This window comes from Odontesthes bonariensis, chromosome 11 (genome assembly GCF_027942865.1).
Source record: "Odontesthes bonariensis isolate fOdoBon6 chromosome 11, fOdoBon6.hap1, whole genome shotgun sequence".
NCBI lineage: Eukaryota > Metazoa > Chordata > Actinopteri > Atheriniformes > Atherinopsidae > Odontesthes > Odontesthes bonariensis.
This window is the reverse complement of record NC_134516.1, coordinates 2,867,871-2,939,147: the sequence shown is the minus strand read 5'-3', so window position 1 is coordinate 2,939,147 and position 71,277 is coordinate 2,867,871. Positions and strand designations below refer to the sequence as shown.

General features: G+C 46.0%; 1 protein-coding gene across 6 annotated transcripts; it reads left to right on the top strand.

Moving 5' to 3' along the window:
* Nucleotides 1-17,269: 17,269 nt before the first annotated feature.
* senp7b (SUMO specific peptidase 7b) lies at nucleotides 17,270-53,481 on the top strand. Of its 6 annotated transcripts, none has more exons than XM_075477273.1 (23): nucleotides 17,270-17,506; nucleotides 18,183-18,297; nucleotides 18,700-18,782; nucleotides 18,864-19,019; nucleotides 24,147-24,235; nucleotides 24,372-24,517; nucleotides 29,101-29,395; nucleotides 29,594-29,691; nucleotides 33,238-33,345; nucleotides 33,427-33,460; nucleotides 33,652-33,852; nucleotides 33,963-34,195; nucleotides 35,202-35,263; nucleotides 35,392-35,508; nucleotides 35,708-35,830; nucleotides 35,911-36,003; nucleotides 38,939-39,015; nucleotides 39,314-39,372; nucleotides 46,006-46,049; nucleotides 46,246-46,314; nucleotides 46,394-46,544; nucleotides 53,051-53,204; nucleotides 53,399-53,481. In XM_075477273.1, exons 2-22 carry the CDS (start codon nucleotides 18,184-18,186, stop codon nucleotides 53,198-53,200), a joined length of 2,502 nt encoding a protein of 833 aa, XP_075333388.1. In that variant the 5' UTR covers nucleotides 17,270-17,506; nucleotide 18,183; the 3' UTR covers nucleotides 53,201-53,204; nucleotides 53,399-53,481. The 6 variants fall into 6 exon arrangements, with proteins under 6 accessions (XP_075333388.1, XP_075333387.1, XP_075333391.1 ...); XM_075477272.1 differs by lacking the exon at nucleotides 53,399-53,481 and adding an exon at nucleotides 53,333-53,360; XM_075477276.1 differs by lacking the exon at nucleotides 53,399-53,481 and having other exon boundaries at nucleotides 18,921-19,019; nucleotides 53,051-53,287.
* Nucleotides 53,482-71,277: the final 17,796 nt, after the last annotated feature.

Genomic DNA, 71,277 nt, shown 5'->3' with positions numbered 1-71,277 from the left:
GAGCTGTAACTCGGCCTGTTTACTGTGAGCTTGTAACTCGGCCTGTTTACTGTGAGTTAACTCGGCCTGTTTACTGTGAGCTGTAACTCGGCCTGTTTACTGTGAGCTGTAACTCGGCCTGTTTACTGTGAGTTGTAACTCGGCCTGTTTACTGTGAGCTGTAACTCGGCCTGTTTACTGTGAGCTTGTAACCTCGGCCTGTTTACTGTGAGCTTGTAACTCGGCCTGTTTACTGTGAGCTGTAACTCGGCCCTGTTTACTGTGAGCTGTAACTCGGCCTGTTTACTGTGAGCTTGTAACTCGGCCTGTTTACTGTGAGCTGTAACTCGGCCTGTTTACTGTGAGTTTAACTCGGCCTGTTTACTGTGAGCTGTAACTCGGCCTGTTTACTGTGAGCTGTAACTCGGCCTGTTTACTGTGAGCTGTAACTCGGCCTGTTTACTGTGAGTTGTAACTCGGCCTGTTTACTGTGAGCTTGTAACTCGGCCTGTTTACTGTGAGTTGTAACTCGGCCTGTTTACTGTGAGTTGTAACTCGGCCTGTTTACTGTGAGCTGTAACTCGGCCTGTTTACTGTGAGCTGTAACTCGGCCTGTTTACTGTGAGCTGTAACTCGGCCTGTTTACTGTGAGCTGTAACTCGGCCTGTTTACTGTGAGCTGTAACTCGGCCTGTTTACTGTGAGCTGTAACTCGGCCTGTTTACTGTGAGCTGTAACTCGGCCTGTTTACTGTGAGCTGTAACTCGGCCTGTTTACTGTGAGCTGTAACTCGGCCTGTTTACTGTGAGCTTTAACTCGGCCTGTTTACTGTGAGCTGTAACTCGGCCTGTTTACTGTGAGCTGTAACTCGGCCTGTTTACTGTGAGCTGTAACTCGGCCTGTTTACTGTGAGCTTAACTCGGCCTGTTTACTGTGAGTTGTAACTCGGCCTGTTTACTGGTGAGTTAACTCGGCCTGTTTACTGTGAGTGTAACTCGGCCTGTTTACTGTGAGCTTGTAACTCGGCCTGTTTACTGTGAGCTGTAACTCGGCCTGTTTACTGTGAGCTGTAACTCGGCCTGTTTACTGTGAGTTGTAACTCGGCCTGTTTACTGTGAGCTGTAACTCGGCCTGTTTACTGTGAGCTGTAACTCGGCCTGTTTACTGTGAGTTAACTCGGCCTGTTTACTGTGAGCTGTAACTCGGCCTGTTTACTGTGAGCTGTAACTCGGCCTGTTTACTGTGAGTGTAACTCGGCCTGTTTACTGTGAGCTGTAACTCGGCCTGTTTACTGTGAGTTGTAACTCGGCCTGTTTACTGTGAGCTGTAACTCGGCCTGTTTACTGTGAGCTGTAACTCGGCCTGTTTACTGTGAGCTGTAACTCGGCCTGTTTACTGTGAGTTGTAACTCGGCCTGTTTACTGTGAGCTGTAACTCGGCCCTGTTTACTGTGAGCTGTAACTCGGCCTGTTTACTGTGAGCTGTAACTCGGCCTGTTTACTGTGAGCTGTAACTCGGCCTGTTTACTGTGAGCTGTAACTCGGCCTGTTTACTGTGAGCTGTAACTCGGCCTGTTTACTGTGAGTTGTAACTCGGCCTGTTTACTGTGAGCTGTAACTCGGCCTGTTTACTGTGAGCTGTAACTCGGCCTGTTTACTGTGAGCTGTAACTCGGCCTGTTTACTGTGAGCTTTAACTCGGCCTGTTTACTGTGAGCTGTAACTCGGCCTGTTTACTGTGAGTTGTAACTCGGCCTGTTTACTGTGAGCTGTAACTCGGCCTGTTTACTGTGAGATGTAACTCGGCCTGTTACTGTGAGCTGTAACTCGGCCTGTTTACTGTGAGTTGTAACTCGGCCTGTTTACTGTGAGCTGTAACTCGGCCTGTTTACTGTGAGTTGTAACTCGGGCCTGTTTACTGTGAGCTGTAACTCGGCCTGTTTACTGTGAGTTGTAACTCGGCCTGTTTACTGTGAGTTAACTCGGCCTGTTTACTGTGAGCTGTAACTCGGCCTGTTTACTGTGAGCTGTAACTCGGCCTGTTTACTGTGAGCTGTAACTCGGCCTGTTTACTGTGAGTTAACTCGCCTGTTTACTGTGAGCTGTAACTCGGCCTGTTTACTGTGAGCTGTAACTCGGCCTGTTTACTGTGAGCTGTAACTCGGCCTGTTTACTGTGAGCTGTAACTCGGCCTGTTTACTGTGAGTTGTAACTCGGCCTGTTTACTGTGAGTTAACTCGGCCTGTTTACTGTGAGCTGTAACTCGGCCTGTTTACTGTGAGTTGTAACTCGGCCTGTTTACTGTGAGCTGTAACTCGGCCTGTTTACTGTGAGCTGTAACTCGGCCTGTTTACTGTGAGTTGTAACTCGGCCTGTTTACTGTGAGCTGTAACTCGGCCTGTTTACTGTGAGCTGTAACTCGGCCTGTATACTGTGAGTTAACTCGGCCTGTTTACTGTGAGCTGTAACTCGGCCTGTTTACTGTGAGTTGTAACTCGGCCTGTTTACTGTGAGTTAACTCGGCCTGTTTACTGTGAGTTAACTCGGCCTGTTTACTGTGAGTTGTAACTCGGCCTGTTTACTGTGAGCTGTAACTCGGCCTGTTTACTGTGAGCTGTAACTCGGCCTGTTTACTGTGAGTGTAACTCGGCCTGTTTACTGTGAGTTAACTCGGCCTGTTTACTGTGAGTTGTAACTCGGCCTGTTTTACTGTGAGCTTGTAACTCGGCCTGTTTACTGTGAGCTGTAACTCGGCCTGTTTACTGTGAGCTGTAACTCGGCCTGTTTACTGTGAGCTGTAACTCGGCCTGTTTACTGTGAGCTGTAACTCGGCCTGTTTACTGTGAGTTAACTCGGCCTGTTTACTGTGAGCTGTAACTCGCCTGTTTACTGTGAGTTGTAACTCGGCCTGTTTACTGTGAGTGTAACTCGGCCTGTTTACTGTGAGCTTAACTCGGCCTGTTTACTGTGAGTTGTAACTCAGGCCTGTTTACTGTGAGCTGTAACTCGGCCTGTTTACTGTGAGCTGTAACTCGGCCTGTTTACTGTGAGTTGTAACTCGGCCTGTTTACTGTGAGCTGTAACTCGGCCTGTTTACTGTGAGCTGTAACTCGGCCCTGTTTACTGTGAGTTAACTCGGCCTGTTTACTGTGAGCTGTAACTCGGGCCTGTTTACTGTGAGCTTGTAACTCGGCCTGTTTACTGTGAGTTAACTCGGCCTGTTTACTGTGAGTTAACTCGGCCTGTTTACTGTGAGCTGTAACTCGGCCTGTTTACTGTGAGCTGTAACTCGGCCTGTTACTGTGAGCTGTAACTCGGCCTGTTTACTGTGAGCTTGTAACTCGGCCTGTTTACTGTGAGTTAACTCGGCCTGTTTACTGTGAGCTGTAACTCGGCCTGTTTACTGTGAGTTGTAACTCGGCCTGTTTACTGTGAGCTGTAAACTCGGCCTGTTTACTGTGAGCTGTAACTCGGCCTGTTTACTGTGAGCTGTAACTCGGCCTGTTTACTGTGAGTTAACTCGGCCTGTTTACTGTGAGCTTAACTCGGCCTGTTTACTGTGAGTTTAACTCGGCCTTGTTCACTGTGAGTTAACTCGGCCTGTTTACTGTGAGCTGTAACTCGGCCTGTTTACTGTGAGCTGTAACTCGGCCTGTTTACTGTGAGTTAACTCGGCCTGTTTACTGTGAGCTGTAACTCGGCCTGTTTACTGTGAGCTGTAACTCGGCCCTGTTTACTGTGAGCTTAACTCGGCTGTTTACTGTGAGCTGTAACTCGGCCTGTTTACTGTGAGCTTTTAACTCGGCCTGTTTACTGTGAGTGTAACTCGGCCTGTTTACTGTGAGCTGTAACTCGGCCTGTTTACTGTGACGTTAACTCGGCCTGTTTACTGTGAGCTGTAACTCGGCCTGTTTACTGTGAGCTGTAACTCGGCCTGTTTACTGTGAGCTGTAACTCGGCCTGTTTACTGTGAGCTGTAACTCGGCCTGTTTACTGTGAGTTGTAACTCGGCCTGTTTACTGTGAGCTGTAACTCGGCCTGTTTACTGTGAGTTAACTCGGCCTGTTTACTGTGAGCTGTAACTCGGCCTGTTTTACTGTGAGCTGTAACTCGGCCTGTTTACTGTGAGCTGTAACTCGGCCTGTTTACTGTGAGCTGTAACTCGGCCTGTTTACTGTGAGCTTGTAACTCGGCCTGTTTACTGTGAGTCTGTAACTCGCCTGTTTACTGTGAGCTGTAACTCGGCCTGTTTACTGTGAGCTGTAACTCGGCCTGTTTACTGTGAGCTGTAACTCGGCCTGTTTACTGTGAGCTGTAACTCGGCCTGTTTACTGTGAGCTGTAACTCGGCCTGTTTACTGTGAGCTGTAACTCGGCCTGTTTACTGTGAGTTGTAACTCGGCCTGTTTACTGTGAGCTGTAACTCGGCCTGTTTTACTGTGAGTTAACTCGGCCTGTTTACTGTGAGCTGTAACTCGGCCTGTTTACTGTGAGCTGTAACTCGGCCTGTTTACTGTGAGTTGTAACTCGGCCTGTTTACTGTGAGCTGTAACTCGGCCTGTTTACTGTGAGCTGTAACTCGGCCTGTTTACTGTGAGCTGTAACTCGGCCTGTTTACTGTGAGCTGTAACTCGGCCTGTTTACTGTGAGCTGTAACTCGGCCTGTTTACTGTGAGCTGTAACTCGGCCTGTTTACTGTGAGCTGTAACTCGGCCTGTTTACGGTGAGTTGTAACTCGGCCTGTTTACTGTGAGCTGTAACTCGGCCTGTTTACTGTGAGCTGTAACTCGCCTGTTTACTGTGAGTTGTAACTCGGCCTGTTTACTGTGAGTTGTAACTCGGCCTGTTTACTGTGAGCTGTAACTCGGCCCTGTTTACTGTGAGTTGTAACTCGGCCTGTTTACTGTGAGCTGTAACTCGGCCTGTTTACTGTGAGCTTGTAACTCGGCCTGTTTACTGTGAGCTTGTAACTCGGCCTGTTTACTGTGAGTTGTAACTCGGCCTGTTTACTGTGAGCTGTAACTCGGCCTGTTTACTGTGAGCTGTAACTCGGCCTGTTTACTGTGAGCTGTAACTCGGCCTCTTTTACTGTGAGTTTTAACTCGGCCTGTTTACTGTGAGCTGTAACTCGCGCTGTTTACTGTGAGCTGTAACTCGGCCTGTTTACTGTGAGTTAACTCGGCCTGTTTACTGTGAGCTGTAACTCGGCCTGTTTACTGTGAGTTGTAACTCGGCCTGTTTACTGTGAGCTGTAACTCGGCCTGTTTACTGTGAGTTGTAACTCGGCCTGTTTACTGTGAGCTGTAACTCGGCCTGTTTACTGTGAGTCTGTAACTCGGCCTGTTTACTGTGAGCTGTAACTCGGCCTGTTTACTGTGAGCTGTAACTCGGCCTGTTTACTGTGAGCTGTACTCGGCCTGTTACTGTGAGCTGTAACTCGGCCTGTTTACTGTGAGTTAACTCGGCCTGTTTACTGTGAGTTTAACTCGGCCTGTTTACTGTGAGCTGTAACTCGGCCTGTTTACTGTGAGTGTAACTCGCCTGTTTACTGTGAGCTGTAACTCGGGCCTGTTTACTGTGAGTTGTAACTCGGCCTGTTTACTGTGAGCTGTAACTCGGCCTGTTTACTGTGAGTGTAACTCGGCCTGTTTACTGTGAGCTGTAACTCGGCCTGTTTACTGTGAGCTGTAACTCGGCCTGTTTACTGTGAGCTGTAACTCGGCCTGTTTACTGTGAGCTGTAACTCGGCCTGTTTACTGTGAGCTGTAACTCGGCCTGTTTACTGAGCTGTAACTCGGCCTGTTTACTGTGAGCTGTAACTCCGGCCTGTTTACTGTGAGCTGTACCTCGGCCTGTTTACTGTGAGCTTGTAACTCGGCCTGGTTTACTGTGAGCTGTAACTCGGCTGTTTACTGTGAGTTGTAACTCGGCCTGTTTACTGTGAGCTGTAACTCGGCCTGTTTTACTGTGAGCTGTAACTCGGCCTGTTTACTGTGAGCTTGTAACTCGGCCTGTTTACTGTGAGCTGTAACTCGGCCTGTTTACTGTGAGCTGTAACTCGGCCTGTTTACTGTGAGCTGTAACTCGCCTGTTTACTGTGAGTTAACTCGGCCTGTTTACTGTGAGCTGTAACTCGGCCTGTTTACTGTGAGCTGTAACTCGGCCTGTTTACTGTGAGCTGTAACTCGGCCTGTTTACTGTGAGTTGTAACTCGGCCTGTTTACTGTGAGCTGTAACTCGGCCTGTTTACTGTGAGTTGTAACTCGGCCTGTTTACTGTGAGTGTAACTCGGCCTGTTTACTGTGAGCTGGTAACTCGGCCTGTTTACTGTGAGCTGTAACTCGGCCTGTTTACTGTGAGCTGTAACTCGGCCTGTTACTGTGAGCTGTAACTCGGCCTGTTTACTGTGAGTGTAACTCGGCCTGTTTACTGTGAGTTGTAACTCGGCCTGTTTACTGTGAGTTGTAACTCGGCCTGTTTACTGTGAGCTGTAACTCGGCCTGTTTACTGTGAGCCGTAACTCGGCCTGTTTACTGTGAGCCGTAACTCGGCCTGTTTACTGTGAGCTGTAACTCGGCCTGTTTACTGTGAGCCGTAACTCGGCCTGTGTTACTGTGAGCCGTAACTCGGCCTGTTTACTGTGAGCTGTAACTCGGCCTGTTTACTGTGAGCTGTAACTCGGCCTGTTTACTGTGAGCTGTAACTCGGCCTGTTTACTGTGAGCTTGTAACTCGGCCTGTTTACTGTGAGCTGTAACTCGGCCTGTTTACTGTGAGCTGTAACTCGGCCCTGTTTACTGTGAGTTAACTCGGCCTGTTTACTGTGAGCTGTAACTCGGCCTGTTTACTGTGAGCTGTAACTCGCCTGTTTACTGTGAGTTGTAACTCGGCCTGTTTACTGTGAGTTAACTCGGCCTGTTTACTGTGAGCTGTAACTCGGCCTGTTTACTGTGAGCTGTAACTCGGCCTGTTTACTGTGAGTTAACTCGGCCTGTTTACTGTGAGCTGTAACTCGGCCTGTTTACTGTGAGTTGTAACTCGGCCTGTTTACTGTGAGGTTAACTCGGCCTGTTACTGTGAGTTAACTCGGCCTGTTTACTGTGAGCTGTAACTCGGCCTGTTTACTGTGAGTGTAACTCGGCCTGTTTACTGTGAGTTAACTCGGCCTGTTTACTGTGAGTTAACTCGGCCTGTTTACTGTGAGCTGTAACTCGGCCTGTTTACTGTGAGTTAACTCGGCCTGTTTACTGTGAGCTGTAACTCGGCCTGTTTACTGTGAGCTGTAACTCGGCCTGTTTACTGTGAGTTGTAACTCGGCCTGTTTACTGTGAGTCTGAACTCGGCTGTTTACTGTGAGCTGTAACTCGGCCTGTTTACTGTTGAGCTGTAACTCGGCCTGTTTTCTGTGAGCTGTTAACTCGGCCTGTTTACTGTGAGCTGTAACTCGGCCTGTTTACTGTGAGTTAACTCGGCCTGTTTACTGTGAGCTGTAACTCGGCCTGTTTACTGTGAGCTGTAACTCGGCCTGTTTACTGTGAGCTGTAACTCGGCCTGTTTACTGTGAGCTGTAACTCGGCCTGTTTACTGTGAGTGTAACTCGGCCTGTTTACTGTGAGTTAACTCGGCCTGTTTACTGTGAGTTAACTCGGCCTGTTTACTGTGAGCTGTAACTCGGCCTGTTACTGTGAGTTAACTCGGCCTGTTTACTGTGAGCTGTAACTCGGCCTGTTTACTGTGAGCTGTAACTCGGCCTGTTTACTGTGAGTTGTAACTTCCGGCCTGTTTACTGTGAGTTAACTCGGCCTGTTTACTGTGAGCTGTAACTCGGCCTGTTTACTGTGAGCTGTAACTCGGCCTGTTTACTGTGAGCTGTAACTCGGCCGTTTACTGTGAGTTGTAACTCGGCCTGTTTACTGTGAGTGTAACTCGGCCTGTTTACTGTGAGTTGTAACTCGGCCTGTTTACTGTGAGTTGTAACTCGGCCTGTATACTGTGAGCTGTAACTCGGCCTGTTTACTGTGAGCTGTAACTCGGCCTGTATACTGTGAGCTGTAACTCGGCCTGTTACTGTGAGTGTAACCTCGGCCTGTTTACTGTGAGTTGTAACTCGGCCTGTTTACTGTGAGCTGTAACTCGGCCTGTTTACTGTGAGCTGTAACTCGGCCTGTTTACTGTGAGCTGTAACTCGGCCTGTTTACTGTGAGCTGTAACTCGGCTGTTTACTGTGAGCTGTAACTCGGCCTGTTTACTGTGAGCTGTAACTCGGCTGTTTACTGTGAGCTTTAACTCGGCCTGTTTACTGTGAGCTGTAACTCGGCCTGTTACTGTGAGCTGTAACTCGGCCTGTTTACTGTGAGCTGTAACTCGGCCTGTTTACTGTGAGCTGTAACTCGGCCTGTTTACTGTTGAGCTGTAACTCGGCCTGTTTACTGTGAGCTGTAACTCGGCCTGTTTACTGTGAGCTGTAACTCGGCCTGTTTACTGTGAGCTGTAACTCGGCCTGTTTACTGTGAGCTGTAACTCGGCCTGTATACTGTGAGCTGTAACTCGGCCGTGTTTACTGTGAGCTGTAACTCGGCCTGTTTACTGTGAGCTGTAACTCGGCCTGTTTACTGTGAGCTTAACTCGGCCTGTTTACTGTGAGCTGTAACTCGGCCTGTATACTGTGAGCTGTAACTCGGCCTGTTTACTGTGAGTTAACTCGGCCTGTTTACTGTGAGCTGTAACTCGGCCTGTTTACTGTGAGTTTTAACTCGGCCTGTTTACTGTGAGCTGTAACTCGGCCTGTTTACTGGAGCTGTAACTCGCCTGTTACTGAGTAACTCGGCCTGTTTACTGTGAGCTGTAACTCGGCCTGTTTACTGTGAGCTGTAACTCGGCCTGTTTACTGTGAGTGTAACTCGGCCTGTTTACTGTGAGCTGTAACTCGGCCTGTTTACTGTGAGTTAACTCGGCCTGTTTACTGTGAGCTGTAACTCGCCTGTTTACTGTGAGTTGTAACTCGGCCTGTTTACTGTGAGCTGTAACTCGGCCCTGTTTACTGTGAGTTAACTCGGCCTGTTTACTGTGAGTGTAACTCGGCCTGTTTACTGTGAGCTGTAACTCGCCTGTTTACTGTGAGCTGTAACTCGGCCTGTTTACTGTGAGCTGTAACTCGGCCTGTTTACTGTGAGCTGTAACTCGGCCTGTTTACTGGTGAGCTGTAACTCGGCCTGGTTTACTGTGAGCTGTAACTCGGCCTGTTTACTGTGAGCTGTAACTCGGCCTGTTTACTGTGAGCTGTAACTCGCCTGTTTACTGTGAGCTGTAACTCGGCCTGTTTACTGTGAGCTGTAACTCGGCCCTGTTTACTGTGAGTTTTAACTCGGCCTGTTTACTGTGAGCTGTAACTCGGCCTGTTTACTGTGAGGTTAACTCGGCCTGTTTACTGTGAGCTGTAACTCGCCTGTTTACTGTGAGTTAACTCGGCCTGTTTACTGTGAGCTGTAACGCGCCTGTTACTGTGAGCTGTAACTCGGCCTGTTTACTGTGAGTTAACTCGGCCTGTTTACTGTGAGCTGTAACTCGCCTGTTTACTGTGAGCTGTAACTCGGCCTGTTTACTGTGAGTTTTAACTCGGCCTGTTTACTGTGAGCTGTAACTCGGCTGTTACTGTGAGTTGTAACTCGCCTGTTTACTGTGAGCTGTAACTCGGCCTGTTTACTGTGAGCTGTAACTCGGCCTGTTTACTGTGAGCTGTAACTCGGCCTGTTTACTGTGAGCTTAACTCGGCCTGTTTACTGTGAGTTGTAACTCGGCCTGTTTACTGTGAGTTGTAACTCGGCCTGTTTACTGTGAGCTGTAACTCGGCCTGTTTACTGTGAGCTGTAACTCGGCCTGTTTACTGTGAGCTGTAACTCGGCCTGTTTACTGTGAGCTGTAACTCGGCCTGTTTACTGTGAGTTGTAACTCGGCCTGTTTACTGTGAGTTGTAACTCGCCTGTTTACTGTGAGTTGTAACTCGGCCTGTTTACTGTGAGCTGTAACTCGGCCTGTTTACTGTGAGCTGTAACTCGGCCTGTTTACTGTGAGTTGTAACTCGGCCTGTTTACTGTGAGCTGTAACTCGGCCTGTTTACTGTGAGTTGTAACTCGGCCTGTTTACTGTGAGCTGTAACTCGGCCTGTTTACTGTGAGCTGTAACTCGGCCTGTTTACTGTGAGCTGTAACTCGGCCTGTTTACTGTGAGCTGTAACTCGGCCTGTTTACTGTGAGCTGTAACTCGGCCTGTTTACTGTGAGTTAACTCGGCCTGTTTACTGTGAGTTGTAACTCGGCCTGTTTACTGTGAGTTAACTCGGCCTGTTTACTGTGAGTTGTAACTCGGCCTGTTTACTGTGAGCTGTAACTCGGCCTGTTTACTGTGAGCTGTAACTCGGCCTGTTTACTGTGAGCTGTAACTCGGCCTGTTTACTGTGAGCTGTAACTCGGCCTGTTTACTGTGAGCTGTAACTCGGCCTGTTTACTGTGAGCTGTAACTCGGCCTGTTTACTGTGAGCTGTAACTCGGCCTGTTTACTGTGAGTTGTAACTCGGCCTGTTTACTGTGAGTTGTAACTCGGCCTGTTTACTGTGAGCTGTAACTCGGCCTGTTTACTGTGAGCTGTAACTCGGCCTGTTTACTGTGAGCTGTAACTCGGCCTGTTTACTGTGAGCTGTAACTCGGCCTGTTTACTGTGAGCTGTAACTCGGCCTGTTTACTGTGAGCTGTAACTCGGCCTGTTTACTGTGAGCTGTAACTCGGCCTGTTTACTGTGAGCTGTAACTCGGCCTGTTTACTGTGAGTTGTAACTCGGCCTGTTTACTGTGAGTTAACTCGGCCTGTTTACTGTGAGTTGTAACTCGGCCTGTTTACTGTGAGCTGTAACTCGGCCTGTTTACTGTGAGCTGTAACTCGGCCTGTTTACTGTGAGTTGTAACTCGGCCTGTTTACTGTGAGTTAACTCGGCCTGTTTACTGTGAGTTGTAACTCGGCCTGTTTACTGTGAGTTGTAACTCGGCCTGTTTACTGTGAGTTAACTCGGCCTGTTTACTGTGAGTTGTAACTCGGCCTGTTTACTGTGAGCTGTAACTCGGCCTGTTAACTGTGAGTTAACTCGGCCTGTTTACTGTGAGTTGTAACTCGGCCTGTTTACTGTGAGTTAACTCGGCCTGTTTACTGTGAGTTGTAACTCGGCCTGTTTACTGTGAGCTGTAACTCGGCCTGTTTACTGTGAGCTGTAACTCGGCCTGTTTACTGTGAGTTGTAACTCGGCCTGTTTACTGTGAGTTGTAACTCGGCCTGTTTACTGTGAGCTGTAACTCGGCCTGTTTACTGTGAGTTGTAACTCGGCCTGTTTACTGTGAGTTGTAACTCGGCCTGTTTACTGTGAGCTGTAACTCGGCCTGTTTACTGTGAGCTGTAACTCGGCCTGTTTACTGTGAGCTGTAACTCGGCCTGTTTACTGTGAGCTGTAACTCGGCCTGTTTACTGTGAGTTGTAACTCGGCCTGTTTACTGTGAGCTGTAACTCGGCCTGTTTACTGTGAGCTGTAACTCGGCCTGTTTACTGTGAGTTGTAACTCGGCCTGTTTACTGTGAGTTGTAACTCGGCCTGTTTACTGTGAGTTAACTCGGCCTGTTTACTGTGAGCTGTAACTCGGCCTGTTTACTGTGAGTTGTAACTCGGCCTGTTTACTGTGAGTTGTAACTCGGCCTGTTTACTGTGAGTTGTAACTCGGCCTGTTTACTGTGAGCTGTAACTCGGCCTGTTTACTGTGAGTTGTAACTCGGCCTGTTTACTGTGAGTTGTAACTCGGCCTGTTTACTGTGAGTTGTAACTCGGCCTGTTTACTGTGAGCTGTAACTCGGCCTGTTTACTGTGAGTTGTAACTCGGCCTGTTTACTGTGAGTTGTAACTCGGCCTGTTTACTGTGAGCTGTAACTCGGCCTGTTTACTGTGAGCTGTAACTCGGCCTGTTTACTGTGAGTTGTAACTCGGCCTGTTTACTGTGAGTTGTAACTCGGCCTGTTTACTGTGAGCTGTAACTCGGCCTGTTTACTGTGAGTTGTAACTCGGCCTGTTTACTGTGAGCTGTAACTCGGCCTGTTTACTGTGAGTTGTAACTCGGCCTGTTTACTGTGAGCTGTAACTCGGCCTGTTTACTGTGAGCTGTAACTCGGCCTGTTTACTGTGAGCTGTAACTCGGCCTGTTTACTGTGAGTTAACTCGGCCTGTTTACTGTGAGTTGTAACTCGGCCTGTTTACTGTGAGTTAACTCGGCCTGTTTACTGTGAGTTGTAACTCGGCCTGTTTACTGTGAGCTGTAACTCGGCCTGTTTACTGTGAGCTGTAACTCGGCCTGTTTACTGTGAGTTGTAACTCGGCCTGTTTACTGTGAGTTGTAACTCGGCCTGTTTACTGTGAGTTGTAACTCGGCCTGTTTACTGTGAGTTGTAACTCGGCCTGTTTACTGTGAGTTGTAACTCGGCCTGTTTACTGTGAGTTGTAACTCGGCCTGTTTACTGTGAGTTGTAACTCGGCCTGTTTACTGTGAGTTGTAACTCGGCCTGTTTACTGTGAGCTGTAACTCGGCCTGTTTACTGTGAGTTGTAACTCGGCCTGTTTACTGTGAGTTGTAACTCGGCCTGTTTACTGTGAGTTAACTCGGCCTGTTTACTGTGAGTTGTAACTCGGCCTGTTTACTGTGAGTTGTAACTCGGCCTGTTTACTGTGAGCTGTAACTCGGCCTGTTTACTGTGAGTTTTAACTCGGCCTGTTTACTGTGAGCTGTAACTCGGCCTGTTTACTGTGAGTTAACTCGGCCTGTTTACTGTGAGTTGTAACTCGGCCTGTTTACTGTGAGTTGTAACTCGGCCTGTTTACTGTGAGCTGTAACTCGGCCTGTTTACTGTGAGTTGTAACTCGGCCTGTTTACTGTGAGTTGTAACTCGGCCTGTTTACTGTGAGCTGTAACTCGGCCTGTTTACTGTGAGCTGTAACTCGGCCTGTTTACTGTGAGTTGTAACTCGGCCTGTTTACTGTGAGTTGTAACTCGGCCTGTTTACTGTGAGTTAACTCGGCCTGTTTACTGTGAGTTGTAACTCGGCCTGTTTACTGTGAGTTGTAACTCGGCCTGTTTACTGTGAGCTGTAACTCGGCCTGTTTACTGTGAGCTGTAACTCGGCCTGTTTACTGTGAGTTGTAACTCGGCCTGTTTACTGTGAGCTGTAACTCGGCCTGTTTACTGTGAGTTGTAACTCGGCCTGTTTACTGTGAGTTGTAACTCGGCCTGTTTACTGTGAGTTGTAACTCGGCCTGTTTACTGTGAGTTGTAACTCGGCCTGTTTACTGTGAGCTGTAACTCGGCCTGTTTACTGTGAGCTGTAACTCGGCCTGTTTACTGTGAGTTGTAACTCGGCCTGTTTACTGTGAGCTGTAACTCGGCCTGTTTACTGTGAGTTAACTCGGCCTGTTTACTGTGAGTTGTAACTCGGCCTGTTTACTGTGAGCTGTAACTCGGCCTGTTTACTGTGAGCTGTAACTCGGCCTGTTTACTGTGAGCTGTAACTCGGCCTGTTTACTGTGAGTTAACTCGGCCTGTTTACTGTGAGCTGTAACTCGGCCTGTTTACTGTGAGTTGTAACTCGGCCTGTTTACTGTGAGCTGTAACTCGGCCTGTTTACTGTGAGCTGTAACTCGGCCTGTTTACTGTGAGCTGTAACTCGGCCTGTTTACTGTGAGTTGTAACTCGGCCTGTTTACTGTGAGCTGTAACTCGGCCTGTTTACTGTGAGCTGTAACTCGGCCTGTTTACTGTGAGCTGTAACTCGGCCTGTTTACTGTGAGCTGTAACTCGGCCTGTTTACTGTGAGTTGTAACTCGGCCTGTTTACTGTGAGTTTTAACTCGGCCTGTTTACTGTGAGCTGTAACTCGGCCTGTATGACGGCAGCTCCGGCAGCTCCAGCCGCTCGTCCCTGACCCGGAGGTTCCTGGTCAGCCTGTCTCTGGCCGTGCTGCTGGGCCTGTCCTGGACTCTGGGCTACCTGGTCCTCGTCACCTCGGGACACGCCCACCTGATCTTCAGCATCTTCTTCTGCCTCTGTACCACCACGCAGGTACGCCCACCCTACGCACCGGGTTAGGCCGGATCTGTACACACTTCGTGGTTAAAGAGAAAGTGGCCAGAATGACCAACGCTCGACCTTCGTGTTTTTCAGGGTTTTCAGATTTTCCTCCTCTTCACAGCCAGATCGCCGTCCTTCAGAGCCTCCATGAGGCGCTCTGTGCAGTTCGTCTCCTCGGCCAACATCCCGCTGAACAGCTCAAAGTACAATCTCTGGAAGAATTGGAGGGAGCCTACCACCTCTGAGACCTACCGGGACATTCGGGATGCGGACACCGGGCTATAAGACGAACTCTCAGAGGTTTGGTTAAAGCCCCTCCAGCCTCATTGAGCTGGGAACCAACCTTTGGTCAACATTTCTGAACTCATGGACCTGAATTCCACTTCCTCTGGAGATCTACAACAAATCCCCTCAGAAATAACCAGAACAGTAGCTGGTCTAAACTGGTTTCAAGCGGGTCTAAACTGGTTTCCAGCTGGTCTAAACTGCTGTCCAGCTGGTCTAAACGGCTTTCCAGTTGGTCTAAACTGCTGTCCAGCTGGTCTAAACGGCTTTCCAGTTGGTCTAAACGGCTTTCCAGCTGGTCTAAACGGCTTTCCAGTTGGTCTAAACGGCTTTCCAGCTGGTCTAAACGGCTGTCCAGTTAGTCTAAACTGCTTTCCAGCTGTTCTAAACGGCTTTCCTGTTGGTCTAAACTGCTTTCCAGTTGGTCTAAACGGCTTTCCAGCTGTTCTAAACGGCTTTCCTGTTGGTCTAAACTGCTTTCCAGTTGGTCTAAACGGCTTTCCAGTTGGTCTAAACGGCTTTCCAGTTGGTCTAAACGGCTTTCCAGCTGGTCTAAACGGCTTTCCAGTTTGTCTAAACGGCTTTCCAGCTGGTCTAAACTGCTTTCCAGTTGGTCTAAACGGCTTTCCAGTTGGTCTAAACGGCTTTCCAGCTGGTCTAAACGGCTTTCCAGTTTGTCTAAACGGCTTTCCAGTTGGTCTAAACGGCTTTCCAGCTGGTCTAAACGGCTTTCCAGTTGGTCTAAACGGCTTTCCAGCTGGTCTAAACGGCTTTCCAGCTGGTCTAAACGGCTTTCCAGCTGGTCTAAACGGCTTTCCAGTTGGTCTAAACGGCTTTCCAGCTGGTCTAAACGGCTGTCCAGTTAGTCTAAACTGCTTTCCAGCTGTTCTAAACGGCTTTCCTGTTGGTCTAAACTGCTTTCCAGTTGGTCTAAACGGCTTTCCAGCTGTTCTAAACGGCTTTCCTGTTGGTCTAAACTGCTTTCCAGTTGGTCTAAACTGCTTTCCAGTTGGTCTAAACGGCTTTCCAGTTGGTCTAAACGGCTTTCCAGCTGGTCTAAACGGCTTTCCAGTTTGTCTAAACGGCTTTCCAGCTGGTCTAAACTGCTTTCCAGTTGGTCTAAACGGCTTTCCAGCTGGTCTAAACGGCTTTCCAGTTTGTCTAAACGGCTTTCCAGCTGGTCTAAACGGCTTTCCAGCTGGTCTAAACGGCTTTCCAGCTGGTCTAAACGGCTTTCCAGTTGGTCTAAACGGCTTTCCAGCTGGTCTAAACGGCTGTCCAGTTAGTCTAAACTGCTTTCCAGCTGTTCTAAACGGCTTTCCTGTTGGTCTAAACTGCTTTCCAGCTGTTCTAAACGGCTTTCCTGTTGGTCTAAACTGCTTTCCAGTTGGTCTAAACTGCTTTCCAGTTGGTCTAAACGGCTTTCCAGTTGGTCTAAACGGCTTTCCAGCTGGTCTAAACGGCTTTCCAGTTTGTCTAAACGGCTTTCCAGCTGGTCTAAACTGCTTTCCAGTTGGTCTAAACGGCTTTCCAGTTGGTCTAAACTGGTTTCCAGCTGTTCTAAACTGGTTTCCAGTTGGTCTAAACTGGTTTCCAGCTGGTCTAAACTGGTTTCCAGCTGGTCTAAACTGCTGTCCAGCTGTTCTAAACGGCTTTCCAGCTGGTCTAAACTGGTTTCCAGCTGTTCTAAACTGGTTTCCAGTTGGTCTAAACTGGTTTCCAGCTGTTCTAAACGGCTTTCCAGTTGGTCTAAACTGGTTTCCAGCTGTTCTAAACTGGTTTCCAGCTGGTCTAAACTGGTTTCCAGCTGTTCTAAACTGGTTTCCAGTTGGTCTAAACTGGTTTCCAGCTGTTCTAAACTGCTTTCCAGTTGGTCTAAACGGCTTTCCAGCTGGTCTAAACTGGTTTCCAGCTGTTCTAAACTGGTTTCCAGCTGTTCTAAACGGCTTTCCAGTTGGTCTAAACTGGTTTCCAGCTGGTCTAAACTGCTTTCCAGTTGGTCTAAACTGCTTTCCAGCTGTTCTAAACTGGTTTCCAGCTGTTCTAAACGGCTTTCCAGTTGGTCTAAACTGGTTTCCAGCTGTTCTAAACTGGTTTCCAGCTGTTCCAAACTGGTTTCCAGCTGTTCTAAACGGCTTTCCAGCTGGTCTAAAAAAGTTCACTGTTTTTTTCCCTTTCAATATAATTAATTCAGAAGTAATTACTTCACATTTATATAATAGCAATAATAAACCTTTATTATGTAAAAGAAAACTGAGAAAACAAGAAAACTGTTGGTCCAACTGACAGTAAAAAAAAAAAAAAGTGTAATCCTGAAAACTGGTGATTGTCTTTTTGTATTGTGTAACAAAAAATACATGATAAAAAAATGTATTGAATTGAGTTGAATAGATAAATAACAGGTGGTTTCATCATACTAAATAGATTTTGGATTTAAAATTCAATTAAGTTGCTTTATTTTGGGGCTTTGGTAGGGCGGCTCATTTCTGACCCGTAGGACAAAGGGAGTAAACACAATGTTAAGACCACACAAGGGTTAAGGAAATAACTGAACTCCAGTGCAAAGTTTGCACCCTGAAGGTTTGTTTGGAGACAGATGTGGGAACTGAAAGTGCCTTTAATGAGCACATAAGGAGCTTTTATTTCCAGCCACGAGTGTCTCAGAGCCGAAGTCATAATTATAAAATAGTGAAGTGGTGTAAAGGCAGAGAAAAGTATAAATATTATTGAGCAGTTCTGTCTCATCCTGCACAGTTTGGTTTTATTATTTCCTTATTTTTAGACCTTACAATGAATCACATGCTGAGGTTTTTAAATTTGTTCACGGACATTTTTCAATAAAGCTAACAAAAAAAATCTATGACGTAGCCACGCCGGTTACGCTTCTGTTGTTTTGTTGCTGAGCTCGAACCGACGTGTCCAAAGTTCTGGAGTTTTAAAGGAGTTTTAAAGGAGTTGGTGTTTTATCCGAACCGGGTCCCGGTTCTCCTGCAGCTCATGGACCGACCGGAGACGTTTCACCGGAACCAGGCCGCCGGCAGATAGCTCAGCTCCCCGGGCTAGCAGGCTAGCTAGCCGCGTAGCCGGCTTCAGCGGCTCACCGAAGTTGGTCATCTCACTAAATTACAACCGTTTACATTTAAACAAACTTAACTATAAAGAATGACCTTGGACCAGGAAATGAAGCAGGAACATTTGCTAGATAATTCGGCATTAAAATGATTCACCTAAAAATAACGTACGCTGCAGAAATAGACTTTTATTGATGCTTCGTAGTTCAATTTAGCGCCCTCGTCTATTTTTTTCTGTGGGTAAAATGAGGAGGAAAAAACGTAAATGCTGCTAATATTTAAATTAACATGCACTTGGTGCTTTTATTTTTATCGTATTTCAGTACAAAAACTTTCAAATATAAATTCAGTTTACTTCAGAAGTCGCAGAGTCAGCAGTTATGACAATATGATGATCGTTTTTATTGTAATGCGGATGTATGTATGTTTATCTGCTTTTAGAGTAGTTTTCCCAAGCTAATTAATTTTTCTGACATGCTGAACATTTACGTGAGGCTGCAACTTTAAGTTAGAATCAGATTAAACTGGCTGTTCTTTAATTAAGACACGTTTTCTGACAACCAGTGAAAAACCTCATGATTTTGAGGGGAGTTTGGTATAGCGTTCCCGTGATACTGTGAGCGATGCAGACAGCGGTCAGATAGGACCGCGGCAGTAAAATTGAGTGTTTTTTGACTGGAGTCTGGTGCGGCTTGTTTGTGCCGTTTCAGGATGGCGCTTCCCTTTAAAATCCCGAAGAAGAAAAATTCAGCTGGCTCTGACTCCGCCCACTCACACCAGCTGTCACCGCTGTCCCGCCTCCAGAGCTCCGCCCCTCAGGCCAAGGTGCTATTACTGCTTTGTTTTATTATTATTATTATTATTATTATTATTATTATTATTATTATATTTATAAATAATATTAATTATTTTATTTGTTTATTTAGTCATTTATTATTATTATTATTAGTTAGTAGTCGTATTTTTTTTTACTAGAATTGGTATTATTATTGTTGTTATTAATACAATCATTGTAAATATTTAAAAAAAAAAAAGTTGAGCTACTTGACTAATTTGAATTTTCCCCTTTGGGGGATGAATAAAGTATTTTTCTATTTCTATTTCTATTTGTATGCCTCTCACTTTCAGCTGTTCTGTGCTTTAAGGTGGAATTAATTGTTTTCCAACCCGTCTCTGTGCAGTTATTTTGTATAGGCTCTGGTTTTGAGTGCACTCTGGTCTGAACAGGGTTACGGGGATCCATTGGGCAGAGGCGGCGCCAACAGGATGCATGCTGGGAACGCTGTGGGCTCATCCTCAGACAGACTCAGGTTGGTGAGGCGCCCCCCTTCAGGACGTTCTGGTCTTTGCAGCACTGATGCAGAGTAAGATGGTGTTGGATGTTGTTTCAGGGCGCCCTGCAGGCCGCTGTTCAGAAATGTGGTCAAAACTCTGCGTGTACTTAACAGCCCCGATAGAGGCGGACCTTCAGCAGCCAATCACAAGTCACCAGGAAGCTGGAGTTGCCAATCACAGCCGAGATGGACAGCAGGGACGTCAACAAACGGGTGAGAAGACTCCTCGGTGTAGCCATTTATCTGATGGTTTATGTGGAGATACAAAGCAGCTCCTCCAGAGTTATGGGGGATCCCCCTCTGTGGGCAGGGTTCCCTTCGGTCTCTGATTAACGCCCTCCTTACCCGGTCTGTGAGTTATGGGGGATCCCCCTCTGTGGGCAGGGTTCCCTCAGGTCTCTGATTAATGCCCTCCTTACCCGGTCTGTGAGTTATGGGGGATCCCCCTCTGTGGGCAGGGTTCCCTCAGGTCTCTGATTAATGCCCTCCTTACCCGGTCTGTGAGTTATGGGGGATCCCCCTCTGTGGGCAGGGTTCCCTTCGGTCTCTGATTAACGCCCTCCTTACCCGGTCTGTGAGTTATGGGGGATCCCCCTCTGTGGGCAGGGTTCCCTCAGGTCTCTGATTAACGCCCTCCTTACCCGCTCTGTGAGTTATGGGGGATCCCCCTCTGTGGGCAGGGTTCCCTCAGGTCTCTGATTAATGCCCTCCTTACCCGCTCTGTGAGTTATGGGGGATCCCCCTCTGTGGGCAGGGTTCCCTCAGGTCTCTGATTAACGCCCTCCTTACCCGGTCTGTGAGTTATGGGGGATCCCCCTCTGTGGGCAGGGTTCCCTTCGGTCTCTGATTAACGCCCTCCTTACCCGCTCTGTGAGTTATGGGGGATCCCCCTCTGTGGGCAGGGTTCCCTCAGGTCTCTGATTAACGCCCTCCTTACCCGGTCTGTGAGTTATGGGGGATCCCCCTCTGTGGGCAGGGTTCCCTCAGGTCTCTGATTAACGCCCTCCTTACCCGCTCTGTGAGTTATGGGGGATCCCCCTCTGTGGGCAGGGTTCCCTTGGGTCTCTGATTAACGCCCTCCTTACCCGCTCTGTGAGTTATGGGGGATCCCCCTCTGTGGGCAGGGTTCCCTTCGGTCTCTGATTAACGCCCTCCTTACCCGGTCTGTGAGTTATGGGGGATCCCCCTCTGTGGGCAGGGTTCCCTCAGGTCTCTGATTAACGCCCTCCTTACCCGGTCTGTGAGTTATGGGGGATCCCCCTCTGTGGGCAGGGTTCCCTTCGGTCTCTGATTAACGCCCTCCTTACCCGGTCTGTGAGTTATGGGGGATCCCCCTCTGTGGGCAGGGTTCCCTTCGGTCTCTGATTAACGCCCTCCTTACCCGCTCTGTGAGTTATGGGGGATCCCCCTCTGTGGGCAGGGTTCCCTTGGGTCTCTGATTAACGCCCTCCTTACCCGCTCTGTGAGTTATGGGGGATCCCCCTCTGTGGGCAGGGTTCCCTTCGGTCTCTGATTAACGCCCTCCTTACCCGGTCTGTGAGTTATGGGGGATCCCCCTCTGTGGGCAGGGTTCCCTCAGGTCTCTGATTAACGCCCTCCTTACCCGGTCTGTGAGTTATGGGGGATCCCCCTCTGTGGGCAGGGTTCCCTTCGGTCTCTGATTAACGCCCTCCTTACCCGGTCTGTGAGTTATGGGGGATCCCCCTCTGTGGGCAGGGTTCCCTTCGGTCTCTGGTTAACGCCCTCCTTACCCGGTCTGTGAGTTATGGGGGATCCCCCTCTGTGGGCAGGGTTCCCTTCGGTCTCTGATTAACGCCCTCCTTACCCGCTGTGAGTTATGGGGGATCCCCCTCTGTGGGCAGGGTTCCCTCAGGTCTCTGATTAATGCCCTCCTTACCCGGTCTGTGAGTTATGGGGGATCCCCCTCTGTGGGCAGGGTTCCCTTCGGTCTCTGATTAACGCCCTCCTTACCCGCTCTGTGAGTTATGGGGGATCCCCCTCTGTGGGCAGGGTTCCCTCAGGTCTCTGATTAACGCCCTCCTTACCCGGTCTGTGAGTTATGGGGGATCCCCCTCTGTGGGCAGGGTTCCCTCAGGTCTCTGATTAACGCCCTCCTTACCCGCTCTGTGAGTTATGGGGGATCCCCCTCTGTGGGCAGGGTTCCCTTGGGTCTCTGATTAACGCCCTCCTTACCCGCTCTGTGAGTTATGGGGGATCCCCCTCTGTGGGCAGGGTTCCCTTCGGTCTCTGATTAACGCCCTCCTTACCCGGTCTGTGAGTTATGGGGGATCCCCCTCTGTGGGCAGGGTTCCCTCAGGTCTCTGATTAACGCCCTCCTTACCCGGTCTGTGAGTTATGGGGGATCCCCCTCTGTGGGCAGGGTTCCCTTCGGTCTCTGATTAACGCCCTCCTTACCCGGTCTGTGAGTTATGGGGGATCCCCCTCTGTGGGCAGGGTTCCCTTCGGTCTCTGATTAACGCCCTCCTTACCCGCTCTGTGAGTTATGGGGGATCCCCCTCTGTGGGCAGGGTTCCCTTGGGTCTCTGATTAACGCCCTCCTTACCCGCTCTGTGAGTTATGGGGGATCCCCCTCTGTGGGCAGGGTTCCCTTCGGTCTCTGATTAACGCCCTCCTTACCCGGTCTGTGAGTTATGGGGGATCCCCCTCTGTGGGCAGGGTTCCCTCAGGTCTCTGATTAACGCCCTCCTTACCCGGTCTGTGAGTTATGGGGGATCCCCCTCTGTGGGCAGGGTTCCCTTCGGTCTCTGATTAACGCCCTCCTTACCCGGTCTGTGAGTTATGGGGGATCCCCCTCTGTGGGCAGGGTTCCCTTCGGTCTCTGGTTAACGCCCTCCTTACCCGGTCTGTGAGTTATGGGGGATCCCCCTCTGTGGGCAGGGTTCCCTTCGGTCTCTGATTAACGCCCTCCTTACCCGCTGTGAGTTATGGGGGATCCCCCTCTGTGGGCAGGGTTCCCTCAGGTCTCTGATTAATGCCCTCCTTACCCGGTCTGTGAGTTATGGGGGATCCCCCTCTGTGGGCAGGGTTCCCTTCGGTCTCTTATTAACGCCCTCCTTACCCGCTCTGTGAGTTATGGGGGATCCCCCTCTGTGGGCAGGGTTCCCTCAGGTCTCTGATTAACGCCCTCCTTACCCGCTCTGTGAGTTATGGGGGATCCCCCTCTGTGGGCAGGGTTCCCTTCGGTCTCTGATTAACGCCCTCCTTACCCGGTCTGTGAGTTATGGGGGATCCCCCTCTGTGGGCAGGGTTCCCTCAGGTCTCTGATTAACGCCCTCCTTACCCGGTCTGTGAGTTATGGGGGATCCCCCTCTGTGGGCAGGGTTCCCTCAGGTCTCTGATTAACGCCCTCCTTACCCGCTCTGTGAGTTATGGGGGATCCCCCTCTGTGGGCAGGGTTCCCTCAGGTCTCTGATTAACGCCCTCCTTACCCTCTCTGTGAGTTATGGGGGATCCCCCTCTGTGGGCAGGGTTCCCTCAGGTCTCTGATTAACGCCCTCCTTACCCGGTCTGTGAGTTATGGGGGATCCCCCTCTGTGGGCAGGGTTCCCTTCGGTCTCTGGTTAACGCCCTCCTTACCCGCTCTGTGAGTTATGGGGGATCCCCCTCTGTGGGCAGGGTTCCCTTCGGTCTCTGGTTAACGCCCTCCTTACCCGCTCTGTGAGTTATGGGGGATCCCCCTCTGTGGGCAGGGTTCCCTTCGGTCTCTGATTAACGCCCTCCTTACCCGCTCTGTGAGTTATGGTGGATCCCCCTCTGTGGGCAGGGTTCCCTCAGGTCTCTGGTTAACGCCCTCCTTACCCGGTCTGTGAGTTATGGGGGATCCCCCTCTGTGGGCAGGGTTCCCTCAGGTCTCTGGTTAACGCCCTCCTTACCCGGTCTGTGAGTTATGGGGGATCCCCCTCTGTGGGCAGGGTTCCCTCAGGTCTCTGGTTAACGCCCTCCTTACCCGCTCTGTGAGTTATGGGGGATCCCCCTCTGTGGGCAGGGTTCCCTCAGGTCTCTGATTAACGCCCTCCTTACCCGGTCTGTGAGTTATGGGGGATCCCCCTCTGTGGGCAGGGTTCCCTCAGGTCTCTGATTAACGCCCTCCTTACCCGGTCTGTGAGTTATGGGGGATCCCCCTCTGTGGGCAGGGTTCCCTCAGGTCTCTGGTTAACGCCCTCCTTACCCGGTCTGTGAGTTATGGGGGATCCCCCTCTGTGGGCAGGGTTCCCTCAGGTCTCTGATTAACGCCCTCCTTACCCGCTCTGTGAGTTATGGGGGATCCCCCTCTGTGGGCAGGGTTGTGATGATGGATTCAATGGTTCTTTGTCCCTGACCTGTTTGGAAGCTCCTTGGTCTTCATGTTCCTCTTAATCGGTGACATTTGAGATTCTGTAGCCTCTCAGAACAGGTGTGTATATCCTGAGGTCATGTGACACTCGGACTGTACACAGGTGCACCTCATTGAACTGATCATGTGACTTCTGAAGTTAATTTTTAGCAGTAGATCGTTTAAAAAAAATATTTTAAAGAATTTTTAAAAGATTTGATCATATTTTCTTTTGTTCTTTTTTATATATATCGTTCTATATATCTATAGATTTATTAATATATATATTATGTTTGTACATGAAATGTGCTATTCAAATAAATTTTATTTGATTATATACATACTGATCTGAAGGTTTTTATATTTAAAATATTTTAAAGAATTTTTAAAAGATTTGATCATATTTTCTTTTGTTCTTTTTTATATATATTTTTCTATATATCTATAGATTTATTTATATATATATATATATATATTTATATTATAAATTTACTGATCTGAAGGTTTTTATATTTAAAATATTCTAAAGAATTTTTAAAAGATTTAATCATATTTTCTTTTGTTCTGTTTCTATATGTATTGTTCTATATATCTATAGATTTATTTATATATATATTTATATTATAAATTTACTGATCTGAAGGTTTTTATATTTAACATATTCTAAAGAATTTTTAAAAGATTTGATCATATTTTCTTTTGTTCTTTTTTTTATATATATTGTTCTATACATCTATAGATTTATTTATATTTATATTTATATATCTATAGATTTATTTATAAATATATTTATATTATATATTTACTGATCTGAAGGTTTTTATATTTAAAATATTCTGAAGAATTTTTAAAAGATTTTCTTTGTTCTTTTTATACATATTTTTCTATATATCTATAGATTTATTTATATATATATATTTATATTATATATTTACTGATCTGAAGGTTTTTAAAGGTTTTTAAGACGCTGATCTGAGCAGAGTGCTGTTCCCCTTTTCCTCCACCAGGTGGCGACCAAAGAGAGCTTCAGACCGGCTGCTGCAGCCCTCGGAGCGTCTCTCTCCACCACAGAAGAAGCAGAGTGCTGCGTCTTCAGGTGAGAAACACGAGTCCTGTTCGGTCTTCTTTATGTGAGGAAGTAAAGTTTCTCCAAACAGAGACCACGACTCCTGCCGAATCTCATCTGATCGCTGTTATTGATCGCTGTTATTGATCGCTGTTATTGATCCCAGCAGCTCCGTCGTCCTGGACTCGGAGCATCTCCGTGGAGGCGGTGGACTCTCTGGCAGAGCTGCGAGCACCGGAGCATGCTGGGAGTTTGAGTTCCTCGGTGTCTTTCAGGAGAACAGACTCCAACAGAGACGCTGCAGAGGGGAAAGTAAAAACCCTCAAATTTAAATTAATCTTTTTAAAATGAAGCATATTTAAGAGCAAACTTTAAGGAGAAGAAAAACCTTATTTCTGCCATAAAATACCTTCATCTGCTCACCGAAAGATATTTAGATCCCTGGAGATCTGCGTATATCTGTCTTTATTTCACCAATACTTTAAGATCAATGAAGGAATGAACGTGTCCTGTTAGCTGTTAGCTCAGAGCTGCACTGTTAGCTGTTAGCTCAGAGCTGCCATGTTAGCTGTTAGCTCAGAGCTGCCCTGTTAGCTGTTAGCTCAGAGCTGCCCTGTTAGCTGTTAGCTCAGAGCTGCCCTGTTAGCTGTTAGCTCAGAGCTGCCATGTTAGCTGTTAGCTCAGAGCTCCCATGTTAGCTGTTAGCTCAGAGCTGCCCTGTTAGCTGTTAGCTCAGAGCTGCCCTGTTAGCTGTTAGTTCAGAGCTGCCATGTTAGCTGTTAGCTCAGAGCTGCCATGTTAGCTGTTAGCTCAGAGCTGCCCTGTTAGCTCAGAGCTGCACTGTTAGCTGTTAGCTCAGAGCTGCTCTGTTGCACTGTTAGCTCAGAGCTGCCCTGTTAGCTGTTAGCTCAGAGCTGCCCTGTTGCACTGTTAGCTTAGAGCTGCCCTGTTGCACTGTTAGCTCAGAGCTGCCCTGTTAGCTCAGAGCTGCCCTGTTGCACTGTTAGCTCAGAGCTGCCCTGTTAGATCAGAGCTGCCCTGTTAGCTCAGAGCTGCCCTGTTGCCCTGTTAGATCAGAGCTGCCCTGTTAGCTCAGAGCTGCCCTGTTAGCTCAGAGCTGCCATGTTGCCCTGTTAGATCAGAGCTGCCCTGTTGCACTGTTAGCTCAGAGCTGCCCTGTTAGATCAGAGCTGCCCTGTTAGCTCAGAGCTGCCCTGTTGCCCTGTTAGATCAGAGCTGCCCTGTTAGATCAGAGCTGCCCTGTTAGATCAGAGCTGCCCTGTTAGCTCAGAGCTGCCCTGTTAGCTCAGAGCTGCCCTGTTGCCCTGTTAGCTCAGAGCTGCCCTGTTAGCTCAGAGCTGCCCTGTTAGCTCAGAGCTGCCCTGTTAGATCAGAGCTGCCCTGTTAGCTCAGAGCTGCCCTGTTAGCTCAGAGCTGCCCTGTTAGCTCAGAGCTGCCCTGTTGCCCTGTTAGCTCAGAGCTGCCCTGTTAGCTCAGAGCTGCCCTGTTAGCTCAGAGCTGCCCTGTTGCACTGTTAGCTTAGAGCTGCCCTGTTGCACTGTTAGCTCAGAGCTGCCCTGTTAGCTCAGAGCTGCCCTGTTAGCTCAGAGCTGCCCTGTTAGCTCAGAGCTGCCCTGTTAGCTCAGAGCTGCCCTGTTAGCTCAGAGCTGCCCTGTTAGCTCAGAGCTGCCCTGTTGCACTGTTAGCTCAGAGCTGCCCTGTTGCACTGTTAGCTCAGAGCTGCCCTGTTGCACTGTTAGCTCAGAGCTGCCCTGTTGCACTGTTAGCTCAGAGCTGCCCTGTTAGCTTAGAGCTGCCCTGTTGCACTGTTAGCTCAGAGCTGCCCTGTTGCACTTTTAGATCAGAGCTGCCCTGTTAGCTCAGAGCTGCTATGTTAGCTGTTAGCTCAGAGCTGCCCTGTTAGCTCAGAGCTGCCCTGTTAGCTCAGAGCTGCTATGTTAGCTGTTAGCTCAGAGCTGCCCTGTTAGCTCAGAGCTGCCCTGTTAGCTCAGAGCTGCCCTGTTAGCTCAGAGCTGCTATGTTAGCTGTTAGCTCAGAGCTGCCCTGTTAGCTCAGAGCTGCCATGTTGCACTGTTAGCTCAGAGCTGCCCTGTTAGCTCAGAGCTGCTATGTTAGCTGTTAGCTCGGAGCTGCCCTGTTAGCTCAGAGCTGCTATGTTAGCTGTTAGCTCAGAGCTGCCCTGTTAGCTCAGAGCTGCTATGTTAGCTGTTAGCTCAGAGCTGCCCTGTTGGTGTTATTCGGGGCTATCGGGGAAGCTTTCTGCACACGAGTCTACTGGGATGATGTCATCGACGCACAGCTCATTCATTATTACGTATTTTATGTCAGAAATAAGGTCCAGCTTTAAAAAGATAAATAACCTATGGAAGGCCATGAAGGTCATAATTCATCCACTTTAGGTGTTCAGGAAGCGCCGCCTGCTTTACCAAAGATGCCATAAAGTTACCATCTTTAAAGAAGAAGTGAACCCTGGAAATACTAAAACACTGTCAGAATAATACTGAAATACTTTTACATTAGTCACAAATATTCTACATAAAATCTAGAATTTCTTTTAGAGATGATATTCTTTGAATAAAGCTGTCGACAGAAGTTTCAAAACGTCCCGGGTGAGTTTGGCTTTGGTCTCATAATGGCTGCAGATGTGTCTTAAACCCTTAAACAGCCGATGTGCTGCAGGAGTAAAGATGAACGTCCGACCTTTTAAAACCGAGCCGTCCCTCATATCAGGGAGTCCTGATCAGTGGCGGCTCCTGACATTTTTTTTTAGGTCGTGCAATTTCCCCCCGTTATGTCCATAAGTACCATAAAAGTCCAGAGGACTGAGGTATATTTGTCTAGGTAGCGAGACCATTTCCCTAACTTGTTTGTGCCTATAAATTCAAATATCAGATATAAATTTTTCGGCCATATCTCTTTTGTCCAGCAGATGGCAGCACTGAATTAGTTAAAAGTGTCAAACTAGGGAAGTTACATTGTGAAACCTTCAAAGCAAAACATTTGCCAGTTAATAATTTGCCAATCAGTTAATATTACACCTAAACCATTATTTATTTATTTTCCTCATATTGTTCCAGGATTCTATGAAATAAGTAAACACATAAGCTCTTAATGATAAGATTCATTCAATTTTCATTCTAAAGAATGTAATTAAAATGACAGCATATAAATCCAAGCCAAGTGTTTATTGAAGTTTTGGAAAATATGACTTAGAAAAGCATAACCAGTTGTCAAACATGGTTAAGTGCAGCTTACTTTTTTTAAATATAATACTGCACCATTAACAATGAATGTGTCATTATACATTCTGCTATTATTGTCAACATTATATAAAAGATTTAAATCATTACAAGTCAATGACTGAGCACAAAAGGGTAAGTTATTTAGCTACATCAGATGCTACCAGGAAAAATAGCAGGGTTGGTGGAGCCCTCAGTTTCATCTTTGCCTCGCAAGGCGAGCCCAAAAATCCCGCAAAATTCTTCCAAACTTCCTTCTCCGCATTAGTACGACGACTAAAGGGAACTTCTGTCAGAAACACTACCGTATTGTTGCACTCGACACTCGTCATCTTCTTCGTGGAATGTTCATGGTCCTGCGCAACAGACATGTGACGAATAGGGATGGGAAGTGATAAGATTTTTACGATTCCAATTCCATTTTCGATTCTGCTTAACGATTCGGTTCTTTGTCGGTTCCCTTATCGATTCTCATTTGGAGAAAAAGGACAACAAACCGGTCGATTAGCATCAACTTTGTTTAGTTTAGAAGTAACACGAGTCATGACCTCACAAACCCAACAACGGTGAGGTCCACATTGGTCTATCCTGGCCTGGGTAATTTAACTCTTCCTGCTCTGGTGAAAGGAGAAGCTGGAGGTAGAGGTGAACTGGGGGTAGCACCACCAGCCTCTGGCTCTGAGCCAGTCAGGCTCTGTCTCTCATGATTTCATCTAAATGTAATGCCTGAGAAGGCCTTCATTTAACCTTAACCGTTACTAACAGCAGCTTTTACAATCAGGCAAATGGCGCTAACATGATAGGCAGTGTTTGTTAGTTAGTTACCTGCAGTGTTAGCCGAGGACATGCTAACGTTGCTAACGTTGCTGGGTTCAGATTCACCAACGTTAGTCCGGAGCGGATCGAAAACGCGACATTCATTCATAGTTATTGCATGTTGGTAGTATTTCCTCCCTTTGGTGAAATATTCACTTTGCAAGTTGCCCTGTTGTCGTCTTTTTTAGGGATGTGCAACCAAACTTTCCAGCGTTTGCACCGCTTGGGCGCCATGTTTACTGTTGGCTGCTGGCTGCGCTGGACTCGCCACGCAACGCTGCGTGGTGACGTCATTCGCGCCCACTGGAATCGATAAGGGAATCGTTTGCAAAATCGCCAAACGATTCCAAGGAATTGAAACACTGGGAACTGGTTCTCAACAAGAACCGGTTTTCGATTCCCATCCCTACCGAGGAAAGCACGTCGTTTGTGCGAGCACATAAACCCTCATAGAAAATGTATTGGGAGCAGGATTTTTGAAAAAAAAAACTGACGTACCGTTCATGTCAGTGGGAGCTTCCTGGTGCAAATTCGACCCTGACAGAAATCGCCCCAAATGGGCGTGGCAAAACCAGGCGCGACCTTAATCTGATTGGACAATGACATATACAACCAGTTTGCCTACAGCAGATCAGTCCCGCCTTAGCAACTAGATTAAAAAAAACAAAAGAACCTCCGTGTTTGGTAGTGCGTCGCACAAATCGACCCTATGAAGGAACCGCCGCTGGTCCTGATGACCCACGTTAGAAACTCGGAGGCATCCTACAGGTCTGGAGCTCTGGAGCTTCTCCTTCACTTTGAGCGATTTGTTTGTTTCAGAGCGACGCAGGAAAACCCCAGAAGAAGAAGTCCGCCGGCTCGGGACCAGAGGACACGTCGGAGGAGGAGGACTTTGTCTCCAGAATGGGACCGTCTGCAGGTACTCCCTCCTCCTCCGTTTCCGAGGGGAAAGCGCTCTGCTCGGCGAGCCCGACGCCCGGCAGGAGGCGGAGCCTGAGCGAGGACGTGATGGAGACGCAGAGGGACAGATGGAGGCAGTTCAGGGAGGGCAAGAACCGATCTGCCGCCCTGCATCCGAGACCAAAGAAACCCAAACAGACTCCGAACGAACCCAGTGAGCTTTTACTCAAATTATTCTGAAACGTTTGCTCATTTTACTGTAAAAATGCCGTAAAAATGTCCCTTTTTCCATCTAAATTCACCTTATTGGGGTGCATTAGGAAATGTTCCTCCTTATTTGAATGATCAATGTGTTTATCAGATATAAAGTGTCTATAAAGAACCCACTCAGTCGGAGTCTTCCCTCCCTCAGTTGTGCTGTCGAGTGAAGAGGAGGACGGCGAGCAGCATGAAGACGAAGCAAAGAGCGACGGGAAGCTGGGCGACGGAGGGAACTCCAAGAAGCTTCAGGTTGGTGAACAGAAGCAGCTTCAGAAGCTTCAGCAGCTTCAGAAGCTTCAGCAGCTTCAGAAGCTTCAGCAGCTTCAGCAGCTTCAGAAGCTTCTGAAGCTGCTGAAGCTTCAGCAGCTTCAGCAGCTTCAGCAGCTTCAGCAGCTTCAGAAGCTTCTGAAGCTGCTGAAGCTTCAGCAGCTTCAGCAGCTTCAGCAGCTTCAGCAGCTTCAGAAGCTTCAGAAGCTTCAGAAGCTGCTGCATTGGTTTCTGCACAGTTCTCTGAAGGTACCACCACAGCATCTCAGTCAGGCTGGGAAATTAAATGACTGAAGAAGTAGAGAAATAACTGAAGAAGTAGAAAAATAACTGAAGAATTAACTGAAGAAGTAGAAAAATAACTGAAGTAGAAAAATAACTGAAGAAATAACTGAAGAAGTAGAAAAATAACTGAAGAAATAACTGAAGAAGTAAATAAATAACTGAAGTAGAGAATTAACTGAAGTAGAGAATTAACTGAAGAAGTAGAGAATTAACTGAAGAAGTAAAGAAATAACTGCAGAAGTAGAGAATTAACTGAAGAAGTCGAGAAATAACTGAAGAAGTAGAGAATTAACTGAAGAAGTAGAAAAATAACTGAAGAAGTAGAGAATTAACTGAAGAAGTCGAGAATTAACTGAAGAAGTAGAAAAATAACTGAAGAAATAACTGAAGAAGTAGAGAAATAACTGAATAATTAACTGAAGAAGTAGATAAATAACTGAAGAAATAACTGAAGAAGTAGAGAAATAACTGAATAATTAACTGAAGAAGTAGATAAATAACTGAAGTAGAGAATTAACTGAAGTAGAGAATTAACTGAAGAAGTAAAGAAATAACTGCAGAAGTAGAGAATTAACTGAAGAAGTAGAGAATTACCTGAAGAAGTAGAGAAATAACTGAAGAAGTAGAGAATTAACTGAAGAAGTAGAGAATTAACTGAAGAAACTATGAATAAAGCATCATTTTGGACCCAGCGATCTCAGCTGTGGTGACGGTTTCGGTCCAAAGGCGAGCCCACAGAGATCCGTAGAAGCTGCTCGCCGTTAGTTGATGATTGGCCGTTAGTTGATGGGAAGCAGATGATTGGCCGTTAGTTGATGATTGGCCGTTAGTTGATGGGAAGCAGATGATTGGCCGTTAGTTGATGGGAAGCAGATGATTGGCCGTTAGTTGATGGGAAGCAGATGATTGGCCGTTAGTTGATGGGAAGCAGATGATTGGCCGTAAGTTGGTGATTGGCCGTAAGTTGATGGGAAGCAGATGATTGGCCGTAAGTTGATGGGAAGCAGATGATTGGCCGTTAGTTGATGGGAAGCAGATGATTGGCCGTAAGTTGATGGGAAGCAGATGATTGGCCGTAAGTTGATGGGAAGCAGATGATTGGCCGTTAGTTGATGGGAAGCAGATGATTGGCCGTAAGTTGATGGGAAGCAGATGATTGGCCGTTAGTTGATGGGAAGCAGATGATTGGCCGTAAGTTGATGATTGGCCGTAAGTTGGTGATTGGCCGTAAGTTGATGGGAAGCAGATGATTGGCCGTAAGTTGATGATTGGCCGTAAGTTGATGGGAAGCAGATGATTGGCCGTAAGTTGGTGATTGGCCGTAAGTTGGTGATTGGCCGTTAGTTGATGGGAAGCAGATGATTGGCCGTTAGTTGATGATTGGCCGTTAGTTGGTGATTGGCCGTTAGTTGATGATTGGCCGTTAGTTGGTGATTGGCCGTTAGTTGGTGATTGGCCGTTAGTTGGTGATTGGCCGTTAGTTGATGGGAAGCAGATGATTGGCCGTTAGTTGATGATTGGCCGTTAGTTGGTTATTGGCCGTTAGTTGGTGATTGGCCGTTAGTTGGTTATTGGCCGTTAGTTGGTGATTGGCCGTTAGTTGGTTATTGGCCGTTAGTTGGTGATTGGCCGTTAGTTGGTTATTGGCCGTTAGTTGGTGATTGGCCGTTAGTTGGTGATTGGCCGTTAGTTGGTGATTGGCCGTTAGTTGGTGATTGGCCGTTAGTTGGTGATTGGCCGTTAGTTGGTTATTGGCCGTTAGTTGGTGATTGGCCGTTAGTTGGTTATTGGCCGTTAGTTGGTGATTGGCCGTTAGTTGGTTATTGGCCGTTAGTTGGTGATTGGCCGTTAGTTGATGGGAAGCAGATGATTGGCCGTTAGTTGATGATTGGCCGTTAGTTGGTTATTGGCCGTTAGTTGGTGATTGGCCGTTAGTTGGTTATTGGCCGTTAGTTGGTGATTGGCCGTTAGTTGGTTATTGGCCGTTAGTTGGTGATTGGCCGTTAGTTGGTGATTGGCCGTTAGTTGATGATTGTCCGTTAGTTGGTGATTGGCCGTTAGTTGGTGATTGGCCGTTAGTTGGTGATTGGCCGTTAGTTGGTGATTGGCCGTTAGTTGGTTATTGGCCGTTAGTTGGTGATTGGCCGTTAGTTGGTTATTGGCCGTTAGTTGGTGATTGGCCGTTAGTTGGTGATTGGCCGTTAGTTGGTGATTGGCCGTTAGTTGGTGATTGGCCGTTAGTTGGTTATTGGCCGTTAGTTGGTGATTGGCCGTTAGTTGGTGATTGGCCGTTAGTTGGTGATTGGCCGTTAGTTGGTTATTGGCCGTTAGTTGGTGATTGGCCGTTAGTTGGTTATTGGCCGTTAGTTGGTGATTGGCCGTTAGTTGGTGATTGGCCGTTAGTTGGTGATTGGCCGTTAGTTGGTGATTGGCCGTTAGTTGGTTATTGGCCGTTAGTTGGTGATTGGCCGTTAGTTGGTGATTGGCCGTTAGTTGATGGGAAGCAGATGATTGGCCGTTAGTTGGTGATTGGCCGTTAGTTGGTGATTGGCCGTTAGTTGGTGATTGGCCGTTAGTTGGTTATTGGCCGTTAGTTGGTGATTGGCCGTTAGTTGATGGGAAGCAGATGATTGGCCGTTAGTTGGTTATTGGCCGTTAGTTGGTGATTGGCCGTTAGTTGATGGGAAGCAGATGATTGGCCGTTAGTTGGTGATTGGCCGTTAGTTGGTGATTGGCCGTTAGTTGGTGATTGGCCGTTAGTTGATGATTGGCCGTTAGTTGGTGATTGGCCGTTAGTTGGTGATTGGCCGTTAGTTGGTGATTGGCCGTTAGTTGGTGATTGGCCGTTAGTTGGTGATTGGCCGTTAGTTGGTGATTGGCCGTAAGTTGGTGATTGGCCGTTAGTTGGTGATTGGCCGTTAGTTGATGGGAAGCAGATGATTGGCCGTTAGTTGGTGATTGGCCGTAAGTTGGTGATTGGCCGTTAGTTGGTGATTGGCCGTAAACATGAAGACAGAACCGGGCTGCGGTCTGACCCAGTTTCAGCCTGAAGTGGGTCAGAGTTTATGACCCTGGACTCGATCCAGCTGAGTCTGGTGCAGAAGGCAGCTGAAGGCGGCCCACATCTGTCAGAACATCTGGAGCGGTTTTATTGCTGTTAATTAGAGGATTATTTCAGTTGTTTCAGAACACAGATGTGAGGCGTACCAGGGTTCACCGTGGTCCCTGCTTGTTGTCTGACAGGTTTCCAAACAGCTCCCCCCCCCGCTGACGCCGCCCTCCTTCCTGCAGCTGGAGTTCGTCTCGCTTCACGCCGGCCTCGTCAGCGCCGACGCCAACGGGCCGATGACGGTGAGACGAAAACATGTCCAGTCACGGTTATCGTTTAAAAACTCAATCCTAACACCGACTCTTCATCTTTTCTCTGTGCAGATCACTGCAAACTGCATCACTCTTCCTGTCAAAGGTAACCAAATTAAACACAATACCACAGATACAATATTCATCCTCTGGCTGGTTTCTGTGTTTTATTCACCGGGTTGAAACAATGTTCTCACTCTTTAAGAACAGCTGGACCGCGCTCCTCTGTTTTTTATATTATTTGTTGTTCTTTGATCAGTTTTTTGTTTCTTTGTCAAACCTTCCGGCTTCTTTCAGGTGATGAGGAGGGCGAGGTGTCGGTGGTGGCGTCTCAGCTCCGGGGTTACGGCGTTTGGGATGGAGGCGTGGCTGAAGGCGGGACTCTGCTGGCCGGCTGGGAAGGCCCCGCCCCCTCGCTGCTCTTCCTCTGGGTGTCGGACGCTCAGGCCAGCCTGCTGCAGAAGGAGCTGTCGGCCATCAGGACCTCCGCCGCCATCGGTAACCTGAAGCTCCTTTAACCTCAGTTAGGGTGAAGAGGTGGAACTGGACCCCGGCTGCTGGTTTTACTGGTTTTAATGTTGAAGGTTCCCCTCTGCTGGTCTCTGCAGGTCCCCTCTGCTCCGTCCTCCTGCTGGTCCTGACCGAGCAGCTCCAGGAGATCCGGGCCGCCCTGATGTTCTCCATCCTGGACATGAAGGAGTACCAGCAGGGCCGCAGCTCCTCCTCAGCCCCCGGGGGGCCCAGCTCCCCTGTGGGGTGGGCCGACGGGCTGCTGCTGGTGCACGGCTGCCCTCCACCTGTGGACCAGCACCTCCTGCGTCTGCTGGGACGAAGCTCTGAGGTCTGAACTGTGAATTAATCTGTTGACAAAAAAGCCCAAACTGTGAGTTTTTATGTTTTTTAAAAGAGTTCTTTAATTCAATTTAATTCAATTGTATTTATATTTAACGTTTCTGGTTCCAAACATCAGATCAAGTGATGTACATCATGATATATGATGGAGGCTAAAAGAGGTGAGCAGGTTCTGAGGAACAGAACAAAGTTATGAATCATCTCATCAACATTATCAGAAAAAAACATTGAAAGTTCCTGAACGACGTCATCATTGAGTTCTACCTCAAGTTTGTATATTTTTGTTTGTTTGTGTGTGTTTGTATTTATTTGTTTGTTTGTGTTTATTGTTTGGTTGTTTGTTTGTATTTGTTGTATTTATTTGTGTTTGTTTATTTGTTTGTGTTTGTTTGTTTGTTTGTGTTTATTTATCTCATCAACATTATCATAAAAAAACATTAAAATTTAGAATAAAAAAAATGAAAATATCAAATGTCACATAAAATAAATACTTTCAGCAGTGCTCACGTTAATCTGATAATTGTTTTATTTGACTTTATAATACCATAAACCCATATTTAGTGCAAAACAATCATTTTATTTAAATCCCCATCAAGTTAAATCAGAAAAAAAGTTGATTTTTCTAATGAAAAGTCAGATTAATGCAAATGTGGTGTTAAAAAAACTAACTTGTTTAGTGCGCTATAGGCCCCTGTGGTGCGGGACCTATAAATCTTTTTTCTTTACATTTTACTTTTACTTTTCTACTGTAAGTAGTTTTTAAGCCAGTACTTTTATACTGTACTTGAGTTGATACTTGAACTGGAGGATCTTTACTTCCACTTATGTAATGAATGTGAATACTTTTGACACCTCTGGGAATGTGGCACAACCAGGCTTCCATACTCTTTCTCAGCCCGTTGCCAGCGGCTCCGGGTGGATGTTTTCCGAGCTGCCCGGGCCCGGTTCTGCCCAGATTCTGACCTAAAATGTGCTGTTGATGTGTTTCCCGACAGACGTCCTGTCAGCTGAGCAGCGGGCCGAAGAAGAAGTGTGGTCAGCAGCAGCTGCCCAGCAGGTAAAACCAGAGCGACCAGCAGAACCTGGTTCCTCTGCGGAACCTGGTTCCTCTGCGGAACCTGGTCCGGTTCCTCTGCAGAACCTGGTTCCTCTGGCCGACCCGGTAACCGTGTCTTTGGTCTGCAGGCTGCTCCGGTATCCCCTGGCGCCGGGTAAGGGCCGGATCACGGTGACGACGGAGGACCTGGCCTGCCTCGACGCCGGCGAGTTCCTGAACGACGTCATCATTGACTTCTACCTCAAGTTTGTGTATTTTTGTTTGTTTGTGTTTATTTGTGTTTGTATTTGTGTGTTTGTATTTATTTTTTTGTATTTATTTTGTGTTTGTTTGTGTGTTTGTGTTTGTTTGTATTTATTTGTGTGTATTTGTTTGTGTGCTGAATGATGGCGGGGCTCTGCTGTAGTGCAGCCGGTCACCAGCAGGTGTCTCCCTCCCCCTCAGGTATCTCCTCCTGGAGGGCGTCGGCGGCCCGGTGGCTCAGAGGAGTCACGTCTTCAGCAGCTTCTTCTTCAAACAGCTGAGCAGGCGGCGGGCGGCCGGAGAGGACGGCGCCCCGTCTGTCCCGTAAGAACGCCGGAGAGGACGGCGCCGCAGATCTCGTGTGTCGTGACCCCGGACTAAAGTGATTCTTCTTCTTCTTTCAGAGACCGCCACGTCCGGCATCAGAGGGTGAAGACCTGGACCCGCCACCAGGACATTTTCACCAAAGACTTCCTGTTCGTGCCCGTCAATCAAGAGTAAGACGATGACGTCATGTCTGTGTCCGGGGAGTCGTCCTCCATCTTTGTTCAGCTTTTAAACATCATGTTTCAGCCTTTAAACATCATGTTTCAGCCTTTTAAACATCGTTTCAGCTTTTAAACATCATGTTTCAGCCTTTAAACATCATGTTTCACCTTTTAAACATCATGTTTCAGCTTTTAAACATCATGTTTCAGCCTTTAAACATCATGTTTCAGCCTTTAAACATCATGTTTCAGCCTTTAAACATCATGTTTCAGCTTTTAAACATCATGTTTCAGCCTTTAAACATCATGTTTCACCTTTTAAACATCATGTTTCAGCCTTTAAACATTATGTTTCACCTTTTAAACATCATGTTTCAGCTTTTAAACATCATGTTTCAGCCTTTAAACATCATGTTTCAGCCTTTAAACATCATGTTTCAGCTTTTAAACATCATGTTTCACCTTTTAAACATCATGTTTCACCTTTTAAACATCATGTTTCAGCCTTTAAACATCATGTTTCAGCCTTTAAACATCATGTTTCAGCTTTTAAACATCATGTTTCACCTTTTAAACATCATGTTTCAGCTTTTAAACATCATGTTTCAGCCTTTAAACATCATGTTTCACCTTTTAAACATCATGTTTCACCTTTTAAACATCATGTTTCACCTTTAAACATCATGTTTCAGCTTTTAAACATCATGTTTCAGCCTTTAAACATCATGTTTCACCTTTTAAACATCATGTTTCACCTTTAAACATCATGTTTCAGCTTTTAAACATCATGTTTCACCTTTTAAACATCATGTTTCAGCTTTTAAACATCATGTTTCAGCCTTTAAACATCATGTTTCACCTTTTAAACATCATGTTTCACCTTTTAAACATCATGTTTCAGCCTTTAAACATCATGTTTCAGCCTTTAAACATCATGTTTCACCTTTTAAACATCATGTTTCAGCTTTTAAAAATCATGTTTCAGCTTTTAAACATCATGTTTCAGCTTTTAAACATCATGTTTCAGCCTTTAAACATCTTGTTTCAGCCTTTAAACATCATGTTTCAGCCTTTAAACATCATGTTTCAGCCTTTAAACATCATGTTTCAGCTTTTAAACATCATGTTTCAGCTTTTAAACATCATGTTTCAGCTTTTGAACATCATGTTTCAGCCTTTAAACGTCATGTTTCAGCCTTTAAACATCATGTTTCAGCCTTTAAACATCATGTTTCAGCCTTTAAATATCATGTTTCACCTTTTAAACATCATGTTTCAGCCTTTAAATATCATGTTTCAGCTTTTAAACATCATGTTTCAGCCTTTAATTCCCTTTTTTGTGCTGTTTTATCAAAGTTAATAACTTTACGTTCACGTCGCTGAGGCAGGAGCACATCTGGCGCTCAGTTTGTTGCCCAGTGACTTGGGCTGTGTTCGAAACCGCCTACTACTCCTACTACTCATACTAACTTTAACTTTTAAGTTCCCGGATGCATACTAGATTCTCCTAAATGTTGGGTATGCATCATGAGGTTACTACTCATACTCAAACTACCCAAGATGCAACGTAACGTGACGTCGCCGATCGTCATTTCCTGTCAAAACGGCAGTTTCAAGCTAGCTACAACGAGGGTAGGTTCACTTCCTGTTTTCAAAACAAAAGCACCAATTGTATGGTAGTGGCTTTCCCTATGATAAAAGGCAACGGGTATTTTATTTTGTGATAATAACCGGAAGTGCGTTAGCTCACTGCGGCTAGCTTTAGTAGCGCCGAATTCGTGGGAACTAAATTGTAAACAGCCGGTATTTTGTCAGGTTTTCAACACGTTGGGGATCTAAACGACTACTTTCTCACCTGAAAATGTTTCAAATGTTGCTAAAGTTTACAGAGTTTAGAGCTTAAGGGAAATCAGCTTCAGGCCGGCTGATTTCGGCTCGGGCAGGAGCGAAATGCATTGTGGGTAAACGCTCTGCATACTGTCTGATCGATGAGTATGTAGTAGGCGGCTTCGAACACAGCCACAGTGTAGAGTTTGGGGATCGAACCCGTGAACTCCTGACCTCCAGCTGCTTTTTAAAGCGTTTACAGTCTCAGTTTAAGGGTGACACATGATGGAAAAACCTCTTTTTTAGTTTCCCTTTGTTTGAAAGTTCCTCATCTAACGAGCCGTTCTGATTTTAATTTCTAAAGTACGTCACTCCTTAAGTTGACTCCGCCTCCTCTGCTAAGCCCCGCCCACGATGCTAAGCCCCGCCCACTCACATCCAGCTTCGGGTGAAGCTCCCCATCCAAGACGTCTCCTCTTTTTATTCCAGGCATCAGTTTAGCTGCTCCAACCGATGAGCAACTTTCCTGTTGCCATGGTTTCCATTCATAACAGATAGCAGAAGAGCTTCCAGCAGCACAGCATCCAATCATTCCAGCCCATTCAAAGTGTGAGTCTCTGATTGGTCCAGGGGTCGTCAGCGCAGTCTCTGATTGGTTGACAGACTGAACTCTCGTCCAAACTGAGTTTAACTGCCTCAGAAACCATAAATGTGGATAATTAGAGGAAATATCTGAACCCTTTAAATCCCGTCGGTGTTCAGAAGTCACAGAAACTTCGTTATCATCCACGTGTTATTTTAACCTCGTTCTGTCTTTGTTTTTCTACAGTTTTTCTACAGTTTCCCTTCCTTTTGGTCTCTTTTCTCTTCGTTTCTTTGTTTTTCTACAGTTTTCCTTCCTTTTGGTCTCTTTTTCTACAGTTTTCCTTCCTTTTGGTCTCTTTTCTACAGTTTTCCCTCCTTTTGGTCTTTTTTTCTACAGTTTCCCTTCCTTTTGGTCTCTTCTCTTCGTTCTTTCTTTGCTTTTCTACAGCTTTCCCTCCTGTCTCTGTTCTCTTGTCGTAATGTGTGAATGTGGCCTCCTGGTCCTCAGCGGCGTCTCCTCTGGTCTCCGCAGAGCTCACTGGTTCCTGGTGGTGGTCTGTTTCCCGGGTCTGGACGGGCTTCGGCACCGGGACTTCCAGAGCCCAGCAGGTGAGCGGCTGCAGCTCCGCAGCTCTGAAGCCGATTCAGTGGAGCGAACGAAGCGCTGAAGTTCAACAGAGCGTCTCTAATGGGGGCCAGATGTCCCCCCAGCTGGGATATAAAGTCCATGTTCTAACCACCAAGTGTTCCCCAGTAAACAAGTTCTCCTCTTACAGCTCTGAGCTCCATGTTGGTTCAGTGTGTCACTTTTTATCCTGAGGGGGGGGGCAGTAAACTGGAGTCATCTGTCTTTGGAGAAGCCTTTTTTCATTTCACGATGAACAAACAGATGTTGTTGTTTCCGCAGGCGGATCTGAGCGAGCTGCAGGGAAGCCGAGCATCGGCCTGAGGTCGCAGCAGCCGCCTGTACGTATCCACAGCGCACAGCTTCATCCGGGGCTAAGCTAAGAATGTTAACATGTAAGCATGTTAACATGCTAACCGAGGTTCTGGGGGTACTAACCTGCCGTCCTCCTGTCAGTTTAAGGTTTAACCTCCAGCTTAAAAGAATAAGAACCAGGAGGCCTTGTCCTGCAACCCTTCCAAATAATGCTAACATGTTAACATTCTAACATGTTAACATGCTAACATTCTAACATGTTAACATTCTAACATGTTAACATGCTAACATGTTAACATTCTAACATGTTAACATGCTAACATTCTAACATGTTAACATGCTAACATGTTAACATTCTAACATGTTAACATGCTAACATTCTAACATGTTAACATTCTAACATGTTAACATGCTAACATGTTAACATTCTAACATGTTAACATGCTAACATGTTAACATTCTAACATGCTAACATGTTAACATGCTAACATTCTAACATGTTAACATTCTAACATGTTAACATGCTAACATTCTAACATGTTAACATTCTAACATGTTAACATGCTAACATGTTAACATTCTAACATGTTAACATGCTAACATTCTAACATGTTAACATTCTAACATGTTAACATGTTAACATGCTAACATTCTAACATGTTAACATTCTAACATGTTAACATGCTAACATTCTAACATGTTAACATTCTAACATGTTAACATGCTAACATGTTAACATTCTAACATGTTAACATGTTAACATGCTAACATTCTAACATGTTAACATTCTAACATGTTAACATTCTAACATGTTAACATGCTAACATTCTAACATGTTAACATTCTAACATGTTAACATGCTAACATTCTAACATGTTAACATTCTAACATGTTAACATGCTAACATGTTAACATGCTAACATGTTAACATGTTAACATGTTAACATGTTAACATGCTAACATTCTAACATGTTAACATTCTAACATGTTAACATTCTAACATGTTAACATTCTAACATGTTAACATGTTAACATGCTAACATTCTAACATGTTAACATTCTAACATGTTAACATGTTAACATTCTAACATGTTAACATTCTAACATGTTAACATTCTAACATGTTAACATGCTAACATGTTAACATTCTAACATGTTAACATGTTAACATGCTAACATTCTAACATGTTAACATTCTAACATGTTAACATTCTAACATGTTAACATGCTAACATTCTAACATGTTAACATTCTAACATGTTAACATGCTAACATGTTAACATTCTAACATGCTAACATGTTAACATGCTAACATTCTAACATGTTAACATTCTAACATTCTAACATGTAAGCATGTTAACATGCTAACCAAGGTTCTGGGGGTACTAACCTGCCGTCCTCCTGTCAGTTTAAGGTTTAACCTCCAGCTTAACCCTCATACCTGATTTAAAACACAACTTAATTTCTGAAAAGGGACATTTTTGTCCCCTTTTAAAACGACCTAAAAACATCATATGTTAATATTTTTTTCCGCTTTTTTTTTCATAAATCTTTTATTCCACTTCAGTTCTGATCATAACTACCAAGTTTTCAATTATTTTCAAAAATTTAACCCTTTAAATACTGGTTTATATGACGTAAACGCCAATTTCTGTAAAAAAAACTCACAAAAACTGCTATATTTTCAATATATAGAATGCAAAGTGGAATTGTTGAGGGGGGATAATTATGGTCTGGGAAAAGTCAATGATCAGCAACAACATTGATTTTTAGGGATTTTTAATTTTTTTGTTATGCCTGATTTTAAAAAAAACTCCTTAATTTCTGAAAAGGGCCATTTTTGTCCCCTTCTAAAATGATCCCCAAAATACCATATGTTAATATTTTTTTCCACTTTTTTTTTTCAGAAATCTTTTCTTCCACTTCAGTTCTGATCATAGGCAACAAGTTTTCAATTATTTTCAAAAAATTAACCCTTTAAATACCAGTGTATATGAGGTAAACACCAATTTTCGTTAAAAAACAGACACAAAAACTGCTGTATTTTCAATATATGCAATGCAAAGTGAAATATTCTATGGGGGATTATTAGGTCTGGGATATGTCATTGATGAGCTAAAACATCAGTTTTATCAGCTTTTTAGTTTTTCTGCAATGGCAGATTACAGAAACGGCTCCCATAGACATCCATTATAATAAATACAGCATTAGTCTATGGCACACACGCACGCGCAGTCCAGGATTATTTGGGGTTTTCGGTGCTCATCCTCGCTGACCACTGGGTCCCTGTGCGCTGTGCTGAGGAGGAGAACATTTTCCACCTCTTCGGCACATATGACATGCGATATGCAGATTACAGAAAGTGTGTGTTGCAGTGAAGGCCAATGTTGAGGAGCGCACAGGTCTGTGGCTCGCCTGCAGATGGACTGGGGGAAGCTCAGGCTTATTCCTTCTAATGGTCCCAACCATGGCGAGTTTTCATTTGAGCAGATCTTCATTCCAATACTTGAAGATAGCAATTTAGCTTATTATTTATATATTATTATTTAGCTTTTTAGCCCACGACGTAGGCCGATACATTTTAACACAGCGTCTAAAGCTCGCCACTCCCAAACCCTTCATCGGTAAAACGGCCGATGTACGACCGTACTGAAACATTCATATCATTCATATCTTAGATGTCTTTGGAAGGCTATGAGCTGCGCACGTCACAGGTAACCCACACTTTGATGCCATATTTTGGGGGTTTGCTGGGGATATACTGCAGAAACGCGCAGCGACCCTGAAAGGCCTTCAGCTGCTCATCGATGCAGACTTCTCTGCCCGGGGTGAAGAGGCGGGTGAGTCGGCTCTCCCACTTCTCCCAGAGAGCTGCAATCGGAGCCAGTTTGCCCTCTCGCTGTCGATGGGGTCGTGTCAGCTGGTCATCAAACAAGGGATTCAAATCTTGTGTGTGCCATGGTTTGCCTGAACATGGCCCATCCAGTGCATCCCACAGACTGAGGGTGCTCTCACCTCGTGAGTGATGCACCGCGGCGAGGATGAGCAGCTCAAGGAAGGCCCGCAGCTCTCCTTTGTCGGTGTCCCTCCAGGCCTCTGTGGTGCGTCTGCCTTCCAGGTTGGTGAATTGAATGATCAGCTCCATCAGCTCATCAGTCAGAAAAAGATCTCAGGTGGGCTTCATATCGGTTATGCGGGCGCATGCATAGGTGGTCGGTTCAGGGCGAGCACAGGGTGCAGGCAGGTATCGGAGGGTGTTGGCGTGGTTGTCAGACCAGGATATCTTGCCATTTTTTGACACCCACAGAATATCCAGGCCAGCAGTCTCATCAGTTTCATCCTCCGTGCTGTTATAATCAGAGCTGCTGGAGGGAGGGTGAGTTCCCATTCTTCATCTGAGGAGTCATCAGAGGAGGATGAATAGAGAGAGTCGCTGTGCCCTGGTCTGAGGACTTCCTCCACGGCTTGGGCAACGCTGAATTTTTGTGCCATGCCTTCCAACCTTCAGGAGAATGAGAAATGTGCACAGCTCTCGTATTCTCATGCTGGTGGATCTGTCGTTGACAAACGAGGGTGCTTTCATCATGTTACCTCAAAGACACCTAAATTATTTTATTATGTTACCTCAAAGAAACCCAAACTATTTCTCAGTCTGACGACCTCATAACATCACTGGGGTCACACAGGTGTCCGTGTGTGTGTGTGTGCGTGTGTGTGCGTGCGTGCGTGCGTGTATATGTGTGTGTGTGTGTGTGTGTGCGTGTGTGCGTGCGTGCATGTGTGCGTGCGTGTGCCATAGACTAATGCTGTATTTATTATAATGGATGTCTATGGGAGCCGTTTCTGTAATCTGCCATTGCAGAAAAACTAAAAAGCTGATAAAACTGATGTTGTAGCTCATCAATGACATATCCCAGACCTAATAATCCCCCATAGAATATTTCACTTTGCATTGCATATATTGAAAATACAGCAGTTTTTGTGTCTGTTTTTTAACGAAAATTGGTGTTTACCTCATATACACTGGTATTTAAAGGGTTAATTTTTTGAAAATAATTGAAAACTTGTTGCCTATGATCAGAACTGAAGTGGAAGAAAAGATTTCTGAAAAAAAAAGTGGAAAAAAATATTAACATATGGTATTTTGGGGATCATTTTAGAAGGGGACAAAAATGGCCCTTTTCAGAAATTAAGGATTTTTTTTAAAAATCAGGCATAACAAAAAAATTAAAAATCCCTAAAAATCAAAGTTGTTGCTAATCATTGACATATCCCAGACCCTAATTATCCCTACTCAATAATTCCACTCTGCATTCCATATTTTGAAAATACTGGCACCTAAAGGCTTCAAAATTGGGCTAAAAAGTTCAAATTGGCATTTAAAGGGTTAATTTTTTTGAAAATAATTGAAAACTTGGTAGTTATGATCAGAACTGAAGTGGAATAAAAGATTTATGAAAAAAAAAGTGGAAAAAAATATTAATATATGATGTTTTTAGGTCGTTTTAAAAGGGGACAAAAATGTCCCTTTTCAGAAATTAAGGAGTTTTTTTTTTACACAATGAAAAATTGCATTGTATATGATGTGTGTTTGAAATTCGAAAAAATAGTCAAAAATACACAACTGGACCAAATATGATGAGTATCACTATCTACAGTGTGAAATTAGAGGAGAAAGTTCACCCCAAGTGGACAAAAATGTCCCCTATCAGGGATTAGGGTTAAAAGAATAAGAACCAGAAGGCCTTGTCCTGCAACCCTTCCAAATAATGCTAACATTCTAACATGCTAACATGTTAACATTCTAACATGCTAACATGTTAACATGCTAACATTCTAACATGTTAACATGCTAACATGTTAACATTCTAACATGCTAACATGTTAACATGCTAACATTCTAACATGTTAACATGCTAACATGTTAACATTCTAACATGCTAACATGTTAACATGCTAACATTCTAACATGTTAACATTCTAACATGTTAACATGTAAGCATGTTAACATGCTAACCAAGGTTCTGGGGGTACTAACCTGCCGTCCTCCTGTCAGTTTAAGGTTTAACCTCCAGCTTAAAAGAATAAGAACCAGGAGGCCTTGTCCTGCAACCCTTCCAAATAATGCTAACATTCTAACATTCTAACATGTTAACATGCTAACATGTTAACATTCTAACATGCTAACATGTTAACATTCTAACATGCTAACATGTTAACATGCTAACATTCTAACATGTTAACATTCTAACATGTTAACATGCTAACATTCTAACATGTTAACATGCTAACATGTTAACATTCTAACATGTTAACATGTTAACATGTTAACATTCTAACATGTTAACATGTTAACATGTTAACATTCTAACATGTTAACATGCTAACATGTTAACATGCTAACATGTTAACATTCTAACATGCTAACATGTTAACATGCTAACATTCTAACATGTTAACATTCTAACATGTTAACATGCTAACATGTTAACATTCTAACATGCTAACATGTTAACATGCTAACATGCTAACATGTTAACATGCTAACATTCTAACATGTTAACATGTTAACATTCTAACATGTTAACATGTTAACATGTTAACATGTTAACATTCTAACATGTTAACATTCTAACATGTTAACATGCTAACATGTTAACATGCTAACATGCTAACATGTTAACATGCTAACATTCTAACATGTTAACATTCTAACATGTTAACATTCTAACATGTTAACATGCTAACATGTTAACATTCTAACATGCTAACATGTTAACATGCTAACATTCTAACATGTTAACATTCTAACATGTTAACATTCTAACATGTTAACATGCTAACATGTTAACATTCTAACATGCTAACCAAGGTTCTGGGGGTACTAACCTGCCGTCCTCCTGTCAGTTTAAGGTTTAACCTCCAGCTTAAAAGAATAAGAACCAGAAGGCCTTGTCCTGCAACCCTTCCAAATAATGCTAACATTCTAACATGCTAACATTCTAACATGCTAACATGTTAACATGCTAACATTCTAACATGTTAACATTCTAACATGTTAACATGCTAACATGTTAACATTCTAACATGCTAACATGTTAACATGCTAACATTCTAACATGTTAACATTCTAACATGTTAACATTCTAACATGTTAACATTCTAACATGTTAACATGCTAACATTCTAACATGTTAACATTCTAACATGTTAACATGCTAACATGTTAACATTCTAACATGTAAGCATGTTAACATGCTAACCAAGGTTCTGGGGGTACTAACCTGCCGTCCTCCTGTCAGTTTAAGGTTTAACCTCCAGCTTAAAAGAATAAGAACCAGAAGGCCTTGTCCTGCAACCCTTCCAAATAATGCTAACATTCTAACATGCTAACATGTTAACATTCTAACATGCTGACATGTTAACATTCTAACATTCTAACATGCTAACATTCTAACATGTTAACATTCTAACATGTTAACATGCTAACATGTTAACATTCTAACATGCTAACATGTTAACATTCTAATATGCTAACATGTTAACATTCTAATATGTTAACATGCTAACATTCTAATATGTTAACATAACCGTGTTGTGTCTGAGTTTCTGCCCCATGAATATTGACCTGGTGTGATCTGTCCTTTATGAACCTGCAGGAGTGCAGTCAGCAGGGCTCCCAGAGGAGCCGAGTGATGCAGAGGTGAGTTTTAATCTGTTTATCTTTATGTTTCTTCCGTCCTTCCCTGGTATTTCTGTTGTTTTTATCAGCCTCTTTCAACTCATTTTGACCCTTTTTTTTCATCTTAAATCGTTCAAATCTGTCAGGATATTTAAGAACCGTAGGGTAACCCAAAGCAGAGTTTGCGTTGAGCTGGTGGTTTTCTGGTGGTTTTCAGGCCCTGCATCCTGGTGATGGACTCGCTGAAGCTGTCGTATCACGAGAACGTCTGCAGACTCCTCAGAGAGTGAGTTTCAGCCGCTCTGCGGCCACAGGCCGAATGTCGGCGGCTGTTTTCTCACGCTGAGGTTGAACGATGTCTCCAGCTACCTGCAGGTGGAGTGGGAGGTGCGCAGGAAGACGACTCGTCTCTTCACGCCAGACACCATCAGGAGCTCCTGCTGCAGAGTTCCTCAGCAGGACAACAGCAGCGACTGTGGACTCTACCTCCTGCAGTACGCGGAGAGCTTCCTGCAGGTGACCACGCCCACATTTACCTGATTCAGAGCTTCCTGCAGGTGACCACGCCAACATTTACCTGAGTCAGTGCCTCCTGCAGGTGACCACGCCCTCATTTACCTGAGTCAGTGCCTCCTGCAGGTGACCACGCCCTCATTTACCTGAGTCAGAGCCTCCTCCAGGTGACCACGCCCACATTTAGCTTCCTGCAGGTGACCGCGCCCACATTTACCTGAGTCAGAGCTTCCTGCAGGTGACCACGCCCACATTTACCTGAGTCAGAGCCTCCTCCAGGTGACCACGCCCACATTTAGCTTCCTGCAGGTGACCGCGCCCACATTTACCTGAGTCAGAGCTTCCTGCAGGTGACCACGCCCTCATTTACCTGAGTCAGAGCTTCCTGCAGGTGACCGCGCCCTCATTTAGCTTCCTGCAGGTGACCACGCCCTCATTTACCTGAGTCAGAGCTTCCTGCAGGTGACCACGCCCTCATTTACCTGAGTCAGAGCTTCCTGCAGGTGACCGCGCCCTCATTTAGCTTCCTGCAGGAGACCACGCCCTCATTTACCTGATTCAGAGCTTCCTGCAGGTGACCGCGCCCTCATTTACCTGAGTTAGAGCTTCCTGCAGGAGACCACGCCCTCATTTACCTGAGTTAGAGCTTCCTGCAGGAGACCACGCCCTCATTTACCTGATTCAGAGCTTCCTGCAGGTGACCACGCCCTCATTTACCTGAGTTAGAGCCTCCTGCAGGTGACCGCGCCCACATTTACCTGAGTCACAGCTTCCTGCAGGTGACCACGCCCTCATTTACCTGAGTCAGAGCTTCCTGCAGATGACCACGCCCTCATTTACCTGAGTCAGTGCCTCCTGCAGGTGACCACGCCAACATTTACCTGAGTCAGAGCTTCCTGCAGGTGACCACGCCCTCATTTACCTGAGTGAGAGCTTCCTGCAGGTGACCACGCCCTCATTTACCTGAGTCAGAGCTTCCTGCAGGTGACCGCGCCCACATTTACCTGAGTCAGAGCTTCCTGCAGGTGACCGCGCCCTCATTTAGCTTCCTGCAGGTGACCACACCCTCATTTACCTGAGTCAGAGCTTCCTGCAGGTGACCACACCCTCATTTACCTGAGTCGGAGCCTCCTGCAGGTGACCGCGCCCTCATTTAGCTTCCTGCAGGTGACCACGCCAACATTTACCTGAGTCAGTGCCTCCTGCAGGTGACCACGCCCTCATTTACCTGATTCAGAGCTTCCTGCAGGTGACCACGCCAACATTTACCAGATTCAGAGCTTCCTGCAGGTGACCACGCCCTCATTTACCTGAGTCAGAGCCTCCTGCAGGTGACCACGCCCTCATTTACCTGATTCAGAGCCTCCTGCAGGTGACCACGCCCTCATTTACCTGATTCAGAGCTTCCTGCAGGTGACCACGCCCTCATTTACCTGAGTCAGAGCTTCCTGCAGGTGACCACGCCCACATTTACCTGAGTCAGAGCCTCCTGCAGGTGACCACGCCCTCATTTACCTGAGTCAGAGCTTCCTGCAGGTGACCGCGCCCTCATTTAGCTTCCTGCAGGTGACCACGCCCTCATTTACCTGAGTCAGAGCCTCGTGCAGGTGACCACGCCCTCATTTACCTGAGTCAGAGCTTCCTGCAGGTGACCACGCCCTCATTTACCTGATTCAGAGCTTCCTGCAGGTGACCACGCCCTCATTTACCTGAGTGAGAGCTTCCTGCAGGTGACCACGCCCTCATTTAGCTTCCTGCAGGTGACCACGCCCTCATTTACCTGAGTGAGAGCTTCCTGCAGGTGACCGCGCCCTCATTTAGCTTCCTGCAGGTGACCACGCCCTCATTTACCTGATTCAGAGCTTCCTGCAGGTGACCACGTCCTCATTTACCTGAGTCAGAGCTTCCTGCAGGTGACCGCGCCCTCATTTAGCTTCCTGCAGGTGACCACGCCAACATTTACCTGATTCAGAGCTTCCTGCAGGTGACCACGCCCTCATTTACCTGAGTTAGAGCTTCCTGCAGGTGACCACGCCCACATTTACCTGAGTCAGAGCCTCCTACAGGTGACCACACCCTCATTTACCTGATTCAGAGCTTCCTGCAGGTGACCGCGCCCTCATTTACCTGATTCAGAGCTTCCTGCAGGTGACCGCGCCCTCATTTACCTGAGTTGGAGCTTCCTGCAGGTGACCACGCCCTCATTTACCTGAGTCAGAGCTTCCTGCAGGTGACCACGCCCTCATTTACCTGAGTTAGAGCTTCCTGCAGGTGACCACGCCCTCATTTACCTGAGTCAGAGCCTCCTGCAGGTGACCACGCCCTCATTTACCTGAGTCAGAGCTTCCTGCAGGTGACCACGCCCACATTTACCTGAGTCAGAGCTCCTGCAGGTGACCACGCCCACATTTACCTGAGTCAGAGCCTCCTGCAGGTGACCGCGCCCTCATTTAGCTTCCTGCAGGTGACCACGCCCTCATTTACCTGAGTCAGAGCCTCCTGCAGGTGACCACGCCCTCATTTACCTGAGTCAGAGCCTCCTGCAGGTGACCATGCCCTCATTTACCGGAGTTAGAGCTTCCTGCAGGTGACCACGCCCTCATTTACCTGAGTCAGAGCTTCCTGCAGGTGACCACGCCCTCATTTACCTGAGTCAGAGCTTCCTGCAGGTGACCACGCCCTCATTTACCTGATTCAGAGCCTCCTGCAGGTGACCACGCCCTCATTTACCGGAGTTAGAGCTTCCTGCAGGTGACCACGCCCTCATTTACCTGAGTCAGAGCTTCCTGCAGGTGACCACGCCCTCATTTACCTGAGTCAGAGCTTCCTGCAGGTGACCACGCCCTCATTTACCTGAGTCAGAGCTTCCTGCAGGTGACCGCGCCCTCATTTAGCTTCCTGCAGGTGACCACGCCCTCATTTACCGGAGTTAGAGCTTCCTGCAGGTGACCACGCCCTCATTTACCTGAGTCAGAGCTTCCTGCAGGTGACCACGCCCTCATTTACCTGAGTCAGAGCCTCCTGCAGGTGACCACGCCCTCATTTACCTGAGTCAGAGCCTCCTGCAGGTGACCACGCCCTCATTTACCTGATTCAGAGCCTCCTGCAGGTGACCACGCCCTCATTTACCGGAGTCAGAGCTTCCTGCAGGTGACCACGCCCTCATTTACCGGATTCAGAGCCTCCTGCAGGTGACCACGCCCTCATTTACCGGAGTTAGAGCTTCCTGCAGGTGACCACGCCCTCATTTACCGGAGTTAGAGCTTCCTGCAGGTGACCACGCCCTCATTTACCTGAGTCAGAGCTTCCTGCAGGTGACCACGCCCTCATTTACCTGAGTCAGAGCTTCCTGCAGGTGACCACGCCCACATTTACCTGAGTCAGAGCCTCCTCCAGGTGACCACGCCCACATTTAGCTTCCTGCAGGTGACCGCGCCAACATTTACCTGAGTCAGAGCTTCCTGCAGGTGACCGCGCCCACATTTACCTGAGTCAGAGCTTCCTGCAGGTGACCACGCCCTCATTTACCTGAGTCAGAGCTTCCTGCAGGTGACCGCGCCCTCATTTAGCTTCCTGCAGGTGACCACGCCCTCATTTACCTGAGTCAGAGCTTCCTGCAGGTGACCACGCCCTCATTTACCTGAGTCAGAGCTTCCTGCAGGTGACCACGCCCTCATTTACCTGAGTCAGAGCTTCCTGCAGGTGACCGCGCCCTCATTTAGCTTCCTGCAGGAGACCACGCCCTCATTTACCTGATTCAGAGCTTCCTGCAGGTGACCGCGCCCTCATTTACCTGAGTTAGAGCTTCCTGCAGGAGACCACGCCCTCATTTACCTGATTCAGAGCTTCCTGCAGGTGACCACGCCCTCATTTACCTGATTCAGAGCCTCCTGCAGGTGACCGCGCCCACATTTACCTGAGTCACAGCTTCCTGCAGGTGACCACGCCCTCATTTACCTGAGTCAGAGCTTCCTGCAGGTGACCACGCCCTCATTTACCTGAGTCAGTGCCTCCTGCAGGTGACCACGCCAACATTTACCTGAGTCAGTGCCTCCTGCAGGTGACCACGCCCTCATTTACCTGAGTCAGAGCTTCCTGCAGGTGACCGCGCCCACATTTACCTGAGTCAGAGCTTCCTGCAGGTGACCGCGCCCTCATTTAGCTTCCTGCAGGTGACCACACCCTCATTTACCTGAGTCAGAGCTTCCTGCAGGTGACCACACCCTCATTTACCTGAGTCGGAGCCTCCTGCAGGTGACCACGCCCTCATTTAGCTTCCTGCAGGTGACCACGCCAACATTTACCTGAGTCAGTGCCTCCTGCAGGTGACCACGCCCTCATTTACCTGATTCAGAGCTTCCTGCAGGTGACCACGCCAACATTTACCTGATTCAGAGCTTCCTGCAGGTGACCACGCCCTCATTTACCTGATTCAGAGCCTCCTGCAGGTGACCACGCCCTCATTTACCTGAGTCAGAGCCTCCTGCAGGTGACCACGCCCTCATTTACCTGATTCAGAGCTTCCTGCAGGTGACCACGCCCTAATTTACCTGAGTCAGAGCTTCCTGCAGGTGACCACGCCCACATTTACCTGAGTCAGAGCCTCCTGCAGGTGACCACGCCCTCATTTACCTGAGTCAGAGCTTCCTGCAGGTGACCGCGCCCTCATTTAGCTTCCTGCAGGTGACCACGCCCTCATTTACCTGAGTCAGAGCCTCGTGCAGGTGACCACGCCCTCATTTACCTGAGTCAGAGCCTCGTGCAGGTGACCACGCCCTCATTTACCTGAGTCAGAGCTTCCTGCAGGTGACCACGCCCTCATTTACCTGATTCAGAGCTTCCTGCAGGTGACCACGCCCTCATTTACCTGAGTGAGAGCTTCCTGCAGGTGACCACGCCCTCATTTAGCTTCCTGCAGGTGACCACGCCCTCATTTACCTGATTCAGAGCTTCCTGCAGGTGACCACGTCCTCATTTACCTGAGTCAGAGCTTCCTGCAGGTGACCGCGCCCTCATTTAGCTTCCTGCAGGTGACCACGCCCTCATTTACCTGATTCAGAGCTTCCTGCAGGTGACCACGTCCTCATTTACCTGAGTCAGAGCTTCCTGCAGGTGACCGCGCCCTCATTTAGCTTCCTGCAGGTGACCACGCCAACATTTACCTGATTCAGAGCTTCCTGCAGGTGACCACGCCCTCATTTACCTGAGTTAGAGCTTCCTGCAGGTGACCACGCCCACATTTACCTGAGTCAGAGCCTCCTACAGGTGACCACACCCTCATTTACCTGATTCAGAGCTTCCTGCAGGTGACCGCGCCCTCATTTACCGGAGTTAGAGCTTCCTGCAGGTGACCACGCCCACATTTACCTGATTCAGAGCTTCCTGCAGGTGACCGCGCCCTCATTTACCTGAGTTAGAGCTTCCTGCAGGTGACCACGCCCTCATTTACCTGAGTCAGAGCCTCCTGCAGGTGACCACGCCCTCATTTACCTGAGTCAGAGCCTCCTGCAGGTGACCACGCCCTCATTTACCTGAGTTGGAGCTTCCTGCAGGTGACCACGCCCTCATTTACCTGAGTCAGAGCTTCCTGCAGGTGACCACGCCCTCATTTACCTGAGTTAGAGCTTCCTGCAGGTGACCACGCCCTCATTTACCTGAGTCAGAGCCTCCTGCAGGTGACCACGCCCTCATTTACCTGAGTCAGAGCTTCCTGCAGGTGACCGCGCCCTCATTTAGCTTCCTGCAGGTGACCACGCCCTCATTTACCTGAGTCAGAGCTCCTGCAGGTGACCACGCCCACATTTACCTGAGTCAGAGCCTCCTGCAGGTGACCGCGCCCTCATTTAGCTTCCTGCAGGTGACCACGCCCTCATTTACCTGAGTCAGAGCCTCCTGCAGGTGACCACGCCCTCATTTACCTGAGTCAGAGCCTCCTGCAGGTGACCACGCCCTCATTTAGCTTCCTGCAGGTGACCGCGCCCTCATTTAGCTTCCTGCAGGTGACCACGCCCACATTTACCTGAGTCAGAGCCTCCTGCAGGTGACCGCGCCCTCATTTAGCTTCCTGCAGGTGACCACGCCCTCATTTACCTGAGTCAGAGCCTCCTGCAAATGGTTAAATTTTAGACTTTTTAATGATTAATTTTCAAAGTTTGAATAATTATTATTATTATTATTAGTATAAGTAAATGTTCAATAAAATTAATATTGAAATTTACACCTAAATTTATAAAATGTACAAGTTTACCAAAAGACATGAAGCGTTAATTTAAAAATGAATATATTAAAGATAAATTCCCAGAAAGAAACATCTAAAAAAATTTATTATTTTTATTTAAAATATAAAAATAAAAGTTATTTTGTGTCAGAAAATAACACAATTATTTTATTTGTACGTGTTTTTCAGGTAAATTTTCTAAGTTCTGAGCAGTTTTTAACAGAATTAAAAATGTCATCGAAGATAAACGTCGCCTGTTGATCTAAACTGAGCTCTCTGATTGGTTCCTCAGAACCCCATCGTGCACTTCGACCTCCCGTTGCGATTGGAGAACTGGTTTCCGCGGCAGCGAGCGCGACAGAAGCGCGAGGAGATCCGGCGTCTGATCATGATGCTGCAGCGGCGGCAGCTGACGGAAGACGGAGAGGCGCCGCCACCGTGAGGCGGTCCACCAGAGCGAGCTGGAGGTCCACCAGGAGCGAGCTGGAGTTCAACCGCGAGCGAGCTGGAGGTCCACCAGAGCGAGCTGGAGTTCCACCAGAGCGAGCTGGAGGTCCACGCGAGCGAGCTGGAGGTCCACCGCGAGCGAGCTGGAGGTCCACCGCGAGCGAGCTGGAGGTCCACCGCGAGCGAGCTGGAGGTCCACCGCGAGCGAGCTGGAGGTCCACCAGGAGCGAGCTGGAGGTCCACCAGGAGCGAGCTGGAGGTCCACCAGGAGCGAGCTGGAGGTCCACCGCGAGCGAGCTGGAGGTCCATCAGGAGCGAGCTGGAGGTCCACCGCGAGCGAGCTGGAGGTCCATCAGGAGCGAGCTGGAGGTCCACCAGGAGCGAGCTGGAGGTCCACCGCGAGCGAGCTGGAGGTCCATCAGGAGCGAGCTGGAGGTCCACCAGGAGCGAGCTGGAGGTCCACCAGGAGCGAGCTGGAGGTCCACCGCGAGCGAGCTGGAGGTCCACCAGAGCGAGCTGGAGGTCCACCGCGAGCGAGCTGGAGGTCCACCAGAGCGAGCTGGAGGTCCATCAGGAGCGAGCTGGAGGTCCACCGCGAGCGAGCTGGAGGTCCACCAGGAGCGAGCTGGAGGTCCACCGCGAGCGAGCTGGAGGTCCACCAGAGCGAGCTGGAGGTCCATCAGGAGCGAGCTGGAGGTCCATCAGGAGCGAGCTGGAGGTCCACCGCGAGCGAGCTGGAGGTCCACCAGAGCGAGCTGGAGGTCCACCGCGAGCGAGCTGGAGGTCCACCAGGAGCGAGCTGGAGGTCCACCAGAGCGAGCTGGAGGTCCACCAGGAGCGAGCTGGAGGTCCACCGCGAGCGAGCTGGAGGTCCACCAGAGCGAGCTGGAGGTCCACCAGAGCGAGCTGGAGGTCCACCGCGAGCGAGCTGGAGGTCCACCAGGAGCGAGCTGGAGGTCCACCAGGAGCGAGCTGGAGGTCCACCAGAGCGAGCTGGAGGTCCACCAGAGCGAGCTGGAGGTCCACCGCGAGCGAGCTGGAGGTCCACCAGGAGCGAGCTGGAGGTCCACCGCGAGCGAGCTGGAGGTCCACCAGAGCGAGCTGGAGGTCCACCAGGAGCGAGCTGGAGGTCCACCGCGAGCGAGCTGGAGTTCCACCAGGAGCGAGCTGGAGGTCCACCAGGAGCGAGCTGGAGGTCCACCAGGAGCGAGCTGGAGGTCCACCAGGAGCGAGCTGGAGGTCCACCAGGAGCGAGCTGGAGGTCCACCAGGAGCGAGCTGGTGGTCCACCAGGAGCGAGCTGGAGTTCCACCAGGAGCGAGCTGGAGGTCCACCGCGAGCGAGCTGGAGGTCCACGTGTGAATGTACAGAATGACTTCTTCTTCAGAATAAACTTATTTATGTAACACAGAGTCGGGCTGTTCTTCTTCTGCTGCTGTCCGTGCACAGATGTGTGTGTGTGTGTGTGTGTGTGTGTGTGTGTGTGTGTGTGTGTGTGTGCCCCCCCACTGAGGACCAATCAGCTTACAGATCATTATGTGGATCAGACGGGGGGCTGAAGGAGGTTTAATCGTCTGAGGACGGAACAACAACATGACAGCGCCTCATATGAGTCACTTCATCTCTTCAGAACAGCGGCTCTGGTTCTGGTTCAGTTCTGGTTCAGTTCTGGTTCAGCTCTGGCCCACATCTGGTCCTGCTCCATCTCTTTTTAAGTCCTGGTCTAATTTCTGGTTCAGGTCCAGTGTTTTCCCTCATATCTTTTTCCTATCTGGTCCTGGTTTTGGCTCAGTCCTGGGTCGGTTCTGGTTCAGTTCTGGCCCATGTTAGAGGTTAGGATGAGACAGATTTGGGTCTCCATCCAGCAGAAGTTCTGGGCAGTAAAAGCCCCCTTCGTGTTGTGGTTTTCCCCGTCTCCTCATCTCCTCTCCGTCCCTTAATCCCATCATCCAATAAAAGACGTCTACCCACGCTGGGCTCAGGGGGGGTCCGTCTGGGTGGGTCCGATTATACAGAACTGATCGGTTTGGGCTTTATTGATCAGTCTGTTTAGTGAAGTGAAATTCTAACAGTAGGATTGGTATAACTAACAAAGCAAAAGTAAATTTAGCTAACAGTAAGATTGGTATAACTATAACAGAGCAAAAGTAAAGTTAGCTAACAGTAGGATTGGTATAACTAACAGAGCAAAAGTACATTTAGCTAACAGTAAGATTGGTATAACTATAATAGAGCAAAAGTAAATTTAGCTAACAGTAGGATTGGTATAACTATAATAGAGCAAAAGTAAATTTAGCTAACAGTAGGATTGGTATAACTATAACAGCAAAAGTAAATTTAGCTAATAGTAGGATTGGTATAACTATAATAGAGCAAAAGTAAATTTAGCTAACAGTAGGATTGGTATAACTATAACAGAGCAAAAGTAAAGTTAGCTAATAGTAAGATTGGTATAACTATAACAGAGCAAAAGTAAATTTAGCTAAAAGTAGGATTGGTATAACTAACAGAGCAAAAGTAAATTTAGCTAACAGTAGGATTAGTATAACTATAACAGGTAATTTGAGTAAACTAACAAAAGCTAACAAACATGGATAAACTTTCCTCTAAGAGGAGGCATTTAGAAATATAGCTAATAACAGAACGGTTGATATAATGAATGATAGCAGATCTTTACTAAGTACAAAGCCGTTCGGTGGTCTATAAATTTAATGGGAGTATTTTAAAGTCTATTATTTAACTTTGAATAAAAAACTTTCATTTGAGAGGAAATATTAAGGCTGATACAGTGATAATAGGTCTTCATAGACCATTTGAATATGACTAAGTTTTCCTCCTAGTGCAGTATTAATAAGACAAATCTATTTGATAAGGGTAGAATGACAGAAGAAATACCACATTAGGGGAGATCACATTTTTTGTACATAAAATTTTTTTTTTTTTAATTTAAAACTGATTTATATTCATGTGAACCCTGAATCTACAAAAATGGAAATATTTAACAACTTTCTAACCATGTTTTAGTGCAGATAATGCACAAAATTAAACACAAAACTATGTGTAGAGACTAATTATGAGGGGGATACTGTGAGATGCGTAAACATCGATGGTAAAGTTCCTCATTTATCATCGGCCAAGCCGGCTAGTGAGTTTTTTTCAATACACGCCAAAAATAACTTTCACCCGCATTTGGCGGGTGTTAAATTAGAGCCCTGGTGTGAGCATATGCGTGTGTGTAAGTAAGTCCGTGAAGCCATTGTCTTTGATAACAGGATGGAAAGCTTATCAACCAGCCTATACAGTTCAGAGCAGGTCCACAGATGTCCTCAGGGAAGGGGGGGCAGAGGCATAATAACCAGGAGAAACTGAAGGCCAGCCGTCCGAGGTCCAAGAGGGGAGCCAGAATTCAGGTAACAATTGTTTTGGGTCAGGCCGACATTTATTTTCTGTCTGCCTTGAGAGTTTTGTTGAGTTTCTCAATGGTGAATCCAAACAGCCGAATTCATGGACTCTCCGCCAGATCCGAGTGAAACAACTTTCTCCAGGATTTATTCCGTTTCATTCCCGAGTCCAGGAATCGCATCCGGCGTGCGATTCTGCTCACGTAACATCACACACAATCACAATATCTCATTACACTTAATATAAGACACAACTGCCCAACAAGTACCATTTCAGAATCAGAATTACTTTACTTCTTTATTTTATTACTTTTATTACTTTATTTCAGCCAGATATAGGGACTTGTTTGAACACAATACATCTGGAATATCTTGTTAAATGAAAAAGTCTTGAAAACAAATTGTTTTGAGTCATATTTCATATGAAACAAGCTTTTTTTTCATTTGAAGAGGTTTTTAAGCTAATTTCAAGATCACTTTTATCTCAAAAGTCCGAAATATCACATTTTATTTCAAGAAATCTTGACAAGCAGATTTTCACTAGTTCCACTGGCAGATTTCTTTTGCTTATTTCATATTTCATATATTTTTGGAGGGGCATTTTTTCCAGTGTAGTCTGTGTTGTTCGCTCTGTAGATCTCATCGCATAAGTCTCCAAATGCCAGGTAACCGCCAACTCCAAAAAGCAGAAAGCCTGTTATCAAAAATCCAATTTTGTACACATCTTTGACATCATCGACTGACATTATCGGCATATACACAATCCTCCACTCCCAGGAGTCCATTGTTCAAACTTCATCCACATGAAGTGCATTGAATGTTTCCCGGGAGAATCTAACCCACATGGAGAATTACACCAACGTTCATTTAAAGCAGCTTCAGTCACTTTAGAACCGAAATGAATAGAAATACAAGAATGTTTGAAATAAAACTGATCATCCCCTTTAAATGTTCTGAATCCATCTAACCCAAAGCTAAATGTTCTGGATCTATTTAAAGTTAAATGTTCTGGATCTATTCAAAGCTAAATGTTCTGGATCAAAGTTAAATGTTCTGGATCTATTTAAAGTTAAATGTTCTGGATCTATTCAAAGTTAAATGTTCTGGATCTATTCAAAGTTAAATGTTCTGGATCTATTCAAAGTTAAATGTTCTGGATCTATTCAAAGCTAAATGTTCTGGATCTATTCAAAGCTAAATGTTCTGGATCTATTCAAAGCTAAATGTTCTGGATCTATTCAAAGCTAAATGTTCTGGATCTATTCAAAGCTAAATGTTCTGGATCTATTCAAAGCTTAATGTTCTGGATCAAAGTTAAATGTTCTGGATCTATTCAAAGCTAAATGTTCTGGATCTATTCAAAGCTAAATGTTCTGGATCTATTCAAAGTTAAATGTTCTGGATCTATTTAAAGTTAAATGTTCTGGATCTATTCAAAGCTAAATGTTCTGGATCTATTCAAAGCTAAATGTTCTGGATCTATTCAAAGTTAAATGTTCTGGATCTATTCAAAGCTAAATGTTCTGGATCTATTCAAAGTTAAATGTTCTGGATCTATTCAAAGTTAAATGTTCTGGATCTATTCAAAGTTAAATGTTCTGGATCTATTCAAAGCTAAATGTTCTGGATCTATTCAAAGTTAAATGTTCTGGATCTATTCAAAGTTAAATGTTCTGGATCTATTTAAAGCTAAATGTTCTGGATCTATTTAAAGCTAAGTGTTCTGGATCAAAGCTAAATGTTCTGGATCTATTCAAAGTTAAATGTTCTGGATCTATTCAAAGCTAAATGTTCTGGATCTATTCAAAGTTAAATGTTCTGGATCTATTTGAAGCTAAATGTTCTGGATCTATTCAAAGCTAAATGTTCTGGATCTATTCAAAGCTAAATGTTCTGGATCTATTCAAAGCTAAATGTTCTGGATCTATTCAAAGCTAAATGTTCTGGGTCTATTCAAAGCTTAATGTTCTGGATCAAAGTTAAATGTTCTGGATCTATTCAAAGCTAAATGTTCTGGATCTATTCAAAGTTAAATGTTCTGGATCTATTCAAAGTTAAATGTTCTGGATCTATTCAAAGTTAAATGTTCTGGATCTATTTAAAGTTAAATGTTCTGGATCTATTCAAAGCTAAATGTTCTGGATCTATTCAAAGTTAAATGTTCTGGATCTATTCAAAGTTAAATGTTCTGGATCTATTCAAAGCTAAATGTTCTGGATCTATTCAAAGTTAAATGTTCTGGATCTATTCAAAGTTAAATGTTCTGGATCTATTCAAAGCTAAATGTTCTGGATCTATTCAAAGCTAAATGTTCTGGATCAAAGTTAAATGTTCTGGATCTATTCAAAGCTAAATGTTCTGGATCTATTCAAAGTTAAATGTTCTGGATCTATTCAAAGTTAAATGTTCTGGATCTATTCAAAGCTAAATGTTCTGGATCTATTCAAAGCTAAATGTTCTGGATCTATTCAAAGCTAAATGTTCTGGATCTATTCAAAGCTAAATGTTCTGGATCTATTCAAAGCTTAATGTTCTGGATCAAAGTTAAATGTTCTGGATCTATTCAAAGCTAAATGTTCTGGATCTATTCAAAGCTAAATGTTCTGGATCTATTCAAAGTTAAATGTTCTGGATCTATTTAAAGTTAAATGTTCTGGATCTATTCAAAGCTAAATGTTCTGGATCTATTCAAAGTTAAATGTTCTGGATCTTTTCAAAGCTAAATGTTCTGGATCTATTCAAAGCTAAATGTTCTGGATCTATTCAAAGTTAAATGTTCTGGATCTATTCAAAGCTAAATGTTCTGGATCTATTCAAAGTTAAATGTTCTGGATCTATTCAAAGCTTAATGTTCTGGATCAAAGTTAAATGTTCTGGATCTATTCAAAGCTAAATGTTCTGGATCTATTCAAAGCTATATGTTCTGGATCTATTCAAAGCTAAATGTTCTGGATCTATTCAAAGCTAAATGTTCTGGATCTATTCAAAGTTAAATGTTCTGGATCTATTTGAAGCTAAATGTTCTGGATCTATTCAAAGCTAAATGTTCTGGATCTATTCAAAGTTAAATGTTCTGGATCTATTTGAAGCTAAATGTTCTGGATCTATTCAAAGCTATATGTTCTGGATCTATTCAAAGCTAAATGTTCTGGATCTATTCAAAGCTAAATGTTCTGGATCTATTCAAAGCTAAATGTTCTGGATCTATTCAAAGCTTAATGTTCTGGATCAAAGTTAAATGTTCTGGATCTATTCAAAGCTAAATGTTCTGGATCTATTCAAAGTTAAATGTTCTGGATCTATTTAAAGTTAAATGTTCTGGATCTATTCAAAGCTAAATGTTCTGGATCTATTCAAAGTTAAATGTTCTGGATCTATTCAAAGCTAAATGTTTTGGATCTATTCAAAGCTAAATGTTCTGGATCTATTCAAAGCTAAATGTTCTGGATCTATTCAAAGCTAAATGTTCTGGATCTATTCAAAGCTAAATGTTTTGGATCTATTCAAAGCTAAATGTTCTGGATCTATTCAAAGCTAAATGTTCTGGATCTATTCAAAGTTAAATGTTCTGGATCTATTCAAAGCTAAATGTTCTGGATCTATTCAAAGCTAAATGTTCTGGATCTATTCAAAGCTAAATGTTCTGGATCTATTCAAAGTTAAATGTTCTGGATCTATTCAAAGCTAAATGTTCTGGATCTATTCAAAGCTAAATGTTCTGGATCTATTCAAAGCTAAATGTTCGGGATCTATTCAAAGCTAAATGTTCTGGATCTATTCAAAGTTAAATGTTCTGGATCTATTCAAATCTAAATGTTCTGGATCTATTCAAAGTTAAATGTTCTGGATCAAAGCTAAATGTTCTGGATCTATTCAAAGCTAAATGTTCTGGATCTATTCAAAGCTAAATGTTCTGGATCTATTCAAAGTTAAATGTTCTGGATCAAAGCTAAATGTTCTGGATCTATTCAAAGTTAAATGTTCTGGATCTATTCAAAGCTAAATGTTCTGGATCAAAGCTAAATGTTCTGGATCTATTCAAAGCTAAATGTTCTGGATCTATTCAAAGCTAAACGATGTTTCAGGTTTCAGGACCTTGGATGTTTCGGGTGTAAATGTTCAGAAGGCAGAATTTTCCGGCCCGGTTGGGGCTCTCGGACCCTTTCCTCCATCATGTTGCCCCCCGGTTATTTGCAGCTGATCCGGAGCTGCTCAGAGGCCGTTACACTCGGCTGCGCCGCCCTGACACTCATCCACTCCAGCAGCTTAACAAATAGGATTAGAGCCAAGAGGAGAAAAGTCTCCCGGGGCAGCAGCAAAGTCCCATCTGCTCACCTGGGAGGAGGAAGCAGCCGCCGGCGCCGCGTCAGGAGGTCCTCTGCCCCCCAATCTGCCCCCCACACTCTGCCCGTCTTCTTGTTGCCCCGCCGAGGTGGAGGGAGGAGCAGCCCGCCGCTGATGAGCTGAGCAGGTCCGGTCCCGGGGGAGCTTTGCCCGAAACTTTTCCAGAAATGTCCGGGAAGCGGAGGCTGGCGCTGTGGGCGCTCTTGGCTTTCCTGCTGTCAGGGAACCTGTGCACAGAAACAGGTGAGTCCTCTACCTCTTTTCTACCTTCTGCGGCACGCAGGTGGACCGCAGTGGTTCCACTCTGCAGACTCTGGGGGCATCAGCCATGTTCTCTGCTGCCCCAGACGGGGTATCCAGTAGGGGTGGGAGAATATGCTTTGGTCACGATTCGATTGTGTCACGATTCTAAGGTGCCAATTTGATTTGTATCATGATTCTTGATAATTGCGATTCGATATAACCAGTAATTGCAATTTTCGTCCTCATTAAAAAACAAACAAGTTGAATCATACACTTCTAGAATGAATGTCGTTCCCATAAACAATGCACATCAGTCTGTGTCAGTCAGTCCAGCAGCTGACATTTATTTCAACTCAGACAAAAAGAGTTTTTTTTAAAGTTTACAGTTACAAAATGAATTGAAATGTCCACGCGGCACAAATGTGGGCTAGCTTAATGTGATGAATTGATCAAGTTTTTCTGGACACGGATATGTCGTAATATAATCGATTCAGGGGAGAAAAATTGGTTTTTAAAATCGTCCCATAAAAAAAAATCGCGATATGTACATGAATCGATTTTTTCGCCCACCCCTAGTATCCAGCCTCTGAGATTTAAAGGTGAAGCTAATTAACTTGTCATTTTCCGCAGTGGAAGAACAGCAGAGTTCTTTATCAGGAACATGAAGGCAGAGGTAGAATAGAGAGAGAGGGGTACTATGGAGTCCAGGTTAGTCTCCAGGCTTCATTTAAAAGGAGAAGGGTTGAGTCCGACCTGCAGGTATCTGAGTTTGTTCCTCATATCTGATCCATGAGAGCTGAAAGCAGCCTCTCCGTGTTTGGTTCTAACTGCCTGGAGCAGCTTTTCTGAACCACTCCGAGTCCTTTAGTCCTGGAAATATTCTCCAGGTGAGAGTCGGCTGACTTCATAACTGACTGAAGTTCAGCTCTGAGTCCATAACAGCCAGATTTCTGCCTGCTTTGTGGTTTTTAACATCACAGACTGAAGCTGAGCTCAGATTTTAACACCTGACAATGAGCTGTTTTATCTTTCTCAGCTGAAGGAAACTCTGGATCATCCAGTTGGTTATTTGTTTGAGCCTCTTAATGCGTGTTTGTGAGGGGTGACGTGCTGACGTAGATCTGTGGAAACATGTTTTGTTGCTGCTGTGCATCATCTGAGCCAGTGGGAGCATGTACATGTGGAATAAAGGAGGCCCCAGAGTTGAACCCTGAGGAACTCCACGTGTTAATGTGGAATAAAGGATGCCCCAGAGTTGAACCCTGAGGAACTCCACGTGTTGATGTGGAATAAAGGAGGCCCCAGAGTTGAACCCTGAGGAACTCCACGTGTTAATGTGGAATAAAGGAGGCCCCAGAGTGGAACCCTGAGGAACTCCACGTGTTATTGTGGAATAAAGGATGCCCCAGAGTTGAACCCTGAGGAACTCCACGTGTTAATGTGGAATAAAGGAGGCCCCAGAGTTGAACCCTGAGGAACTCCACGTGTTAATGTGGAATAAAGGAGGCCCCAGAGTTGAACCCTGAGGAACTCCACGTGTTGATGTGGAATAAAGGAGGCCCCAGAGTTGAACCCTGAAGAACTCCATGTGTAAATGTGGAATAAAGGAGGCCCCAGAGTTGAACCCTGAGGAACTCCACGTGTAAATGTGGAATTAAGGAGGCCCCAGAGTTGAACCCTGAGGAACTCCACGTGTAAATCTGGAATAAAGGAGGCCCCAGAGTTGAACCCTGAGGAGCTCCACGTGTAAATGTGGAATAAAGGAGGCCCCAGAGTTGAACCCTGAGGAACTCCACGTGCCATTCTTGGTACTTGTTGTGAAGCAGAAGTTTGAGGTTCCTGCTCAGACTTTAGGAACCAAACATGACCCACCGCAACACTTCTTTATCTAATTATTATTGTTTTATTCATATAAAAATGAATCCGTACGACAGATGTAAAGCAGTAAAAAGCTACAATCTGCCTCTCAGATGAGACGAGTAGACGCATTAGCCGGCAGAAACTCGTCTACTACTCTGCTTTGATGAGATAAGGCACCTTTACTACTTACTGCTACTCCAAAGGGGCACCTTCCCTGTCTGTAAGAATGAAACATGAAGACTTGGAGATATGATGTTTGATTGTTTCATGATGGAATGATGCTAATATAAATGTAAGAAATTGGAGAATATTTTTGGCTACTAAAGCAATTTTTGAGGGCTACAAGTATTTTACTTGTGAAGGATTTTGTGTTTATTTATGATTTTGCTTTACTATTCTTCTATTTTGACTCACTTTGTTGGATGCTATTCTGTTTTTTCTTTTTTTTTCATACTTTGTACTTGTAAAAAACACATAATTTAGCTTAATTAGTTTAATTTAAATATAAGCATTACACTGCCGCCTGTGCCTTTTCAGTCACTTTGCCTTTTGCCTCCTACAGATACCAGTAGAGACTGGACGGTGAGTTTTGAGGAGAACGGTGGCGCTTTGGGCTCAGATCAGCTTTCATTCAGACAACCCTCGGGTCTGACTCGTAGAAAAAGGAATATCCTGTTTCCCAGCGGGGTGAAGCTCTGCTCCCAGGAGACGTTCGACCAGGCCATCAGAAACCACCTCAACTACTTTCACCTCATCGGTAAGTCTGTTTACGGCTCGCTGCCTCTTCCAAGAAGTTTCCCTCTGTGGCGTCTTTCCTCAGCAGCACCGGAGGAGTTTCACTTACGCTCTGATCCCAACGGGCTTACCAGCTTAAACCACAAGCCTGCCAACATTTAAGGCCACGAATGCCAAAGACTTCCCTGATCGTCTCTGTTGTGTAATGTGTCAGACTGCTCAGTTAGGGAGCTCAATCCAGGAAAATCCGTCTATCTTCTGCCAAATCAGTTTGCATTTAATGACAGTAAAATAAACCATCAGAGATCAGGTGACATGAACAAGAGTTTAGTCTTTAGATCGATGGATGGAAGGAAAACCTTAGAAATGGATTAATGGATGCTGATGGATATATGTCCATATGGATGGATGGAGGGGTTGGTGATGGTTGACCGGATGAAGGGAGAGGTGAAAGAAGGAGGGGTTTGGGTAAATATGGAGATAGATAAATGGCTGATGGTGCACATGAATGGATAGAAGGGGAAGAAGAGAGCTGGATAGATTGAGAAGTTTTTGAAAGATGGATGGATGAGATGAAAGGATGGATAAAGGATGGAGGAACCAACATCATCATGGAGGGATAGGCAGTGTGTGGAAAATGGATGTGTGATGGATGGATAGTTGGGATGTTGGTGGATTGAGGAATAAATGGAGAGATCGATGTTGGATAGACTGGGATAGATGGTGGATAGACTGTGGGATAGATGGTGGATAGACTGTGGGATAGATGGTGGATAGACTGTGGGATAGATGATGGATAGACTGTGGGATAGATGGTGGATAGACTGTGGGATAGATGGTGGATAGACTGTGGGATAGATGGTGGATAGACTGTGGGATAGATGGTGGATAGACTGTGGGATAGATGGTGGATAGACTGTGGGATAGATGATGGATAGACTGTGGGATAGATGATGGATAGACTGTGGGATAGATGATGGATAGATGGTGGATAGACTGTGGGATAGATGGTGGATAGACTGTGGGATAGATGGTGGATAGACTGTGGGATAGATGGTGGATAGACTGTGGGATAGATGATGGATAGACTGGGATAGATGGTGGATAGACTGTGGGATAGATGGTGGATAGACTGTGGGATAGATGGTGGATAGACTATGGGATAGATGATGGATAGACTGTGGGATAGATGATGGATAGACTGTGGGATAGATGATGGATAGACTGTGGGATAGATGGTGGATAGACTGTGGGATAGATGATGGATAGACTGTGGGATAGATGATGGATAGACTGTGGGATAGATGATGGATAGACTGTGGGATAGACTGTGGGATAGATGATGGATAGACTGTGGGATAGATGGTGGATAGACTGTGGGATAGATGGTGGATAGACTGTGGGATAGATGATGGATAGACTGTGGGATAGATGATGGATAGACTGGGATAGATGGTGGATAGACTGTGGGATAGATGATGGATAGACTGTGGGATAGATGGTGGATAGACTGGGATAGATGATGGATAGACTGTGGGATAGATGATGGATAGACTGTGGGATAGATGGTGGATAGACTGTGGGATAGATGATGGATAGACTGGGATAGATGATGGATAGACTGTGGGATAGATGATGGATAGACTGGGATAGATGATGGGTAGACTGTGGGATAGATGATGGATAGACTGTGGGATAGATGATGGATAGACTGTGGGATAGATGGTGGATAGACTGTGGGATAGATGATGGATAGACTGTGGGATAGATGATGGATAGACTGTGGGATAGACTGTGGGATAGATGATGGATAGACTGTGGGATAGATGGTGGATAGACTGTGGGATAGATGGTGGATAGACTGTGGGATAGATGATGGATAGACTGTGGGATAGATGGTGGATAGACTGGGATAGATGATGGATAGACTGTGGGATAGATGGTGGATAGACTGGGATAGATGATGGATAGACTGGGATAGATGGTGGATAGACTGTGGGATAGATGATGGATAGACTGGGATAGATGATGGATAGACTGTGGGATAGATGATGGATAGACTGGGATAGATGATGGATAGACTGGGATAGATGATGGATAGACTGGGATAGATGATGGATAGACTGTGGGATAGATGATGGATAGACTGTGGGATAGATGATGGATAGACTGGGATAGATGGTGGATAGACTGTGGGATAGATGATGGATAGACTGTGGGATAGATGATGGATAGACTGTGGGATAGATGGTGGATAGACTGGGATAGATGATGGATAGACTGTGGGATAGATGATGGATAGACTGTGGGATAGATGGTGGATAGACTGTGGGATAGATGATGGATAGACTGGGATAGATGATGGATAGACTGTGGGATAGATGATGGATAGACTGGGATAGATGATGGATAGACTGTGGGATAGATGATGGATAGACTGTGGGATAGATGATGGATAGACTGTGGGATAGATGATGGATAGACTGGGATAGATGGTGGATAGACTGTGGGATAGATGATGGATAGACTGTGGGATAGATGGTGGATAGACTGTGGGATAGATGGTGGATAGACTGGGATAGATGATGGATAGACTGGGATAGATGGTGGATAGACTGTGGGATAGATGGTGGATAGACTGGGATAGATGATGGATAGACTGTGGGATAGACTGTGGGATAGATGATGGATAGACTGTGGGATAGATGATGGATAGACTGTGGGATAGATGGTGGATAGACTGTGGGATAGATGGTGGATAGACTGTGGGATAGATGGTGGATAGACTGTGGGATAGATGATGGATAGACTGGGATAGATGGTGGATAGACTGTGGGATAGATGATGGATAGACTGGGATAGATGATGGATAGACTGTGGGATAGATGATGGATAGACTGGGATAGATGATGGATAGACTGGGATAGATGATGGATAGACTGGGATAGATGATGGATAGACTGTGGGATAGATGATGGATAGACTGTGGGATAGATGATGGATAGACTGGGATAGATGGTGGATAGACTGTGGGATAGATGATGGATAGACTGTGGGATAGATGATGGATAGACTGTGGGATAGATGGTGGATAGACTGGGATAGATGATGGATAGACTGTGGGATAGATGATGGATAGACTGTGGGATAGATGGTGGATAGACTGTGGGATAGATGGTGGATAGACTGTGGGATAGATGGTGGATAGAATGGGATAGATGGTGGATAGATTGGGATAGATGGTGGATAGACTGTGGGATAGACTGTGGGATAGATGGTGGATAGACTGGGATAGATGATGGATAGACTGTGGGATAGATGATGGATAGACTGTGGGATAGATGGTGGATAGACTGTGGGATAGAATGGGATAGATGATGGATAGATGGTGGCTAGACTGTGGGATAGACTGTGGGATAGATGATGGATAGATGGTGGCTAGACTGTGGGATAGATGATGGATAGATGGTGGATAGACTGTGGGATAGATGGTGGATAGACTGTGGGATAGATGGTGGATGGACTGTGGGATAGATGGTGGATGGACTGTGGGATAGATGATGGATAGACTGTGGGATAGATGGTGGATAGACTGTGGGATAGATGATGGATAGACTGTGGGATAGATGATGGATGGACTGTGGGATAGATGGTGGATAGATTATGGGATAGATGGTGGATAGACTGTGGGATAGATGATGGATAGACTGTGGGATAGATGATGGATAGATGGTGGATAGACTGTGGGATAGATGGTGGATAGACTGTGGGATAGATGATGGATAGACTGTGGGATAGATGGTAGATAGACTGTGGGATAGATGATGGATAGATTATGGGATAGATGGTGGATAGACTGTGGGATAGATGATGGATAGACTGTGGGATAGATGATGGATAGACTGTGGGATAGATGATGGATAGATTATGGGATAGATGATGGATAGACTGTGGGATAGATGGTGGATAGACTGTGGGATAGATGATGGATAGACTGTGGGATAGATGATGGATAGATTATGGGATAGATGATGGATAGACTGTGGGATAGATGGTGGATAGACTGTGGGATAGATGGTGGATAGACTGTGGGATAGATGGTGGATAGACTGTGGGATAGATGGTGGATAGACTGTGGGATAGATGGTGGATAGACTGTGGGATAGATGGTGGATAGACTGGGATAGATGATGGATAGATGGTGGATAGACTGGGATAGATGGTGGATAGACTGTGGGATAGATGATGGATAGATGGTGGATGGACTGTGGGATAGATGGTGGATGGACTGTGGGATAGATGATGGATAGACTGTGGGATAGATGGTGGATGGACTGTGGGATAGATGGTGGATGGACTGTGGGATAGATGGTGGATGGACTGTGGGATAGATGGTGGATAGACTGGGATAGATGATGGATAGATGGTGGATGGACTGTGGGATAGATGGTGGATGGACTGTGGGATAGATGATGGATAGATGGTGGATGGACTGTGGGATAGATGATGGATAGATGGTGGATGGACTGTGGGATAGATGGTGGATGGACTGTGGGATAGATGATGGATAGACTGTGGGATAGATGATGGATAGATGGTGGATGGACTGTGGGATAGATGGTGGATAGACTGTGGGATAGATGATGGATAGATGGTGGATGGACTGTGGGATAGATGGTGGATGGACTGTGGGATAGATGATGGATAGACTGTGGGATAGATGGTGGATAGACTGTGGGATAGATGGTGGATGGACTGTGGGATAGATGGTGGATGGACTGTGGGATAGATGATGGATAGACTGTGGGATAGATGGTGGATAGACTTTGGGATAGATGGTGGATAGACTGTGGGATAGATGGTGGATAGACTGTGGGATAGATGGTGGATGGACTGTGGGATAGATGATGGATAGACTGTGGGATAGATGATGGATAGACTGTGGGATAGATGGTGGATAGACTGTGGGATAGATGGTGGATGGACTGTGGGATAGATGGTGGATGGACTGTGGGATAGATGATGGATAGACTGTGGGATAGATGGTGGATAGACTGTGGGATAGATGGTGGATGGACTGTGGGATAGATGGTGGATGGACTGTGGGATAGATGGTGGATAGACTGTGGGATAGATGGTGGATGGACTGTGGGATAGATGATGGATAGACTGTGGGATAGATGGTGGATAGACTGTGGGATAGATGATGGATAGATGGTGGATAGACTGGGATAGATGGTGGATGGACTGTGGGATAGATGGTGGATAGAATGGGATAGATGGTGGATAGACTGTGGGATAGATGGTGGATAGACTGGGATAGATGGTGGATAGACTGTGGGATAGATGATGGATAGACTGTGGGATAGATGGTGGATAGATGGTGGATAGACTGTGGGATAGATGGTGGATAGACTGTGGGATAGATGATGGATAGACTGTGGGATAGATGGTAGATAGACTGTGGGATAGATGATGGATAGACTGTGGGATAGATGATGGATAGATTATGGGATAGATGATGGATAGACTGTGGGATAGATGATGGATAGACTGTGGGATAGATGGTGGATAGACTGTGGGATAGATGGTGGATAGACTGTGGGATAGATGGTGGATAGACTGTGGGATAGATGGTGGATAGACTGTGGGATAGATGGTGGATAGACTGGGATAGATGATGGATAGATGGTGGATAGACTGGGATAGATGGTGGATAGACTGTGGGATAGATGATGGATAGATGGTGGATGGACTGTGGGATAGATGGTGGATGGACTGTGGGATAGATGATGGATAGACTGTGGGATAGATGGTGGATGGACTGTTGGATAGATGGTGGATGGACTGTGGGATAGATGGTGGATGGACTGTGGGATAGATGGTGGATAGACTGGGATAGATGATGGATAGATGGTGGATGGACTGTGGGATAGATGATGGATAGATGGTGGATGGACTGTGGGATAGATGATGGATAGATGGTGGATGGACTGTGGGATAGATCGTGGATGGACTGTGGGATAGATGGTGGATGGACTGTGGGATAGATGATGGATAGACTGTGGGATAGATGGTGGATAGACTGTGGGATAGATGATGGATAGATGGTGGATAGACTGTGGGATAGATGGTGGATGGACTGTGGGATAGATGATGGATAGACTGTGGGATAGATGGTGGATAGACTGTGGGATAGATGGTGGATGGACTGTGGGATAGATGGTGGATGGACTGTGGGATAGATGGTGGATAGACTGGGATAGATGATGGATAGATGGTGGATAGACTGGGATAGATGGTGGATGGACTGTGGGATAGATGGTGGATAGAATGGGATAGATGGTGGATAGACTGTGGGATAGATGGTGGATAGACTGGGATAGATGGTGGATAGACTGTAGGATAGATGATGGATAGACTGGGATAGATGATGGATAGACTGAGATAGATGATGGATAGATGGTGGATAGACTGGGACAGATGGTGGATAGACTGTGGGATAGATGATGGATAGATGGTGGATAGACTGTGGGATAGATGGTGGATGGACTGTGGGATAGATGGTGGATGGACTGTGGGATAGATGGTGGATAGACTGTGGGATAGATGATGGATAGACTGTGGGATAGATGGTGGATAGATGGTGGATAGACTGTGGGATAGATGGTGGATAGACTCTGGGATAGATGGTGGGATAGATGGTGGATAGACTGTGGGATAGATGGTGGATAGACTGTGGGATAGATGGTGGATAGACTGTGGGATAGATGGTGGATAGACTGTGGGATAGATGGTGGATAGACTGGGATAGATGATGGATAGATGGTGGATAGACTGTGGGATGGATGGTGGATAGACTGTGGGATAGATGGTGGGATAGATGGTGGGATAGATGGTGGATAGACTTTGGGATAGATGGTGGATCGACTGGGATAGATGGTGGATAGACTGGGATAGATGGTGGATAGATGATGGATAGATGGTGGATAGACTGGGATAGATGGTGGATAGATGATGGATAGATGGTGGATAGACTGGGATAGATGGTGGATAGACTGTGTTATAGATGGTGGATAGACTGGGATAGATGGTGGATAGACTGGGATAGATGGTGGATAGACTGGGATAGATGGTGGATAGACTGGGATAGATGGTGGATAGACTGGGATAGATGGTGGATAGACTGGGATAGATGATGGATAGATGATGGATAGATGGTGGATAGACTGTGGGATAGATGATGGATAGATGGTGGATAGATGATGGATAGATGGTGGATAGACTGTGGGATAGATGGTGGATAGATGGTGGATAGACTGTGGGATAGATGGTGGATAGACTGTGGGATAGATGGTGGATAGACTGTGGGATAGATGATGGATAGATGGTGGGATAGATGGTGGATAGACTGTGGGATAGATGGTGGATAGACTGTGGGATAGATGGTGGATAGACTGGGATAGATGATGGATAGATGGTGGATAGAC

Coding starts and splice junctions, on each gene's coding strand:
- senp7b (XM_075477273.1), top strand. CDS start 18,184: ATGGCGCTTCCCTTTAAAATCCCGAAGAAGAAAAATTCAGCTGGCTCT. Junction 34,196..35,201: donor TGCTGGGACGAAGCTCTGAG/GTCTGAACTGTG, acceptor GTTTCCCGACAG/ACGTCCTGTCAGCTGAGCAG. Junction 35,264..35,391: donor CAGCAGCAGCTGCCCAGCAG/GTAAAACCAGAG, acceptor TTTGGTCTGCAG/GCTGCTCCGGTATCCCCTGG.